The following is a 71,070-nucleotide window of genomic DNA, read 5'->3' on the forward strand; positions in this document are numbered from 1 at the left end:
CCTACACCCTTGTCTTTCTCCACAGCCAGATGTGCTCACTCAGATAAGAAAAAATTATGCCTCTGGACTTTCCATCCTAAACCTTCATTATTATTTAACTTGAGTCTCTCATGTTACTTTATGGATAATGCAAAAACATTGAATTTCCTCCAAAAAACTTCTCTTTCCTAACAAAATAAAACATCCCAATAAATCAATTAATATCCTAAATGTCCCAATACTGCAATTTCACATTGCAAGCTTTATCTAAACTATGTGAACATATTTTGATTCTGTCTCAAACAAGTCAGCACTATGCTTAGGATTTATTGGACACAAGATATGATGATGTTTAGTAGAGTTCAATAATTTCAGGGGGAAAATTGGTTATATGCTTAAATCTACGGGCTTCTGATCTTGGGGCCAAGATTTTTCATGGTTTTTTACAGTAGCTGTGGGAACTTTGCTGTTATAAAGCCTGGAAAGGGGTTTGATTGCTGATGTTCCTTTTCACATCTATTCTGAATTTGTGGTGTTTAGATTAGTGACTTGTGGTGATGAGCCTTGGTGGTTAATGGGGTGATTTTGTGAGATGTAGGCCAGCAGAGATCCCCCCTGGAACCATCATACTGTGAGCAGACTGGCCCCCAAGTGAGCAGTTTATGCACATCCTCGCACACAGCAGGATGTGGTGTTTGTAGTGAGGAGCTCAATGATGCCAAACCAGTGACTTCTGCCACTGTGCTCCTCTTCCCCAGTGCAGACCTCAGCCAAGACCAGCAGTGGGAGTGCATCTTCCAAGCAAACCCAAAAGATTTGGTCCTTTAGAAACCCACCACAACTTCATTCAATGTGTTCTTCCTCTTCTTAAAATAGTCCATATATTCCTATGCTCTAACCTTGCTCCATTCCCAACAGGTCTTTTGTAGGGGCCTCCTGGTCAATACAATGAGAGGATTCCCATCGAGCGCAGCCATGTTTCTTGGCTATGAACTTTCTCTCAAAGCAATGAAAAGATGTCAAACTGAGACCAATCCCTAACTTCCAGGTCAGCACATAAAGACCCCCTAGCTTTATTAAAATTACAGAATTAATCTTTGAATCAAATAGAGTTGCAATTGTATAGGTCCTCTGAAAGTTGTACAACTTACATGGGTACCTACACCTGAATAGCCAAAGACAATTTGGGTCTGTGGGATTCAGAGCAGGCTGCAAATGTGCCAATGGATTTTAGTTTCAGTCCACATCTCCTGGAGCTTCACTGTAATCTGTTCTGATTGTTGTGATTATTTTAATTAATATTAATCAGAAATAAAAATTTGAAAGGAGATTATTCTGTAATATTTTATAAGCTTTGAAATATCATTTTTACTATAGTCCCTGCACAGTATTCTTTCCTCACTTGTTCCCAAAGATATGAAATTAAGTTCTTTCAAAGTGCATTGACTATCAAGTCACTGTTTCACTCTTTCCCTCATTAACTTGGAGCTGCATAGAGAAGCAGCATTACAAAAGAAATAAACTTTTTTAGCATCTAGATACTCAAGATTTTTCTTGGACATCTTTGCTGTTTTCTGCAGTACTTCATAAATCTCTTTCTTTATTATTTCAGAAGTGTTGCCAAGAAGACCAGAAAGTCTCCTACCTCCTGAGCCAGATCAGCAGTGTGATGATGTTGGTGAGGGCTCAGCTGCTCTGACTGAAGACTCCCATCCTGCACCAGCAGCAACTGCTGTGGACACGTGGTCCATGGAGGACTCCGAAAATCACACCAGCTCAATCAAACCCAAAGACTATTTTATTAGCAAATCTTTCACTGTTGACTAAGAGCACCTTAGTAATTCTCGTGGTGGTGGTGGGCTTCTCCACCAATGACATTTTTTGTATTGAACCAGGAAGAGAACTTCCCTTTCCCAAGGGATGTACCCAAGCCCAGCCCACCTAAAATCACCAAGGGAGCGTCTTTTGTACGGCACGGCGTTATAACACTCAAGGAAAGGAGGAAATGCAGTGGGTACACAGGTGCTTTTTCTGGATTCTCACCAAATCCTAGCTTGCTTTCAGCTTCAAAGAAGTGGTTGACTCCTCTCATACAAACACTTGTGTTCTACAACACAGTTTGGCACAATTTAACACATTACCATGAAAAATGTAAAGGCTTCAACAACCTCAGTCAACTGAAGATAATTTCAATTATCTAAGGTATAAATTAAATTGGGAAACAGAAGGATGTTAAATTCAGAGACTAGGCTGTTTTTTTTTTATACAGAAAACAATAAAACAAGTTTGTATTTCATATAGAAGGCTGCCTATTAATTTACACAGCTTGCCTGGTGCAGCCCTCCAGGGACTGGCTTGAGGTATCTCACTAGACCTGAGCTCCCTGACATGACTTGCCAGCTGCCAAAACCTGCAGACATCACTTTGTAGCTGTGAGCAGACCATCACCAAAGGAAGTCTCTTTAGGACACAGTGTACTTCAGACCTCCAGCTCTTTGCTGGAATCCCACTGAGACCACTGGGGCAGGCCCAGTCTCTCTTTGGTCTACCTCAGCATCTCAATTATTCCAAGATCATTTACATCATGATTATTTCTCTTTATGCTTTTAAATATCCTTATGATTTATTTTCTGAGCATGGAGCTTTTGATGCCAAAGCCCAAGAAGAACCAGCTTTGCTGTGACAAGAGGACTCTGGTGGCACTGGCAGGAGAGGCCAAGGGGGCTCACATGCAGAGGGACACATGACATGAGAGAATAATCTAGGACAACACCTCATCTGGGAAATGTTCTAGAGGAACAGCTCTTCTTCTGGAGAAGAGCTCTGGGGGAAAAGTCCACTGATTGCAGTTTCAGCAGATGCCTTCAAAAAAAGGTTTCTGAAGAAAATGCGGAGCAGCTGTCCAGCTTTCCTCCATAAAATGAGGAGAAGGAAAGAGAAACTCCTATGTCTTCTTCCATGGATGAATGGGGGAATTGGTCACAACACTTGAAGATCACAGCAGAAAGTGCCTAAAACTTTGGGTTTTGAGCAGTACTTGGAAATGGGGTCACCTTCTCTGGGCTCCTCATCACTGGGGCCCAGATTAAAAACAGAAGTGTGGGTTCTCCCAGACCTGGTCTTAAAATGGGGAAGAAACAGCTGGTGTTGCTTCATCTCAAAAGGCTCGCAGTGCCCTTGGCCTTCTTTAGGCTACATGGAACAGTTTTTAATAAACAATATGAAAAAAATTGATGAGCCTTCACAGAAGTATTCGTTGCTGGCTGCATTTAAGGATTCATCCTTTTCATGTTGCCGATTTTACTGCATGTATGTAAAACATGTTTTTTGTATGGATAATATCATGTGTCTCCAGGGATAATACTTGGGCAGACTATTTTTTAATGCAAATAAATGGTGTGTTCATCTGCCTGTATAATGTAAAATGGATCATGAATGAATTAAACTGATGAGTTCACAACAAGCTGTGTATCTGCATGATCCTGCCCTAGTGGTGCCCAGGTTCGATGCACTCAGCGCTCTCTGAGTGTAAAGCCCTGAGACCCATGTTGGAGTTGCACGGTGATATTTCATGATATGATTCATCCAATTAAACCAATTTTGAGACTGGAGCCCAGGATTTGTCTGGACAAAACTCTCGTGTAGCACATACCTGCCGGAAGGAGCTGTCAGGGAGAGCCATGGGCAAAAGGGAGAAGAGGGCAGAAAGTTACTCTAAATAATATAAATATGTATGAAATAAATATATATAACATAAATATAAAATCCTGAAGATCAAGTGGGAAGTGAATATAAAGCTTTGGCCACTTGATGGCATCCTCATCCCTGGCAGGGCATGTGTTGCTCACTGGAGCTGCCAAGCAACCCCTCTGTGTCTTGTCCATTCTGCTGCCTAACCAGCACACATTCCCTTCCCCATGGGCAGCCCCACACTGCACAGCCTGGGGTGACACTGCCCTGCCAAAGGCTGCCCTGGTCTGGCAGCACTGGAGGCAAGCCCTGGACACACTGGTTAATCAGTGCATCACGCCATTAGCGCTCACAGACAAACCACAAAAGAGGCAAAGCAGCTCCGGGCTAGAGCACGAGGGTTTCAAGGGTGACAGCAGCACAGGCCACTGTGAAGGAGATTCGGCTGCCTCTGGGCCACTGCTGGTGACCAAGGACACTTTAGGGTTGGGACAAGCAGCTTTTGAGGCACAGCACTCTGTGATACCCCTCGCTGTGACCGATCATGGCCCTGGGAAGTGCTCAAGGCCAGCTTGGACAAGGCCCTGGTTTAGCGGAAGATGTCCCTGCCCATGGTGAATGGGTTGGAAGGAGATGAGCTTTAAGGTCCTTTCCAACCCAAACCCTTCTACGGGTCTATGATCCCTGCACATGGAGACTGATAGACTGTTTAGTCTTGCTTTTGCAGTAGTGAGTGTGTGGCTGTGTCATCAGTGAAAGAGGTCCAGTGGTGCTGGGGTTGTGTGACACCACAGGGGGCCAGCCCCATGTCCCGGAGATGAGGGATGGCAATTAAAATTTATACACACAGAGAATTAACAAGTCTGTGTCTTGTGAATAATCTCCTAGATGAAATATCAAATGCATTAATTTTTGGAAATAATATCATTATAATTATCCATGGATAGAAATTAGGATCTCCAAAGAATTTTTCAGGGACCTGGTGATGGGAGTTTTAAACAGCATTTCCTGGGAGGCAGGCAGACAGACACACAGACAGATAGCTGATTCAGTGGGGCACTCATTACATATGTTGGTGATTTTGTCTCTGAATTACAAGAAAGAAAACCCCTGTGTCAACAGAATTCAGAATATAGACCCAGCTCCTTTGTCAGTGCTGTGTCTGTACTGACCTGCCATCAGTGTTCCACACACATGCTGGAGTGGTAGAAGCCATTGCTTGGTAGGTTGGTCAAAGTGTTTACAGAGCCCCTAATTTCTAAAATAAATGCAGTAAATCCTGAGATTGTTAAAAAATGAGAAGGCAGACCAGAAGAACCAGGGATACATACTTCTATGTGTTTGTTGCCTGGATTGTGAAAGCATATTCAGACCTGTCATCCCTCAAATAAGTCTGTAATTGCCCAACTTTCATGTCTCTGGTGGCATTCCAGCTCTTACAACAGCCTGTATTACTTAATGAGATGCAGGCTGTTTTTCACACTTTATAAACTATTTACTGCTATGAAAGCAAAAAGTGGTAACAACAGCTTATTTCCTTCATTGAAAAAACCCAACAGGAACCAATTTCCCATTGAAAATATGTTTTTCCAGAAAACAGCCCTGACCTGGATGAAGGTCTTTGGGGCTGGGAGAAGCTTAATGATGTCTATGGCGGATAGAGTGGGAAGAGGCTTCCCAGCAGTTTTAACATCTACTGAAACCCTGCCTATAAAGGTCTTCTCCAGTCTAAATGATTTTATGATGGGTCTAGGCCAGGCTGAGGTTTTCTCATGCCTCGGAGTCCCTGCCTGGTGTTTCCCCACCACAGGGGAAAAGGCAAGATCACAGTCCACATCTCAATTTCTCTTTTTCTGAGACAGAGGAGTAGGTGACGTCTTTGCAGGCATTAAGATATATCTCTTTGGTTTATCTGAAGTTTTTTGTTTTGTCATAGAGATTGTTATAGTAGAGATTCTTCTCCTAGGCGTGGCATTCATGTCAGCCAAGAAGGCCAATGCCTGTCTTGTACTTGCAAAGAAAAATGTAAAGTGTAGAGCCAGAAAAATTATGAGATCCAAAGAGACAAGTGGGAAGAAGTTCAAGTGCTAAATTGAATGTAAACTGCACAAGAAAAGCTTCCTCTCTCTAAAGCCATCTTCTTCCTATTTATGCTCCTTCAGTATTGCACAGACTGATCACTGCCAGCTTAGATGAGCAGTATGTAGAGTATCCTTCCAGAGACAGGCTCCAAAAGGAATGAAGCCATGAAGTGAGGGGAAATTGAAGTAGTCACACTGATTTTCAAGGCAGTTTTCCTAAACCATTGATCCTGTGACAGCTCCAGAATCAGACACAAGTGGAACAACCAACCTGTTAGGAGCCACTCATGCAGCAGAAGTGTTTTTTTAAGGGGTTTTAGAAGTCCCATGTGCAGTTTCACTGTAAGATATAAAGTGCTGGATATATCAAGAAATCCTTATATAGTAAGGGTGAAATTCCAAGGCTACTGAGCTGTCTCTAAAGAGAATACAAAGGTCCTCTGAGTGATGGAGAAAGCAATGGATAACCTTGAGTCACAAGGAGAAATATTTGGAGAAACCAGAACCTTGCAAGTGGGAAAAAACATGTTAAGTCTGCCCTGCCACCAACACCTGCATCAAACTGGCACCTGCATGGCCTCACCTCTGTGAAAACACCAGGACTTAGCTCATCTTCATGGACTGCTCTATTCTCCCATGTTTCAAAACATTTTATCATTAATGTAGCCTACTTCACACACAGTATAGAAACACATGGTATAGAAATCCTGCCAATTCTCATGGATAAGGGCCAGCTTGTTCTAACTTATGCAACCAGGTGGGAACCAATATCCTGCCCTGCTTTGCTGTTAAATTACTATTGCTGTGTTTCCTTCAAGCAGCCTGCAGGTGGATTTTCAACGCTTCCAGCATGAAAAGTGAGCTGTGATGTGGGGCTGGCTGGTGAAAAGCTCTAACACAGCCATGGAATGAATGCCTTGTGCTGTCTGTCTGTCCTGCATGTTCAGCCTCCCTCTGCGCGCTGTGCTGAGTGGGAAATCCAGCACACAAGGTCATCGCACAGTGGGACAAGCAAGGAAGGGTGAGTGGACTTCTGATGTGAGAGCCCTCAAATTTCCCTTTCCTGGTATGAAAGGCCACAAAAGAAGACACTGGAAGAGGACACTAGGAAAAATCTTAAAATACAAGAGAACTGGTGACCTCTATGATCAATTCCTGCTGCCTTCTGCCTGCTTTTAGAGATGGTTGCTTGTGGGAAACCTTTTAAATATGCATGACACATATCGTGGCTGGCCTATTGCTGTCAGGGCTTTTTTCTTTTGGCTCTTGCTAAATATTATTGCAACATGGAAAGCTTGGCTGAACCCAGGCCAGCTCTGGTGACGGTACTATTGCATGGAACAAGGAGGACTTGCAGTCCTGAAGGTCTCTCTCATGTGCTCTCCCCTCTCCCAGATCCTGAGTGCCACTAGTGTTTGTTAATATGCTTAAATGGCTTCAAATTAATTAAAACGCTTCTGAAAGTAATGAGAACTCCATTACCTACAGAAACTAATGTGAGTCCTGAGGACATCCTGTGGTCCACCTGCTAGGGCAGAGCACAGCATGTGGCTCTCAGGGGGTGCACTACCCTCTTGGATTGGATTGAATCTGGAATGTTCCCTGATCTGAAATGTTCATCAGAATTTAATGCCTTTCTATTATAAGCAATCTTGCTATTACTATGCTATGGTTTACCCTTTCACAGAGGGATTAGAATGCCCCTATTTTCCTTGATTTCTACATTAGCATATGTCATCTTTATCTAAGAGAAAGGGAAAAAAATACACCTTATCTCTGGAAAATGAAACTATGAATAGCATCTCTTCATTTGAGGTCTTTCTATCTCTCCCATCTTGATCAGTGCATACAGCAAACGTAAAACAAACTGCTTTGTTACCTCCTCTGCAGGGAATTGGTTTTTTTTCTACATTAGAAAACCTAAAATGTGTAGAAATTCTTAGAAACTCTACACTGGGATGCAAATTCTCTCGTGAGAACTCATGAGAACTCACAAACTCTGGAGATTTATGCAAACCAGGTTAAGACACCAATCTGGAAATTGGATGTTTTGTGCAGCATTTTTGGCCATTCAACCTAGCACCAAAGTAAAGGCATTATAAGAAAATAAATATCCCAAAGTATTCACACATAAGCCAAAAAAATGTGCAGGACATTAGAGTCTCCAAAGGAACCAGAACAAACTGCCTCTAAGATACCACAGAAATACATTGGAGAGTTTTATATATTCACCTTTCCCAAATAATCTGTTCAGGGTTGGAATCTTAATATCCCATCACTTGAAAGCTGATGGGCTGCCCAGGTGCTGGCAGTACCCGTGGTGATGGAGCTCTCTACCCACTCCTTACTCTGCTCCTCCACTGCACCCTGCCCACTGCATCCCTCAGCATGCAGGGAAGTGGCAGGACACGGGGACACTCCACCTGCTGCTGTGTGGCTCTGCCCCAGACTGACCACAGAGAGTTTCTCTACTCAGGTGTCCTCATGGCAACATAGGGGATGTTTTTATGGGCTACTGCTCCCAGTACCTTTAAGGTTGGTGATCTTTATTTCATTTTTTTGAGCAGTGGATGAAAAACTTTTATTTCCTTTCTTCCACATTTTGGTCTGTGTTGCTGAAAGAGAGATTAAGGGAGAAGAGTGGATGATCAGCTACCTAGACATGAGGACAGAAAATTAACTGGCAAATGACAACCTGTTTGTGAAAATATGTTGCTGTAGCTTTTCATCATAATGAATATTTTTAAAATATCAAAGCTAAATGTTTGAAGATTCTATTAAAAAGTTGGTCTTTTTGCTGGGATGGCATCAGATATTAATTTCTACAGCCTTGGATGTACAGCCTCTAAATGCCAGAAAAGAATCTAAAGTCTCTAAAGAGAAGCTGCAACTGGTACCACTAGCTCCTGCACCTCATCTATCTGGGCTCTAACCAATACATGGAAAGATCTTTCAGTGCCAGTTTGACTTCTAGTGACTTCTCTTTCACTGTAAATTGAATGCAGCTTCTCTGACAACTCATTTGGCCTGGAGCAACAACAGTGTGAGACAGATCTCACTAAGCAATCAAATAGAAATGCTAAGATGTAGAGATAGTGCTGGCACTGCTGGCAGAGAGTGACTGTGGGCAAGGAGGAACCACGGGCATGGGAGCAGCTCAGAAGCAGCTCTGGAAGCTCTGATATTCTCATCTGCACTTAGGAACAAAAATACAGACCTTGCCTTTTGGGCTGTAGGCCTGGGAAGATGTTCTGCTCAATGCCCAACGTCCATAATTACATCTTGTGTACAGAAAGGTCTTAATTATGGGCTCTGTACACCTTCCACACTGAATCACCTAAAGCAGGAAGCATCCAGCCCAGCCCAGAGGAGGTGCTGGTGTGCAGGCAGGCAGGGGCAGGACCTCCTCTGCTCCCCTGGTAGCGGAGCCACACGTAGTCAGGTGAACCCATTGCTGGTTGGCAAATGCCACAGAAAAAACAGCTAATTGTAGCTCCGTGTTTTCTCTTTCCAGGACAGTTTCCAGAGGGATCACACTTATCCTTCAGCCAGGCTGACCTGAAGAAGTCTCAAGCTTTTGGAGGAGACCTTTAAGGCATAATGGGACTTACGGCAAAGAGAAGGGATCCTTAGAAGTCAACCCTGGGGATTTAAAAGAAATCTGAAGGGCTACCATTTGCTCTGCCAAGGTGTGCAACTTGCAAAAGGAAACTTCTGTGGCCAGGGAGGGCTCTCACCAACACTCAGCTGTATTTGGAGAGGCCACCAAATTTCCAAGGGAATTTCCAAGTTAACACCATTTGAGTTCCCTAGGACTACATTTGCATCCAGTCCTTCCAGCTCAAAAAGCAATGGTGGCATGCAAGCCTGTTTGCACTCTCAGGGCCCCACGCTCAGCCGCACACTGGTGCCCCTGCACTCAGCAGAGATGAGACCACGGCCAAGGACTATGGGATGGCTCTCTGGATGCAGCAGCTGTAATTCAATGTGACAACTTGTCCAGGCAGTGCTCCACGACTTCATCCATCTCTCTGTCTGCTCCATGGACCCCTGCAGTGTCACCAGCTTCCTCTGAGCAAGGTCCTGCTCTGAATTTGAGGGAAGCCACCCTGCAGCACATCAGTTTGCCTTCTCAGGAACTTTGGCAATGCTGAAACATTATAATCTCTTTGCTTTCATGTAACTATAATTTACATAGGTGCAGAAGGCAAACCTCATATGTGAAAAAAAAAAAAAAAAGCTTTCATAGATTTTTTTTAATCATTGTTTCCTGCTGGGGTGTGATATCATAATGTTCAAATTAATCACTTCTGAGGAGCATTTGTAAATTTCCACAGTACTAAAGTCACTGAAGTAGGTGACTCAATTCCATGTTTGATTTCTTTAAAATGCTGTCCAAGCTATGGGAAAAAATAGTGGGTACCTGGTATCAGTTTTATAATTGGGTTTTTCCATATTAGAATGGGAATTTTGTGAAGATTCAATTAAAAGGAGCGTTCTTCTGTCACCCATCAGACTGAGTTAACATGAATGCCAGCATGCTGTCATACATACTCTTCTCTTGTCTGCTGCTCTCTGTGCAAGCAGAGTACTGTGGTGTCCGGGAAATTATCCGCTATACACAGCGCCTACTTGTAAGTGGCTGTTTAGCACCTTAATTCTGAAAAAATGCATGCTTGTGCAGGACATGATAGCAAATACTGAATTCTCACTTGCTTTCTTCCAGGACGATAGTTCTGTGAGTTGCCCATGTAGGCAGACAGCTACCAGTGTGAGTACATGGCTTTTGAGAATATAATGAGACTAAAAAAATCTGTTCTTGTACATTGAATGCTGGATGTTAACACTCATTCTTTTTTGTTTTCAGTCATGTTCGTGTCTCCCCATTCCTGAAGTGAGTATATTTCTTTTCAAGCTCTTGTAGATGTTAAAGAAGTTTGGTATTAACTGAGTTTAAGTTTGTTCACTTTGCTCCTTATGTAACTTTTGCTTTCAGTTATAAGGAAGATTTTAATACACCAATAGCAACAAAACTGAGCTTGATGAATAGTTGTGGGGAGGGAAGCAGAAGCCTTCCCACTACAGAGCAATCAGAATCAAGCCCAGATTCAGGCAGAAGTCCTCTGTAGGCTTGACTTGCATATCAAGAGATACAGGCTCTTGCTTCGAAAATCTCTGCAAGGCTTTGTTTTATGGCTGGGTGCCTAAATACCAAGTGAACCTGGGCTAGAGATACTAGTCATCTAAATACTAAGTGAATCTGGGCTATGTCAGGCCTCTGACTTATCTCTAGGTGTATCCAGCACTATTTCATTGTTTTAAACCTCCTCAGATATGGTGAAGCCCCAGCATTAGCTGAAACTATGCCTCAAAAAGGTAACTTTTACAGTTTGAGGTTTTCTGAGAGATGGTACAGTTGTTTCTTATGGTATACATGAGAATTCAGTGTTTTACAGTCCCCTCAAAGGTCTTCTGTCAGTTTTCAATATATTGCAAAATACGTTGCATTTGACTGTGACCTGCTGCCACATTTAGGAATACAAATTTCTTCTTCTGTGGATAAACACAGAATGCATTCTGAGTTTTTCTAATGCCTTCTTTGTTGAACAGCGTGGCCACGAACTGGCATGCTTTGTGGATGGAACCAAACACCTGATGGAAAAAAACACACCTTCCAATCCAGTAATTACAAGGCTTTACTGGACCTTCCAGGCTCTACTGGATAGAGGCCTCTGTAAAGTAAGACTTTCTTACTTTTCTACAGATCTTTTTTTATCTTTTACAAAAGAAAGGATTTTTAAAATAATTTAAACATTTGCAGATTAAGTGTTTCATTAATTTCAGATGTGTTTTAAATGTTCATATTGTGCAGGAGCCAGATAAAGCTGCAACATGTGTGAGGCAGTGAAAAGCTTTTTAAGCTGGCAGAGGAAGAAGGGAGATGGGCTCAGCCCCATGGTGCCCTTTCTTTTCTCCAAACCCTTGGAACATAGATCTCTGGGAGAGGAGCTTTATTTAAATTGCTTTTCTATTCTCCTTTCTCAAACTGTATTTTAAGTAATAATGACCTAACACAACCAGGTGGGCAGAGCATCCTTGTCCTCTGCAGCTTTAATTCTACCTAAGCAGCATTGTCTTCACTGATTCCCAGCTCTGAAATACAGCTGTGACCTGCAGCACCTTGCAGCTCATGATGATGCTCAGGAAGGCTCTTGGGTCCTCCCTTGGGTGCCTTTTCTGAGGCAGTGAAACATCCTTTATTTCCATACTGAGCAAAGCTCCTGTGTGATTCAGTGAGGCACAGAAGACGCTGACACTGCAGTGTCTCCAGCTCCTTAAAGCTGCCTTCAAACTTGCAAGGAAGAGTAGTTAGGGTGGCCTTGAGACACTGACCCCTTGCACCAATCCTACCCAGCTCCTCATGGTATCCACTCTGTTCTCTGGGCTGAAACAGCCTAGTTTAGGTGACTTCAGCTGTAACTGGATATATGAACTGAATATATAGAATTACATGACAATTCACCCGCCACCTTCTTAGTCACCATGAAAAGCCACTCTTACACTCACCACTCAAGGAACAATTCTCTGGGAAATGATTTTGAAATCCTTGTAGCACCAAATAATGTATGTTTTCACTGGGTTGTCTAAATTCTTTATTTAATTTTAAAATCTTTGCTTACCCAATCTTTGTTCTTTCTTTCACAGAGACTGGCACATGACAATCAATGCCAGTATGAAGTCAAGGGAAATGTGAAGGAATTTCTGGAAAAAATCCTGACAACCTATCAAGAAATTGATAAATTCAATGCTTAATGTTATTTTTTTTAAAAGATTTTAAAAACCCAAAGTCTTTGAAAAGAACAGAGAACAGAAGAGTTATTTATTGTATTTATTGTCCATCTGGAATGTAGAAGGTAGAAATAATCATTAATAAACCAATAAAATTATAATTTACCTGAGCACAAAATGTATTTGAGTCTTCATTTTATGTTCTGTACTTGGTAAAAGGTTTGAACATCCTGTTATCATACCTGTAGGTATCAAAATGCTTCTGCAAAGCTCCAGTCCAACAATTTCACCAATATGAGATGCTCCAGCAAAATTCACACTCTGCCCATTGTATAGCACAAGAAATATTTCAGGACTTGAGATAGAAACAAAAAAATCTGTGTTTTCTTCCTGCATCATGTGTTTTTTGATAATACCTACACACCATGAACAAGTCACTTAACTTCTTCCTTGCAAGGCTGCAGGTTTTCCTGCCTATAGCCACTTTTTTTTCCTTCTAAATATTCAGTAGTAGACAACTCATGAACATCTTAACTTACAAAAACAAGACCAAACCCAGCATTAATTACAAGCTCTTAACAGGGTTGTGCATTTGGAATGTGTTGTGGTCAGCTGTTTCTTTCCCAGTATTTAATGCTGGCTTTTTTTCTATATGCCATGAGCTCAGAAATGCCTCTCTCTCACTTCTCTACTCAGCTCAACAGAAGAGTCAAAAATGGAGCGTTGTTGGAAAAAGAAACCAAGCAATGTGTAAGAGAAGATGCTTATCTCAGCCACCTGTTCTAGCCTTACCAACATCTTACTTAGATCTCTTCACAGTAGGGAAAATCCTAAATTTCATCTCTGTTGTGGCCCAGAGAGGAGTAAAAGCACTGTAATGGGGCCTTTGAGATGGAATATCTTAAATATCTCCAAGGACTCATAACTTCACCACCTCCAGTGGAGTGGGGTGGATTTTTCAGAACCTCCAGAAAGAAATAAAAAGCATGTAATTTCCTTTCTTTATTTCATTGATGGGATGGACATGTTTCTGGGATCAAAAGCATGATCATCTACACTGTTGTTCTTAAGCTTCTGATTTGTATGGGCTTAGGGAAAAGACAGAACTGGGTTATAGAAAACACACCTAATACAACTATATAAAAGGAGTTAAACTTAAGTCAGAAGCATTTTCTCATGTGTTTCTGCCACCTGTTTCAAATATGATAAAGAAATAAAAAATGCTAAAATAGAAAAACCATTCTCTGTTAACACCTACAAACATGAAACCAAGAAATAAACCAACTATTTCATCTTTCTCACATTTCTATATCTTCCTACATTCTCCATACCATTCAGCTCAGACAGCTCTCCCCTAAATAATCAATTAGTTTTTTGCATTCTAGTGCAAAGAAAAATCATCCAGGATTGAATCAGCACAAAGATTCAATCACAAAATATCCATCTGACAAATCAGCACAATGCTTATGTCTGCTCCTGGCTCTAAGCAGAAGAAAAAGGTTCATTAACATCCATATTGAATCTATGATGCTAGATCCCAAAATTCTAAGTACCATCTCCACCAAACTGATATTCAGGCTTGATAATATTTTCCAAGTGCAAATCCAAGCTATTCCAGTCTTCCTGTTTTGCTGATGTTTTGCTTTGTGTGTGCAGCTCACCTGCACTGTGTCTAGACATATTATGTAGCAAGAGGAAAATCTGATAAAAATCTGCTCATTTTTATAGATGAGTGAAAGACTTCCCAAGTCATAGGACTGCAAGAAAAAATAAAATTCTTTGTCTAATACTTTTTATTCCCAAATTTACTTAATTAAATTTATGCAATACAAGAATGGTGAAATTGTGACACCAAGCAAAAGATACATAATAAATTCAGCTTTGTCCAGCATAAGCTGGCAAGAGTGGAATATAGTCAGTCAACTTCCAGTCAAGAGACAATAATAGGAAACTCTTGCACAGATTTTGAAAAAACAAACAAACAAACAAACTTTTAAACTGCAGAAGATACATCTGCAAACTATTATGTGATGCCTCAGTTTGCACTTGTGTGAGAGAAGTGATCACTGTGTGCTTAAACCATCGAGTGCAGGATTGTGCAACCTGAAATAAGAGCTCCACTGCCGACTGCCACTGAAGCCCTGTGAGCTGCTGCAAAGTGTTTGCTTGCACTGGTGACCTCCCCAAGCTCCTGTGAGTCCAGGAATGGGGCAGTCCCTCAAATACTTTCACTGTCTGCGTCCCCACAGGCAAATTCAGATCTTCTCCCCGGGACTCTTATGCCCTGCATGACTTTGCAAGCCCCAGGGCAGGCTGTGGGCAGGGCTGGATGTCTCTTGGCAGGCCAGAGCACCCCTTCAGCTGACCCTGGGCCGGCTCCTGGGGGATTTGGGACCCAGCAGATGCCCACGGTCCGCCTCTAACTCTCGTGTTTGACTCTCAGTAGGACTGGAAACTGACAGATGAAAACAAAAGGCAACTAATCCATTAAGTTACTTAATTACTGTAACGAGCACCTTATTTTCTTATCTCAGTTATCTCTCTGTTGCAGCTCTCTAGCGGGATGTGTCATATCGTGCTCTGATAGAGAGGATGTGGCCTAGGGCAGGGGGGACAGGGGAGGTGAAGAAGGTCAGACATTCCTGAGGCAAGATAACTTGTCTGCACAAGTCAATTACATTGTGGAATACATTGACAATTCTTAATTGTCAATCAACAGTGACTTTGGGAAAGAGCCCTTCTTCCAGCACTTCAAACCTGCCCAGGAGCCTGTGGCACGGTGCATGCGTGTTTTCAAGTATGCACAGCTCCACACCTGCCTTGTTTGAACACCTCACATCAGATACAGGAAACTCGGAGACAAGGTGGACAATTTGCTTTATGATTTCAGAGACAGAAACACTTGGTAACTGAGGATGCAGGGTCGGAGTGGCTATTTTCTGCAAACTGGGAAGTAACACCATTATCTGTGTACAAATCACCTTTTTTTTCAGGAATGCCTGCTCAGGAGAGTTCAGTGTTGGGCAGGCACAGACCAGTTCCATACCATGTACCACCACAACTGTAATATTTTCCTCCTTAGCACCACTCTTAGCAAAATTATATGCTAAGAGTGACCCAAAGGCACTTGAGAAGCTGTTTTGCCCTTCAGCAAAGAGGAATTCTCCCAATCCTGCTACAGCAGCCAGCACACAAGTCTTCCTTTGAAGGGTTTTGTTGCTGTCAACAGTCAGCCAGAAACCCATTCACAAAATCTGCAGTTCCACAGTAGAATTTTCTTAGTTCAGGCACTCACATAGCAGCATGGATATTGCAAAACTTGTAGTGTTGTCTTCAGAAACCCAGCTAGGACAGCTTTATGTGCTGGAGTCTCTGCTAGGATACTTACCAGGGCAGAAGTACAGCAGCAGAGCCAAAGCTCTTGTGCTGCAGTCTGTTATCCTGCATGGATATTACCTAAGTCCATGACCTGCTGCAGGACAAGCCCAAGCCCTGAGCAGTGCCAATGGTCGAATAAGAATCTGTTTCCAATGACAAACACATGAAAACTGCTTTTGAAGATATTTCTGGAGGCACTAGAACTGCCCCAGTGCATCTGGCACGTTGTTGCTCTTCCCTTAATCTCCTGCATCCATGTAAGAACAAGTCTGGTATATGCCATGCTATGGGAAGGAGAGGCTGCTGTTCAAGTGCTCCCAGCCATAAATCACACTTGGTATATAAAAGCAGCTTTGCATACTTGTAAAAGAAAGCTGATCTTATCTGGGTTATCCTCACAACACACTCTTGAGGCATGAGGACAAGCCTCACTCTTCTAGTTTTACAGAAAAGTAAGGAAATTAGTTAAGATGGAGAACTCATTTCTCTGCATTTTTTAATTTTCTGAAGACTGGTAGTGTTTGATTGTAAAATTCAACACCCACCAGGGTTTAACATTTTCAAGACTCAATAATATCACATAAGTTATATCATATTAACAATATCAGGTGGTGGTACTAGGAAGACTAAAGCCAAAGGAATTACAGTTCCCAGTCCCAGAAAAACCTTTACCTGATCATAGGTGGTTGCAGCTCCCTTCCCATCTTCCCTATTGGCCTCCCACTTTTGATTCAATCAATTGAAAAATCTCCACAAGTGAGAACTAAAGATTCTTCAGGACCTCTAGGGGCATCTGCCATGGAAGCAACCACAGTGATCTACAAATCTATATCATGCAGCATCTTAATGGACACACTCCACAACACAAGCTGCACATGTTTAAAACATAAATCCTTTGTGAACTTCTGTAAATAATCCTGAATTTTCACACCATTGTTATGAGATACAAGATTAACGCTGTCTTCTTCCTATTGGGATACAGATATAGTTCAGGTAACAAAGGAGTGACAGAGCTGGAAAGAGAAGGTAAAAAGCTTTAGTAAAACAATGTCATGATTGCAATATATATTTTTTTTTTAATCACATACAAAAAATCAATGATCAATGTGTCTAAATTGCTTCTGCTGTCTTAAATCTAGTAGTGAAGTAACACATGATACAATCCTAAGCTTATATCAGGTTATAATCTAAAAAAAAATCAGTAAGTACAAAACTACCTTAAAGATAATTTTCCATGTATAATACCAGTGTTTTTTCTTTTTGTTCATGTTAGAAACAGCATCATCAAGATACTTCACAGGAAAACAGATGCCCTTGATTTTTTCATTATGTTCATATGGCTTATTTTTAATTTGATAAATTTCAGACTAAGTAAGTATTTCCCAATAAGTCAACAAAAAGCCCAGGAGTGAGGGGAGTTCCCCCTGACTCCCCACAAACTGGAATTGTAAAAGAGCAAAAGAAGAGGGAAATCATGACTTAAGAGATGAAGATAGTGATCTGCCTAGTTCTGACTTTGTAAGCAGCCTGTGGGAGAGAAGAGACATGTTCTGTCTAACATTGACTTCAGGCAGGATATACATCAGTCACTGACAGAAGATTGTTCCACAGTGGCACAAAGTTTCTCACTCTCATTTTGCCATACTTCCATACACCTGACATCATGCAAGTAAGTAAAACAGAACAGAAAGGAAAGCATGAAACTGAAGATCCCTACTGACCACAAGGGATTTTCAGCAATATAGTGCACTTAGAAATAGAGGCTGTGGCATTCAAAGAGAAGGAAAAGTGCAAACATGCATTTAATTGTTGTCACCTACTCAGAAGCAAGTACCCTACAGACCATTTGCTTTAGCACATCTCACAAGGGTTTAAGAGAACAGGCATTTAGGGCCCAATGAACCCTTCACTGATGGCTGACTGAGGCAGCAAAAATTATACAACAGTTTTAAGGAACAGGGAAGAGAAATTTAGGAGTTTTAAAGCACAGTCTCCCTGCTCCTCATATACCCCGTGATACTGAGGGCAAGATGTGCAAGTGAAGGATAATTTAATTCAGCTTTCACCATTCCAATAATCCTCTTACTGATCTTTGTGGAATTAAGAAGAGAGCTGAGCACAGCATATATTCGGCATATTTCAATATAATGCCCTCATTAACACAGAGCATAAAGATGAGGGGAAAAAAGGAGTGACAAGAATGAGGGAATCATACAACTGTTTGGGTTGGTAGGGACCTAGAGCTCATCTTGTTCCAACCCCCTGCCATGGGCAGGGACACCTTCCATGAGTCCAATTTGCTCAGGTCCCTGTTCAACCTGGCCCTGAACATCTCCAGGGATGAATCAAACAGACTTCTTGGGTTACATGGGAGCTGCCATTCCATGCTGCTGTTGGAATATTGCCACTCTGCCCCTGCTGAGCTGTGCCAAACCCTGGGACAGACTGGAAGGCCAGAACATCCCAATGACTGCTGAAAATTTTGTTCCTTGCTAATTACCTCCTATAGAGGCCCAGTAGGTAGAAAAAGCTTGGGCACTGGAACAAACTGATTATAGGGATCCAGAGATTCCCAAGCTCTGAAAATTCCCCTTGCATGAAGGGAAACCACAAGGGCAGTGGAGCAGTGTGGCTGAAGCAGAAGCAGGAGGTGCAGGAATGCTCTGCTGCCAACCCCACGACTGCTGACACCAAGGCCATACCAGCTACAGAAATGAACGAGAATGTTTAATTCTCTCATTTTATACTTATTTAACATAAGGAAGAAGGACTATTACCAAGTTCATGAGCAAAACCTCTGTCTGGGTGTATGGATGAGAGATGCATCAGGCACTAGCCAGTGGAGACATACAGAAGCCTAGTCTGCTACTGGTTTGATACTAGAGATATTTATCAAATGACATGTCCTAGGAATGGTCATGCTCTTAAATACCAATATGTTATAGAGTAATTTAGAATATACTTAGTCAAAGTACAGACAGAATTCCTGCTATAAACAAAGTATCTGAAGTTATTGGCAAGTAGGCTGACTATAATATCAAAACAGAAGCTCCAAAAATTCTCCAGAGAAGCAGTGATTAGAAGATACTGACCAGCAAGTGACACCTTTGCTACTACTGACCCCAGAAAGTGATGGGGTCACAACAAAATGCCTGGACTTTGGAACAAGGTGGCTGTACCTAAACAGTTTTGTATGCAGGAAACATAGCTATGTGGGATGGAAAACTGTTCCACCCAAAAATAATTATTCATTTTCCATCCAACTCTTCACACAGGCCTCCTGTGAAGAGAGGGCAAAGAAGAATGAGACTGCATCCTCACTGGGGGTCCTCAGTTAAGTAAGTGTATTTTGAAATTAGATTGGGCATATCATCAAATTATACTTGGACAAGTTGTCAGTTTTTCTGTTCACAAAGGCCAAGTCCAAGTACATTCACTAAAGGTATCTTTTCAATCAACACCCGGGTAAGTACTTCTGGCAGCAAGTTTTATCCATTCAGATTTATCAGTAATGAAAGGAAATCTGGCAGAATTATCACTCCTTACAAGTCTTATCTGACACAGTAAACATAATGGATGGATCTATGATGAATCCTTTCATCCTAAATGATGTCTCAAAACAAAACTATTTTCAAGCAACACCCATCTGTTCTTACTGGAAAACTATATTCTTACTGAAAACTTTCAGAAATGTTCGTTTTCAGCAACTGAAAACTAAGGAAAAACTCCTATTTTTCAATGAGATGTTCTGAGAAAACCTTAGGAGAATTAATAATGAAGAGCACAAGCGTTTTGTTGCCATTCAATTTTTCCTCAAAGTTTCTTGGAATCAAGCAAACCTGTCATGTGGTTCTAGAGCTGGCACTCCCCTGGCTCCATTTTGAAATGAAGCTCACTTATTGCTGTGCTTTGGTTATACTTCACACTACAAATTTGCAGTCATCCCTACCGAAATTCCTGATCAAGCTGGAAAACCAGTTATGGCAGATTAATCCACAAGGATGATTAACTAGAGCCCAGACTCAAAAACACCACACACTCTTTTCCGAAGAGGACCATCCAGGCTTGTAATTTGGCTGTATATATTACAAAAAGACACACCAGTAAAGGGCAGCTAAAAGTATATCAAGACACAAACCAACTCCAGAATCAGCAGCACACAAAAATATAGCAGTTAAAAGATACAGCCTTGAGAGAGTCTTTCTTCCCTTTTCTAGCAGTGTTTGTGCCCACATCCAGGTTGTGGTACCACACATGGAATCACAGAATCCCAGAATCATTTAATTTAGAAAAGACCTCTGAAATCACTGAGTCCAACCTGTGACTGAACACCACCATGTCACCAGACCATGGCACTGAGTGCCATGTTCAGTCTTTCCTTTAACACCTCCAGGGATGGTGACTCCAACGCCTTCCCTGGGCAGCCCATTCCAATGTCTAATCATATTTTCTGGGAAGAAATTCTTTCTAATGTCCAACCTAAGCCTCCCCTGAAGCAGCTTAAGACAATGTCCTCTCATCAGCTGGTTGCCTGAGAAAAGAGGCTGACCCCCACCTGGCTACACCCTCCTTTCAGCAGTTGTAGAGAGTGATAAGGTCTCCCTAGAGCCTCCTCCTCTCAAAGGATGTGGTAAGTTCTAACAGCATGAGACATGTTCTTGGCTGCTACACCTGGCTTGAGGTCTAACATTATTTGTAGTTTTCCTGGACTAATCCCAGTCTTTCATGATTTTGAAAATTAGATTGTGCAAACTTTGTTATCCCATGAAGTCAAACTAACAGGATAATGATACACAGGTGTGGTGCAATTATATAAATAATTAGACTCTATAATAAATAAAATTTAGAGATTATAGATAATGATTACTTATGCATCATCTTCTCTTAGAAGTTTCAGGACCGGGAGCTGTATTATCTCTCAAAACTGACAAATATCAACAGTGATTCATAGATCAGTAAGCAAGTTTAGGTTAGGAAAGCTGACTTCTATCCTTAGCGGTTTTCATTGAATAAACAAGAACCAGTTTAACAGAATCAACTCTAGGCTCCTTGAATCCAAACATCACTTCCCAGATTCCAAAATATGCAGCAGTTCTTCTAGTTGTCACCCTTTGGTGCAGGACACCCCTTTTCCCAAAGGGCCCCAAACCCATTTCAACACATCAGTGATGTGCAGCCCAACGTCCCCTGCATCTGCAGCAGCATCTCCAGCCACGGTGGGGACCTTCTCCACAAGGCTGTAGTTGAAGGGTAGCACTTGCACAGAAATAACACTTGAAGGGAGCTAAGGAACTCAAGCAGTCACAAGACAAAATGGAAAACATGCAAAAAGGACATGATGCACCTGACAGACAAACCAAGCAGTTTGCTTGAGTGCTGCAAGTGTCACCTGATGGTCCATCCCCTGCTCCTGTGGAACTGCAGCGCTTCACTGCCATGTAATAAGCCAAAGGGCCACTACAATCTGACAGCAAGTGCTTAAAAAATATGTGTGAGGGACCAGACACAGCCCAGGGGTGAGACAAGGTGGTCCATGTTCACAGAAGAAGCTGAACTCTATTCCTAGGAAACCTGTGGATATTCTCAGGTCAGTCAGAGAGAAAGAGAAAGGTTTTCTAACCAGGCGAGAGCCTGGGAAACAGTTGGGAAAGAATGTAAATAATTCTCTAATCTATCTTGTTATTCACATTGTTTATAAATATGTTCTGCTACTGTGTGTCATTCACTGCACACCAATGCTGTGACATGTTTTTACTCTAAGACCAATGAAATTAGTCTTCTCTATGTTCTCTATATATAGAGCGGTACATTTGAAATAAAGGAGAAAGTTCATTTTCTTAGCCTTCTGATCTGGAGTTCTTTGTTCCCATCCTACTCAACAGCATCAGAAACCAACCACCCTGAGCATCTACAGCTCAGATAGCAGCAAACCCAGATCCTCAACTGCAAGCTGTGCACAGGCTGTTTTCTCCAGGAGCTGGACTGAAGCAGCGGCAAGGTTCAAAGAAAAGTTCCCATAATGTGCTCACTTTATTAGGGAGATTTAACATGTGCTTTTTTTTTGAGGAACCTGCAAATACAGTAGCAGAATTACTGGGCAATTGCTTGGTTGGGAACATCAGTGTAGGAAGATGTGGACACCAAGTTCTGAGGACATTATTTGTCAGGTTAGAAAGCTCTGGATTTATAAATTAATTTATTTTAGAAATATGAACCTTGGGCAGATTGAATAACAATCCATGATGTTGCCACTGGCACCTAGTAGAAATTGGAAATTAATTAGTATTTAAGTCTTCTCCTTTAGCAAATGCATTTAACAATCAAATAATATTCATGTACATTAAATACCATAAATTCTGGAAAAGATCCCAAGTATTGTCAAGTTTTGGCTAGCAAATGACTCTCTGAAGAGGTGAAGAGCAGATAGTTCAAATAAAGGGCTGCTCAAACTTTTTGGTGAGAATAATCCCTGCTAGTCAGGCTCTGATGGAGGAAGAATGTTCTGCTCCATCCTCATACCATTAGTACTGTTTTTGAGATTTACAGAACAGCACAGTGGGAACAGAGATAAGCCACAACCCATGAGCATTTATCTATGAGTGTAAATATATACCCATGAGCATAAAAAAAGCTATTTCTGGGCCATTCTAAGGCTGTTTTCTACTGCCATGCCTGCCAGGGTTATTGTTCCTTATTTCTATGAGTGGTTTCCCTTCTTTGGTAACTAAAAGGCACGAATATATAAATAAACGTAGATGTGTATATACACACATTTACACCCCTGGCACACATGCATATCCTAGTATCTCTTTATCAGTCTGCAGAGTCCTCCAAGTTCTAATATAAAAATAAATCCCACAGACTGATATGCGAGTTCCCTCTTGTGACCAAGTGATGTTATAGCAACACCTGAAAGTACACACAGAATGTGTTTAAGAGAACACATTAAGAGAGAAAAGAAACAATACAAACTGCAGAGAATCTGCCAGTTTTGCATTTTTTTTTTTGTTCATTAGCCGTTGTTCTAACATTAAAAAGAAATTAAAAAAAAAAACACCATCTGTGCATAGTACAGAAAAGAATGAACAGGAATATGCCTGCAAAGAAGGCTGTCAGTAAAATGAATTAAAACACAAGATGAGGTTGCTAAAGCTAAAATTATTATTTTATCTATGCATGAATCCCAGGCCTCACAGATAAAATCCAAATAAGGTGGAGGAAAATGGTTGATATCCCTTCTATAGCCTTTATTGTTGTTAGAATTTCCCTTCCTGGCACAGGAATGGCAACACACCCACTTCCTCCTCCTGCCAACTGGGTGAACAGATTCTCTCAAATCTGTGAAAGAAGCCCAGAACTTGGCAAAGGCAGAAAAAGAAGATAAGGACATAAAGAGAGCATAAATGATTGCAATATAGGATTGGAGAGTAACTTGCACAGTTGTTGAATCCCTTCCTCTGATCTGAAGCATGGTCTTGTATGTCTACACCATCCTCACCCAAAATTTTCTTACCTGCTCTGAGATTTCCCAAGAGGGCTCTGGAGGCTTCATAAGCAGCTTTGTCAAGCTATAACTCAGCTATAAAACTACGAAGTTTTTTTCTGGTAATAAAGCTCAAAATGTTTGCCTCTACATCAGGTGCTGACTTATCAAGTATTTCTTTTATCAGCTATTTTTCTGATCAAATCAAATCTTCAGCTGCCTGCTATGGACACCCTTACCTCTCTAAGGCCTGTGTTTTCTCAGTGTCAAGGGCATATATTTCTTAAAGAGGGTAATCAGAACCAAAAGTATTAAAGATGGCATCTTAAAGACAATTTGTCGGGTGCTCAACTCAAACATATTTATCAGAACCTCAGTGGATAGGGCCGTTCCAGAGGATTTCATTACTCAGGTCAGACACTGTGATCTCTATACCAGCACCAATAAACAGAAGCTGAATTATCTGGCAGGTTATTTTTAACTCTGCTTAGATAGTATTGAGTCAGAGGATCAAATAACCTATGCTCTACAGATTAGTGGGCAGTTACCCATTGAAAGTGTCACAGCATTAAGACATTAATAACCTAATAGGCACTAACAGCCCTGAGCAGCACAGGCCTCACCCCCAGCCTTGCCCCAGGGCCCCAAGTGCCCATTTAAGCTCAGCCCTGGCCTGTCAATCCCTCCCTGAGCAAAGCAGGAGCTCGTGCTGGAGCCACTGCCACCCCTGAGGCTGGCCAGGAATCCTGACCTGCCTTGACTGTGGACGTGCCACACCCCCAGGGACCTGCTCCATGATGTGGCTGACCCTGGCTGTCACCTGTGCACCTGCCTTGCTCAGCTGGGTGGTGACCCCTGCCCAGCTGGCTGCCAGACCCCTGGCTCCCAGCCAGCCCTTGTCATACTGGAACCTTCTTCAAAAAGTTAATGATTGAAAAACTGTGGGTTTTTTTTTTTTGTGTTTTTTTTTTTTTTTTTTGCTAGATAAGAGATTATATATCTATATATTTAAATTAAAGAATAAAACACATTGGCCCAATGAGGTTTGAACAGCAGGCCTACAGTACACCACAGGAATACAGCAGTTTCTCCACACAGTTTATTTTCAGACAAATTATAAATTATTAATACACCTTTGTGATGGCTCTTTCCACAGAAAAGACAAATAACACCTCTATCAAGAATTTTCTGATCTTGTTTTGCAGTTTGATGGGAACTGTTAACTGTACCTATTAACAATTTTGTCTAAAATGTATGTCTAACGTAAATAAATATCTAGGAACTGTAATGTAACATCTTATAAAATGACAGAATTAAACAATGGGATTGGATTGCAACACACCTAGAGTTACTCCCTTCAGTGATTCATGCTTATTTCTGGAGAGACAATGTTAGACTGCCGTTGCATTTCTAAAAGCGCATCTCATAAAGATTTGCTCATATAAACCCATGTTTTACCTCATAATTATAAAGGAAGCCTTTTGCAAAGAGGCATATAGATAAGCCATTGTCCTCCTAATTGTATTTCAGGTTCAGTGTGTACACTAGAGACTTTTACAAAATAACTTGGGTGATTGCTATTCCCAAGACAGGCTGTTTCTTGCTGCCTGCCTGTGCAGCAGCTGGTGTCTAGCGGAGCAGCTCACGAGCCTCCAGCAAACACGACATACTAACCCACTTTCTGGGTCTCATTCACTGCTCCAGTCTGCAGTGTTAGGTTTAAACTGTTAAAGCTGCAGAGTTTGATCACAAAGTTTAAGTATTTGGCTTTTAAATTAAGAATTATAATTAAACTTTTAAAAGGAATGGCTACAACATAGGAATTATTTGGCTTAGCGCACTGATACAAATGCAACTGCTTTCAGAGCCAAGCTAAGACTGACCCTGAATACCCTTCAGCATGGAAATGATGGGGCCTGTGTGAAACTCCAGCTGTAGCCCAGCACCAGCCTTCTCTGTGATCTTCCAAGAGCTGAAGACAGCACTCAACCAAGACTTGTGTCCTTTGGTTATATGGATTTGTCAGAATCATGATCACAATGAAAATGAAGTGGAGCTTGCATTAAAATGTTTGAGTTCTGCAATGAAGTTCAGCTATACCAAAGTATGGGTGTCAAAAAAGCTGGTGGGGAGTTCTTTTTGAGATTTTTCTGTATGAACTGGCTTTGTACAGCACAATGTACTTCCTGTATGGCTTCCTGCCTGATTTTACAATAAACATCCTAATTTCCTTAATATTTTTTCTGAACTATCTCCTCTCACTTTTGCAGCCTGTCTGTTAAAAACTAGTTAAGAAATGGCCAGTAATTTCTAGACTTTTCACACAGTCCTTGTAAAGCTTTCAAGTTCATGGCATACTGATTCTGAATTGACACATGTTCATTCTTTGGTCTCAGGGAAATTTTGATTTCCTGAATGCTTTTTATACTAATTAACTCATGGCTTTATTCAAACTATTTTTCTTGATTACTACTTCAAAGCCCAGTGATAAAAAATTTGAGTATCATTCTTGATCAAAGTGCAGAAAGAGTATGCACTATGAAACCTGTGTGAATTACTATGCAAAACATTCCCGTAATCACCATAAACACGAGAAGCGTATCTTTCTGTAAATCTGGTTTGAGGAGAGACAACCACAGGAGGAGGGCTAAGCTTGACTGTGAGTGGCTTTGACGTGGGCAGTAAGGGCTTAGGAAAGCAGGGCCTGTATCCAGTGCACCTGCCTGCGTCAGGGCCAGGCTGGACGGGGCTCTGAGCAACCGGCGCTAGGGGCAGGTGTCCCTGCCCATGGCACGGGGTTGGAGCAGCCTGACTTTTAAGGTCTTGTCCAACCCAAACCATTCTGTGGTTCTATGATCCCAGTGATGCAGCTTCCCTTCATCTTTGCATCCTGTGTATGACATGAAGGATTTGGAGACGCCAAGCTCTGGTGTCAGGCCCCTGGGGTATGAGTAGAAAACAGAATCTCCTGGGTGGGCCCATGTTTGTGCCTATTTCCTTCCAGTACCATCAAATCCATAGCTGATTTTTTTTTTTTAATTCATATATACCTGTAAGCATTGGAGCTATAAAATGCATAGAATTCTTCTATACTATTTTATACTTGTCCATTTTAATTTAGGTATAAAATGTGTTTCTGCTAGACCAGATCAAAACAGGAAACTCTTACAGAAAGCCCCAGAGATTAACCTATATGAATCTTTCTAAAGTACATTTGAACCTGTTTCTGCACAGCAGCCCAAAGGTTATTGGCAATGCACCAGAGAAACCCATGACTGGTGGATTTAGATAGTAGCTGCAAATCTGCACTAATCTCTGTTTACAATCTATCCTCTACTACTGTCTACAGAGAGTAACTACTAAGCTGAAGATGGTTTTCATAGCAGTATATACTGAAAAAATCAGTTTTAAATCATCTACTAGGGACAAAATACTTGAAAAATTTACCTAGAACCTTATCTTCTACTTCCTGTAAACTCTGAATAAAGCAGTCAAGAACCATATAGGTAAGAGTAATTTTGGTAGATTTTCTAAACTATAATGATTTTAAGAGTGTGGTGCATTTTGTCTCTGTTTGAGGAAAATGAAGATGATTTGAGGAATTGAGGAATTTGAAGATGTCGCAGTGACAAATATTCCTTTCAGTTTGTTTCATTAGCCTTTCAACATGCTTATTTTCTAGGTTTTTAGATGTGTGGGAATAAACTGTATTTTGAGGTCACACAAACTTTTAACTTTAACGTTAAACGTTACTTTTAACGTTAACTTTTACCAGCTTTGGTTTTATGTAGGGCAGATATAATCTACCATGGAAACACTGCACATATTTAGCATTACGTCTTAATAAAAGAATTATATAAAGGCTTATTATTGGTAAATAATTGTTGCATGCAAGAGCCAGGAAATCTGTGGCTGCAAGTGTTTTGCAGTTGGTAATAAAAGCTCCATTATTCAGATACAGCAAGATATAACTACAATAATAAAGCAGCACTGATTAGTGATGAACTCTTATGCAGTGTGTCTGCAGAGATCAAATCTGCAAGGTTTTTAAAAAATTATGCTTTAGATAACACATTAAAAGGCACACTTTGGGCATCTGCAGTTTGAACATGATGCAGTGCTCAACCCTCTCGCAGTGAGGTGCTTTGGAGAGGCCCCAGAGAGGACACACACAGCAAGCAGGGAAAGCTTTGCTGTTCAGAATAGGGCCCTTTCTGGCCAAAAGATTGCTAGAAAACCAGTAATAGCTGCTTGTACGCCATCCTTCTTTGAGTCTATGATTCTATGCCTAGCTCCCATGGGAAGGGCAGGGGATGGCTCTGCCTGGAGGGAACAGCCCCTGGGGATAAAGGAACTCAAGGGGGACCTTCTTGTTCTCTACAAGTCCCTGACAGGAGGGTGCAGCCAGGTGGGAGTCAGTGACCAGGTAACCAGCAATAGGACAAGAGGACATGGTCTGAAGCTGGACCAGGGGCATTAGGAAGAATTTCTTCCCAAAAACATGTCATCAGATATTGGAATGGGCTGCCCAGGGAGGTGGTGGAATCGCCATTCCTGGAGGTGTTAAAGGAAAAGCTAGACGTGACACTCAGTGCTGAACCGAAAATCACAATAGGAAAAGCCAGTGTCCAGGAAGGAGACAGAAGAGCCCTGCAACTTTATTCCAATAAAGAGAGAGAGTCCACTGGGGCACATGCCCGTGGGGTCTTGTTTCTAGAGCATTCGGAGGGCACAGTCTCCTTTTATCCTAAACTCCTGGCCACACGTTGTCCTCTTCCTTTCCCCATCAGCTGAGGCAGTAGGAAGGCACAGCCTTCCCCAGCCGCCTACCCCATATTGCATTTTCCCCCTTGAAGCTGTAATTTAACCCCGAAGTTCAGGAACTCAGGCTTGTACATTTGTCTGTTTCAGGAGTCAAACTGTCTGGGTTCTGTAACAAACCTACGGCTTGAAGCGGGTAGAAACATTAAGACCTATTTCGAAGACGCTGACACCCATACCCTGAGCCATGGAACGGCTCGGGAAGACATGAGCACACATCCCTCCTATCAGTGCCGCGGTCCGTTTGACAAGTTGCTGTTCGGTCACAGGTCGGACTCCATGATCACACAAGTCTTTTCCAACGCAAATGATTGTGTGAGTCTGAGATGGAGGCCTAGTGAGGGGGAACCAACCGCCTCCTGCCCCGCGGGCGAGGGCCAGGAGCGGAGCGCGTCCCCGCGGGGCTGTCGGTGCCTGTCGGCCGCTGCCGGCCCCAGGCGCGCCCCTCGGCCCCCCCATTTTACCCGCGGGCCGAGGGCGGCCGGCGCGAAATGGCGCCGCCGTCACGTGCCCGCCGCCCGCCGCCTCGCCCGGCGCCTGCGCTGGGGCGGCGGGGCCGCGGCTCCGCCCTCGGCGTGTCCCGGGCGCTGCGGGCTGAGCGCGGTGCTGGCCCTGCTCTGCCCCTGCTCGGCGCCTCGGCCCGGCCTCACGCTGCGAGGGAGCCGCGCACCGGCGGCGGTGAGCGGCGGGGCGGCCGCGGGGACCGGCCCTTGCGCGGCGGCCGGGGGACGGGGGGAGGACGGGGCAGGCCGCGGGGGCGGCCCGGGTTGCGGAGACAGACGGACGGACTGACAGACCGACAGGCGCACTCCGCGCCTGGAGACTTAAATTCTCCCCGAGCGCCGAACCTCGTGAGGGGCTCGGTGTGCGGTACCCTGGGTTTGTGCCATCCCGGGAGCTCTCACCGAGCTGCGGGAGCGCGCTGCCGGCGAGCTGATTTTCCCATGTAAAGAGCTTCAGTGGATTGTTCAAGCCCGGTAGGAAGGTTTCAAGAAAGCCTATGGAAGTAACAATTGTTTTTCGTTCCTGCCGTGGGCGTGTAGGTGAACCCTCAAGAGAGCTTTTCTGAAGAGCTGTGCAGCTTCAGACGTGTCATTGAGTAAAACGAGGGGTCTTGGGCGTTGGGCAAGGGTGGGTTGCTTCCTTCTAAAAATAACGCATCAGTCGAAATCCAGTATCTAAATTTCACCACCGAAACGGTACTAAAAGGGGCAATGTATTTGTATTTCTTCAGTTAAAATTAATGCAAACATTAAGATGTTAAGCTGAATGTGGTTATTTTTAGAATTTTGAGGGTTTGTCATAAACACAAAAATGCGGTAAATCCCTTGAGTTAGAGGCTCAGTTTTGACAAAAATAAGGACTGATTAAAAAAACTAAATAATCCTCTTCAGAAGCAAAAACGCCACCTATTAAAAGTCTGATATGCCCTAGATGAAGAAGAAGCTTAATCTCTGAGCTCATCATCCTGAAGGACTAGATCTTCTGAGAATTAGGCTTAAAATGTGTTTTTTCCCTATGTTTTGCACCATACTCGGTGGTTGAATTTGTGGTGGCAGCATTTTTCCAGGGCTGCCTGCCCTGTGCTGGTCCTGTTCCCCAGAAGGGCTCTGAATTCCGAGTTCCTTGGTGAGGGGGTGGCCTCGGGTGCTGTCACTGAACTGCGATTTCTTTAAAGACACTGTGATTAATGGGCCCAGTATTTCAGCCGTGTAAGGCAGGTCCGTAAACATTAATTTCCAGGTGTTAGAAAGTCAAAGCTTATTTATAAAGATGCCTGCTTTATGCCAGAATATTTCCAAGCTTGGTTATTTGGAGGGTTTTTATTTTTAAGGAACTCAGTTTTTGCTGCATTTATGTTTGGTTGCTAGGTTTCTACTAGAAACCTGATTTTATGGTGTTTTATTAATTCCTGTTGAGTCCCGGTATTAAGAACTGGAAGGGAAATCTAGAAATCAGAGGAAGTAGTTTCTTTGCGGCTTGGATCTGTGATATGTTTGGTTACAGTAATAAAACATTTTTTTGAACTGATGTTGTAGCCTGGGAAAGTAGTGAACAAGCTACTGAAGGCTTGTTTAACAGAGCCACTGCTAACCACTTTTCAAATCCCCCACCAAGCTCCCATGCCATGGGAGAGGTTTTAATGTCTTAATTTTAGCTTAATTTAACCAGCTCTGTTGGCAAGATAAGTTGCAGAAACAGTTAATTAACTTGTTTTTTTCTGAATCCTGTTGGCTTTAGTGCATTTGAGGTACTTTGAGTAGGATAAGGTGCAGCTGTCAAAGTACTGGATCACAGGTACAGCTGTATGGGGGCCGTGCACCGATTTTTGATACTTTGCTTATACAAATGAGGATATGAATAGATTTGGTGAACCTCAGCAGTTATCAAAGGGTTTCATTTCAATGACTCTGTTGCTGCTGTTTATCTTTGATAATCATTTGGATAACTACCTTAGATAACAATTTACTGTTGTTTGCATAACAACAGTATTTGATTGCATCTCTGATAACTGTAATATTTTATTATATACATTTCTGCTTACATAAGCAAACATTTACATTGCTTTGGATGGTTCTTTTGGCCTTAGACAGTCAGATGTACATTAGATGTACACCTGATCACGTTTCTATTGTTAACAGCCACTTCCAGTAACTTTTTTTTTTTAATGTATTATCTAAAATCTATTATCTGCTAGTTCTTACCTGCAGTGTAAAAGTATGAACTTCCTTCTCTTCTGAGGGGGTCTTGGGACAGGTCTGTTCAAGAGAAGCTCTCTTCCTCAGGGGTGCTCTTGGTTATTTGGCTGTTACAGGTAACCAGTCCCATCTCTGTGAAATTCAGAAGCCTGCTGAGCATTGTAGGTAGTCTTTATTGACTACCTATATTTGATACAATTATTACTATAAAAGGATATTACTGTCCTTTCCTTGATTTTCAGATGTCAGTTTACTCTTAGTAATTACTTTTGCCTGTGGCCACATGAGGAATGTTGGGAAGAACACTGAAATCCTGAGTTCAGAGCAGGTGGAAGGGTACTCATCCCCCACCCCCAAGATGGGATATGTAAAAGCAATGTGAACCTTATCACAACAAAGATTTCAGGGTTTTGTTGTGTTTTTATAAAATACTTTTCTTTGTGATGTTCCTGGGGGTAAAGCTTTGAATGATTACATGTGATGGAAAACTCTGAAACACAAACTTACCTGTAATGTCATATTAAAAGAAAATAATGGGGAGGGAGGCAAGAGACTTTTAATCTGAACCCCTTGGTGCAGTGATCCATGGTCCCAGGTGGCCCGGGGCTGTCACCTGGATCCTGGGAGCTCATAAACAGGGAGGTGGCTGTGGCTGGGTGCTTTGTTGTTGTCGGGAGCAGCTCCTGCCGTGTGACTGCAGCCAGGCCTGGGCAGGTGCTGGCGAGGGCTGTGCACGTTTGTGCTGGGAGCTGAGCCCTGTGGCCTCTGTGTGTTCATCACACCCTTCCCCAGGCCATTGGACAGCCTTGCCACAGAAGGGAAGAAGGCAGGAAAAAACATTTGGGTGGGTTTTCTCCTCTGTTTTTCATGACTCTTAGATTACTTTAGTAGCTACAGTGTTGTTTACCAAGATTCACTAGTAGTGATAATGATAATGCAAATACTGAATAACTTGCTGTTTACATTGTACTGTTGACCAAGAAATGTAAATGCAGTTGCAACATTTGTTTCCCATCGCTTTTATACTTAATCTGACCTCATGTTTCTTTCCATGATAATATTTGTGTTGTGGGATAAGCTACCTTGTGTTAAGATGATCCCCTCAAGCTCCTTTACAAAAGTAAGAAAATTCAGAAATTGATGTCAATGTATTTCCCCATCATTTTTGCATTGGATGTAATATGAAATCATTTTTTTTCCAAAACTAATGCAGGTTTTTGTGGCATTTTATCTGGACAGGAGGGGAAAGCAGACAGATGCATGTGAGTGCCCCATGGCTGCAGCTGCCTCAGTTCACTCATTTATTGCCTATTGTAACTTGGAAGCATTCTTTAGGTAAGAAAGTTGCTTCAAAATATGTGGCTTATAAACTTAATACACTTCTCTGTTGAATCTTTAAATTGCATCTTAGTGTTTTGTGCTCTCAGTTGTAATGTTATTTAAGCATGCTGTTCATATGTGGCATTATAAACCTTTTATTTGTTAGACACTGACAGTACTTATGAAAATGAATTCTATGTGCTGTACAGACTCTGCTCACTTCACAGGAGAGAGAACGTGATATTTGTAGACTCTGCAATACAAGGCCACCATAAATGACAGATTTCTTCAGGTGCCACCCACAGAGTTACTGATTAATATCAGCTTTCTCTTTATAGACAAGCATGACTACTCAGCTCTAAATTTTCTGATGTGTGAGCTGAGCAGCAGCATTATTTGCACGGATTGCAGTACTTGAGTTTGATTTTGTGTGGAAGATGGGGGCTACTTCTCATGTATTCATAAATAATGTATACTACACCTTTGTTAAGCTTGGAATCTGGAAAGCTGATATTAACTGGGTAGTTTTTCTAAAGATGGTGATATGACCTGGGAGAATCTAAAGTCTTGTCCCATTTTTAAAGAAGAATAGAGAAGTTCAGTATTGGAAGGTTCCTAAAGATGATATTACTGGTTGGACACAATACCTGGTAAATACCTTCTGTTTCTAAAATCTGTCATGATTTAGTGAGGTGGATGTTGCTGTTCTTGTAGCTTTCCATTAAAGCATCTTCAGATAATGTGAAATTGGTAACTGGATACATGGGGGGTTTGGGTCTATTTTCTCATAGTGCACCAAAATACTCTGTCATACTAAGACACAGGATAGCTTTTCCATTAGTATGTGGGAGAATATTTGTACATTACTGATATACTTTCTTCCAGATACAGTTTATTAGCCACAATTGTTTGTTTACTGTCAAGATTATCATGGTGCAGTAAGCATAATTTTGGAGCAAAAGTGAGTAAAGTTGAAAGTCAAGCGTCTTTAAATGTCAAAGTATCAGAGGTCCTGTCTTTAAGTATAACTTTTGACTCACATGGTTTTGGTATAAAGTAGGCTGAAAAAAAACAAAACATTTGTTACCAAGGTTTTTAGTTTTCTTTGGGTAATACTCGAGAATTCAGAGGTGTATCTGTGTTGCAAGAGTGCTTATGTGACTAAAACTGTAGATAATGCAAAAGCTATTTTTTACCAACACCTTCCCCTTAGTTCAATGGTATTTTTCAGATAATGTTTGGTAAAAACAAATGTGCTTGTTACATTCTGTTGCTCTGCTTCCACATCTGCCCTCAGAGCAGTGGGTTCTGTTTGTCTCAGTCGTGGTTCCAGAATTGATGTTAGTCCTTTCTATGGGTTTCCCAGACACTGCAGAACAGTTTTTCTCTGGTTGGTGGCTTCACAGGTCGGTTCATCTTCTGGGACCCATCCCTGCCTTCTGGTTAAGGAATCCATGCACACATACAGGATGACTCAACAGTGGGATGGATGTTCAGATACCAGAAAGGTGCTGGTAACTTGACAGGAACCTCCACATTCTTTGGAGGTAGGGTTGTGTGTGTGTGTGTGTAACCTCTCATTTGGATGCTGCCTGGGTTATATCACCTGGGACTGTCACTTTGCCAACTTCAGTTGTGCTTTAAAATATATACTGCTCATAAGGATTCAGAATGAAATAAGGATTCTTATTTTTGCAGTAAATACTGGGGCTTCATGTTTGTTAAAAATGTTACAATGCGTTACCAATGGAACCTTTTTCTGGCTCTGCATCCCACACTGAATAATAGGAATTCATTTTGTTAGATAGAAAGGACTGTAGTGTGGAATACTAAACATAGAAATTCTGGAGACAGCAGTTTCTAAAGGCTGTAGCAACAAGAACAAGTTCTGGCCAAATTCCAGCAGGCAGAGCATAGCTGCTGTGTATATCAGCAGTACCTTGCTGCATCTCTTCCTACATGTGGAGTGCTGCTTCTGGTCTGTAGCTTGACCTGTGGTTTAGGGAAATGCCCTTTCTGGTTATTCTCAGATGTCAGAGCTTCCTTGTGAGAGCCAAATAAGCACCCATGAAGTCCAAGTAAGTTTCAAGTAAGATAGGAGAAATTTCCATTTTTATCAGAAACCTATCTTTAACCAAGATGTTGCAGATCTGCATGAGGGTAGCAATAGCAAGGAGAAGCTTCTCAAACAATAGCATGTGTTCAATTTCATTTTTTGTTCTGGACTTTTGTTTTAGTAAACAGCCAAGTCTGTAATTCTTTTCAAGCAGGGAGGAAGAAAAACAAGCAACAGGTATATTTTACTCAAAAGGCATTTAGCCTTTGCTAAATTTAGCAAGGCTGTGATCAACTCTAAGAGAGAGTTTTGTAATGGTTGTTTACTACATCCACACTTAATGGTTTGGAACACCCATTTGTTGTGGGACTTAAGGTAATCTAAAGTCATAAAACATGGTTGTGTAGATGATAACTTGATGGTCTAAGAGCAAAATGTTTATTCATGCTGAGCTTGCATCTTCATTACAGTAGTAACACTGTTAGTGTAAGTCATGTGTCTACTCAGGGAAGAAAAACTATTATTTAATATAATTTAAAGAGAGTTGCTGGCTTATCTGTCTGCATATATTACTGATTCCAATCACTAATGGAAATTTAAATAGACTGGATGAGTATGTATAACTCCTAAAATAAATTCCTTGGTGATTGAGATAATTTGTCAGGAAATCAAGCAGTAGTGAAGCTGGTGATATGAAAAGCCCTTAATAAACTGGCTACATTTTTCTTTCCAGCTTCTCAAAGAGCACACATGCTTTCTTTTCTTAAAAATGGAGTTCATCAGACACTCATGAACCAAACAGATCAGGTTTTATAGGCTGGGGAAAATGCCAGGTAAATTTTTGTTAGCATAGTATGTATTTTGGCAGCTGTTTTTGTAATACATGGATTTGTGGTGTTTTTGTTTTCTTTTCCTTTCCCCCTCCACTCCATAATGAAGATACTATGGAAATTTTTCAGTCCAGAAAAAGCAAGCTGTGGGGGTTGCCATGGAAGTTTGTTCAGTAAAAATAGATATATGCTCTGTTCTTTCTTGAGAAATGCATAGTTGGTTTGAAAATACTCACTTCACACGGGCTGGGAAGAGAGAAGGTCTGGTTAGTGAGACAGTTGAGAAGGGGCTTCAACTTCTACTAGAATGAAGTGGCAAAGCCAGTTGTTGAAAATTGACTGAACAATAGAATTCAGTCTAGAATGGACTTGGTTAGGTTGCACTGCTTCAGCCTGTAAAAGCAGAGCTTTTTTCTTACACTGCTCTTCTGAGCTCTGGCTCGTGAGGCAGACATCCCTTGCTGAAGTAGATCCATGTAGTTTGCTGATTTCCAAGGTCACAGTCCTTTTCCTGCTGAAAAACAGCATGTGAACTCAGTTACTTTGCCCTGCTTTGATAAGTGGCCTCTGAAGTTTTTTACTGTTAGTTGTACAGACACTTTCGTCTCTTTGGCATTATTTAGAAAAAAAACAAACTGAGGAAGGTGGGCAAAACTTTTCAATCTGACTCTTGTGAACATGTCTGTTCCAGTTTTATCTGTGTTTCAAAAAGGAGTTTATAAATTAGGTTTTTTAGTTGATAAACCTTTTTTAGAGATCATGAGTAAATTCCATAGTTTGTCTACTGAATTTAAATTTAAACAATCCATTTTTCATTTCTAAGTTAAATTGCTGTTAAATACTTCTTAATCCCTACAAAATGCTTTATGTACTATGAAATACTACTACATGAAACTGTAGTAGTAATAATTTACATTTGGTAAATTAACAAGTCCAAGTTCTCCAGATTCAATCCAGGTTGTACAAAATAAAAGATACTGAGGGAGAAGGTCCTTGACAACATCTGTGCACTGGATATTGACATATGGATGTGCTTCTTTTCAAAATAGCATGCTGTGTTTAATTTTTTTTTAACTTATTGCTTACTGTGTTTCCACTGGCCTTTCTCCCTTCCTCCCTGATCTTCTGTGTTTTTCTAGACACCTGTTGTATGTGAGACCTTTCAGGAACCTGTGCAGTTTGAATACATTGGATTGTTACATCCTGAAACTTTCACCATGAAGAGAGCTGGGCAGAAGGTGGTGGCTGGAACTGAAGCTCCTGGAACATCACAGCCAAGCAAAAAACAAAAAACTAGTTTATATGGCTCAGGGTTTGGGGAATCTGACCCGTGCACCTCGATGGACTGGGGCAGCCTTCCACACCACGTGATTCTGCGTGTTTTTCAGTTCCTGACTTTAGTGGATCGAGCCAGGGCATCTTCTGTTTGTCGAAGGTGGAATGAAGTTTTTCATATCCCAGATCTCTGGAGGAGATTTGAATTTGAACTTAGCCAGCCAGCCACTTCTTACTTAAAGTCTACACATCCGGATCTCATTCAGCAGATTATCAAGAGGCACGCTGACCATCTGCAGTACGTCAGCTTCAAGGTGAGCTGTGGATGAGCTGTGGGTCAGTGTCACGTCACTGAGCACGAGGGATGCAGCTGTTCTGTGTCAGCTGCCTTAAGGGTTGTACCTGGCAAGTCTTATGTTTAAAAATGCAACTACTGCAGCATTTTATTTCCCCATGTGCAGACAGTTTCATCCAATTTTCTACACTCTAACCTTTGCAGAGTAAAGAAAATAGTGAATGTTGTGCAAAACAGAGGTGGAAGGTGAGGCAAAATAAGAGATTTGTTCAAAGTTACTCTTCAGGCTTACGAATTTTGAATCAGTTCATTATTTAAGATGCGAATGTGTTGTCCATGTAGATAAAATGGATTAGTTTACCGGAGCAAGGACTTCGTCAAGTCTTTTTTGGGCTCTAAAAATAGGCATTTAAAAAAAATACATACATAGCACTGTGTATTGTAGCACCAGTACTGTTACAGTATTGCAGTAACATGAGGTTATTTGAAGACAAGACTTAGATTTAAGGTTTGTGTTAATTACCCAGCAGTCACACTCAGGAAAATTTTGTAATAGTAGCTTCCCTGAACTCTTTCTGGTCTTGAAATTTTCAGTCAATGTTGCACTTTGTTCCTGTGATGATTGCAATCAGGAGCTGAGTAGATGTGGAACCTGCAGTCTTGGGTATCCATGGTGCTGTTTTCTAAATAATACTGCAGAATGACTTTACTATTTTTAAATTGCTTTTATAGGTTGATAGTAGTACTGAGTCAGCAGAAGCAGCCTGTGACATCCTTTCTCAGTTGGTGAACTGTTCTATCAAGACACTGGGTTTGATCTCTACAGCAAAACCAAGCTTTATGAATGTCTCTAAGGTAAAGTTCTACAAACTGTAACTACCATGTTTTAATTCACTCTTAAACCACTTTAGCTTTCTTAATGTTCTGTTCTTAAGTTGATGGCAATTTTTCTGAAACAGTCTCTGGTTACTTTGAAGTAACAGAAGAATTACTTTCTGGAAAATAAAGGCCATTTTTTTTTCTGCAGAGAAACTTCAGATACTTCAGGCTCGTCACTGTGTCCAGTTATCCCCATAGTTATCAATGTATTGCAGTGAAATGATAAATCAGAGTATATAAATAATGAGTGTAAGGTTAATTTTGTCACATGCAGCAGCATGTTTTTAAACAGAGACCCCCCCTCTGTTTATGTTGAAATAATCCTTTGTTACATGAAAAAGGGGATCCATGGGAAGTGTTTATTTTTGTACTTTTTGCCCGTGCAGAATGTGAGGTCAAAGCACTGAAGTTTTGCTCATCTTTTCATAAGAACTTTTCCCCTCTTTCAATTTCTCTAAATAGGCTCATTTTGCATCAGCACTGACAGTAGTTTTTGTGAACTCCAAGTCATTATCATCAATCAAGATAGATGACACACCCCTAGATGATCCTTCCTTGAAGGTTCTTGTTGCTAACAACAGTGATACTCTAAAACTACTGAAAATGAGCAGCTGTCCTCATGTTTCACCTGCTGGTGAGTACTGGATGTATGTGAAAAAGGGAGTTGTAAAGTCTCAGTATCATCATTGACTTAGTCTTGAGTTTGAACAGTTGGAAGGTGAAGAAGGTGGTGGTTGTTACTTAATGTGTTGGGTTGATGAAGGTGGGGGTGCTACTCACTTGACTGCATCTTCTGGAATCCTGGGGATATTTTTTCATTTTCTCCAGCTGCTTTGCTACCTCTGATGATAGGTCTTGAGGCCTTCAAAATTAGTGCAAGCCTTTCACACATGCTCAAAGGACATGATGTTCATTGCTTTACTATGTGAGGGTAACCAAGTGGGTGCTCCTTAATGTGTGCAGATTTGTAAACTTAACTAACTAGTGTTCTGTGGGAACACCACAGAACCCCTGATCCATGAATCAGCTACTGCTTGGTGGGATAAAGGAGATTATAACAGTTGTCAGTAGTTGTTTTCCAAGGTGCTGCGAGTGTGTACAAATTTCAGAAACCTGTGGTGTTAGACTCTGTTTCCAGCTTCCAGAGTGCCCTCGTGTGTCCAGATCTGGGACTGGTGACTTCCTCATTGGTTGGTGAAGGACTCACTCCTATCAAAATACGCCCTTGCTGAAAGTTCAGAGGGCTTCAGGGTCCCTTCTCACCTTCCTTTCTCCTGAAACCTTACTGCTAGGGAAAGGGAGTCTAGGTCTGGTCTATTCCTGTACTCTTGAGTCCACAAAAAATGACTTAATCTATGTACTTTGTATTCCAGCAGATTAGGAAGAGTAAACATTATTTAGGTCTTAATTCACAGAAGGTTGTAGCTGTTAAACTGTTGAAATAGTTGGAAGTTGAAGGAATGAGTATTAGGGAAGGGACTGGTGGCAACTTCAGCTGAAACTAACGTAATTTCAGTTGGTTCTTCAAAGCTGAGGAAATTCTGCATAGGGAGGAGCAATGAGGAGATATGCAGATCCAAGATGAATGTGACTTGTGTCTTTTACTGTGAAGTGTTAATGGCCAAAACTCTTTGGGGATACCTAGAACTTGGGTATTTCATGGGATTTGGATATAAGCATGAAAACTCAAGCCAACTTTACAAGAGATCAGCTATGCTTATATTTGCTTGTCATGAGTAAATTTTTTTGTTCCTCAGGCATTCTTTGTGTGGCTGATCAGTGTCATGGACTTAAGGAGCTGGCTTTGAACTACTACATACTAAGTGATGAACTGCTGCTGGCTCTTTCAAGTGAAAAACACGTTGATCTCGAACACCTTCGCATTGACGTCGTGAGTGAAAATCCCGGACAAGTTCAATTTCACACCATTAAAAAGCAAAGCTGGGATGCTCTTGTTAAACACTCCCCCAAAGTCAACATTGTGATGTATTTCTTCTTGTATGAAGATGAATTTGATGCGTTCTTCAGAGAGGAAACACCTGTTACACACCTGTACTTTGGTCGTGCAGTGAGCAAGGCAATGCTGGGTCGCATTGGCATGAACTGCCCCAGGCTGATCGAGCTGGTCGTGTGCGCCAATGGACTTCAACCTTTGGATGATGAACTGATCCAGATTGCTGAGCGCTGTAAGAACCTAACAGCCATGGGGCTGGGGGAGTGTGAAGTCACCTGCAGAGGTTTTATTGAATTTGTAAAGATGTGTGGGGGCAGGCTTACTCAGCTTTCCATAATGGAGGAGGTGCTGATTCCAGATAATGATTACAGCTTAGATCGGCTTCATCTGGAAGTCTCCAAACACCTTGGAAGAATGTGGTTTCCTGATATGATGCCAACGTGGTAAATTCTCTGAGTGGATAAAATGGTGGAATCGGGGTGTCGCTTTCTATGCAAATAAAAAATTTAAAAATCAAGTGTGAAAAATTTCTTCCAGATTTGAGTTTTTCTTCCTTGAGAAAACCTCTATTAGACTAACAGCAAAACACTCTAAAATATTAATTATATATTGAAATAGAAAATAGATTTAAGTGTACTTAACAGTTCTGAAAGTATGTCTGTGGTTTACAGGTGCTTCAAACTTCAGTGAATCTGGGCTTCTCTGAGCTTCAGTTTAAGCATTCCATTTACTTTAAAGTGGGTTTGGGTTTTGGGGTTTTTTTTTTGTGTCTTTGTTTACTCTTTCTGATCTAGTCAGAAGAGAAACTATTTTCCTTTAGGAAATCTATCTGTGGAAAGCTGGATAGAATTTTGAGTACAGTATTACTTGTCATGATGTTTTATATAGCTATTTTTTAAAATAATTCATGTTTTAATTGTAAAAGCTTGTATATTAAAATAAACGATCCTGGGTTAATCAGATATAATCTAGCTTAAATTCATGGCAGTATAATAAAATGTTAATAAGCCTATGCTTACAAAAAAATTTCCAGCTTTAAATTGCACTTTAAGTAATTTTGTCAGATTACAAAACTAAGGAATGCATTGTACAGTATGTTGGTTTTGTCTTATGTGTTAAAAGGATGAGAGAGATTTTGTTAAAATTACTAATTATAAGTTTGGTTCTAGATTGCTGGAGTGAGTAATAAAGCACTTTGGAAACTGTCAGGACAGTAAGGAATAGCTTTGGATTTGGACTCAAGTCTTTGTAATCAAAGACTAATGTCTGAATGCTGTTCATGCTTTCCTTGCTAAGAAATAAGAAGGATTTTATAAATGTAGGTAGGAAGAAGGGAAGATCAAATGCAATACAATTGACTTTGATCCATTTCTATTTGGAATCAAGAATTTATAGCACTTAAAATTGTGGACTAAATGGACTGTAGTAATCTCACCTGTTTCTTCCAGAGCTTTGTGTAAGCCCTGATTTCTAGAGAAAGACTTGCTGAAGGTAATCCTGAAATATTTAATTCAGGACTGTTTAATACTTGTTGCTCTTAATTGTTTTTTGAGACAGATTGTATTATATTTATTTTCTTAAAAGGGGAAAGGCATGGTGAGTTGATGTAAATTAGAGTATGTATTTTTGTGTTAACATTTTGCACACTGTAAACTTAAATACATTGTATATAAATTTTTGCTGTAATGATTTTGGTACCACTCTTGTTGCATCTTCCTATTGATAATGCAAAGTCTACAAAAAATTGCTGGTGGTGGTTGTCACTGTCGTGGCTTAACCCTGGCTGTCAGCTGAGCCCCTCACAGCCAGAGGGATAGGGGAGAGAATCAGAAGGTGAAAGAGAGAAAACTCATGGCTGGATAGAAAGAGTTTAATAGTCACACAGGCAGGCATCCCCCAAAAAGGGAATCCATTCACCACTTCCATCAGCCATGTCCAGGAAAGCAGGGCTCTGTCACCCATAAACACCCGATTCCTCCACCTTCCCCCAGCTTTATATGCTGAGCCTGATGTCATACAGTATGGAATGTCCCTTGGGTCAGCTGGCCTCGGCTGTCCTGTCTGTGTCACCTCCCGGCTGTGCACCCTCAGCCTCCTGCCTGCTGGGGCAGTACAAAGCAGAGCAGGGCTGTGCTCTGTGTAGGAGCTGCTCAGCTACAGCAAAAATATCCCCGTGTTACCAGTGATGTTTCCAGTACAAATCCACAGCTCCATTCTCGCTCCTGTGAAGCAGATTAACTACCCCAGCCAGAGCCAGTGCATTTGCAGCAGAGAATGAGTTTTTCCCCCACTTCCACAAAACAACAGCTAAAGGGTTAAACTACTCTTTTCTTGGACACACTGTCCCCAGCTGGATTCAAGGTTACACACACCTGAGTGAGTAATGCTTTATTGCCTGTTGCACAGTTAAGAAGCATCTGACTGGTTGCTAGAGGCTGTGAGCTGAGCACTTCCATAATCCAGGGGATTATAATTTAAACACAAAACTGAAATATTTCCAAACAGTATTTGGTTCAAGATGTGTGGCTTGCTTCAAATGGAAATGTAATAAAGTGGTTTAATCCATGCACTAGACTCATCCATCTGTTGCACTTTGTGCTCTTGGGGTTCTCTCCTGCTAGAAACAATGTATGTGACAAGCCTTGGGAGAAACTGGAGAATGGCAAAGTAGTCATTGTCATTTCACTTTTGTGCCTGAAACCTGACATGCAGACTGTAAAATGGAGTGTGGACAAAGCTTGTCAGTTGTTGGGAAGTCCTGGAGTCCTCCTTCTAGCCAACAGAACAGTGTTAGTGTATTTATAAACACTGGTGACAGAGATATAGTTCAGGGGGAAACTTAAAAGGCTGTTGAGTATTGTCCCTCTCTCAATCCCTGTCACAAAGCCACAAATCACAGAATTGCTGAGGTTGGAAAAGACCTTTAAGGTAATCAAATGTGGCTGTCGAATGTCAGCAAACTTCAGTTAAATAGGCCTGCATTGATGAATGTTGGGATTTTCGATGAGCTGATTTTTTAGAGTATTTCTTTTTCTCCCTGATCTGAACAAATGAGGCCAGCTGGTGCTTGGGGGAGAAGCTGACAGGAATGCACCTTCTCTGCCACAGGAGGGAGTGAGCACTTTGCATTTTAGCTGATTTTTCAGACTTTGAGAAAGCTTATAGCCAGTCATTGCTAATTTTCTGATTCTCTGGTAAATGCAAATTAAAAAAAAATCTTTTTCTCTTTTGTGAGTCCCTGTTGCCATCCAACAGATGCTGTTTGTGTAAGGCTCAAAGTATTGAATAGGTGATAGTATGAAGTGTTGTGCATGGGAAGAAAAACAACTTCTGGATGCTGAGATGGATTTATTTTAAATTTACTGTGTTTCCATTTCAATCTCTTTGCCCTTTCCCCCTTTCAAGATTGCTTGTAGGATCCGAGTGGTCGCAGTTCTCAATGTGAATATGAGATGTGATCCCAGGAAATACTCTTTGCATTGGCAACATTTTCCCAAGGACTTGTCCCTTGGAAATGGCACCACTATATCTTATGGGGTGGATACAGAGTAGTTTCACACAGAACTCTGGTGAAAAAACAAGAGGGAAAACCTCACATGACTGATGAAGCAATTGTTCTTCTGTACTATATTTCAGAAATATTAACAATGTCTGTCTTGTCCTTTCCACTGAGATAGCAATAGTGGAAATACCAAAATAGCAGAAATACTGTGGTCATAAAAATTAGGTAGTGGTTGGAGTCATTGACTTAGTAGAAGAGGGAAGGCAAGGAGAAGGTGGGAATTTGTGTGTAGGAAAGGGAAAAGCTTGAAGACATTTTGCAGAACTCAGTTATTTGCATTGTAGCAGGAGCAAAAAGTTCTGTATGTAAGTGGAAGAAAACATGGCTAAACTACTTAGCTAACTGCAAGGTAATGCATCCTATATGAGCTCAAGACAAATGTTAAATGACAGATAGCTATTTACCTGGTCCCCTGATCTGGACTCCATCATCAATGGCATTTCCATTGTGGAAGAATTTAATAGGCCCAGAAAGCTGGCCAGAGAAGGGAGCATACACGGTGGCCCCGTCAGCACAGATGACATCCACTGCTCGGTGCTTCCCTTTGCCACTGCGTCTGAAAACAAACACATCTTTACAGAAACCTCTGGTCAGGCCCAGTGCTGCAGAGAGAGGCTAGGCAGCACATGCTGAGATCTGGAAATGGGTTGTTAGGACAGAAACAGTCTTGGCAAACTGGCTGAAGGATCTGCAAAGGTGTAGGTGAGGCAATGTCATGTAGGGTGGATGACCTGTTGGAGTTGGAGAAAAATGCCTTTCTTCCAGGTCTTTAAATAAAGACCATAGAGTCTAATAAAACCATAGAGTCACAGAAAGGTTGGTTGTGTGAAGGACATCAAGTCCAACCCTCCACTTGAGTCAGGAGTGTTCCCAACACTAGGTCAGGTCAGGCATGGCTTAGTCTGATAAAAAGCTCCAAGCAGAGAGGTCTTATGAACAACATGGGGAGCCTAAAAGTTCTCAAGTCCAATCTAAGCCTTCAAAGCTGTAATTTTTATGTGACTTAAACAAAGTTTAACTCTTAATTCAGTGGAAATACAACAAAAGCCCACATGTTCCAATTATTATATTACCTTGGAGCTCCATAGTATCCACAGCCATACTTATCACAGCCTCTTATCTCGTTGGTAGGGTTCCCAGCACAGACTGCAGCCCAGCGCCCGTCCTGTTGTGGCAATGGTGGAACATCTTTGAAACACAGGAACACAGCACATCAAAGTTAACGTCTAGATTGTTTATCACTTGCATGTTTGCAACTACTATCTTTGATTTACAGTTAGGTAAGGACATACTGACATTACATCCCATGCTTCTAGTTGGATTTTTCTCCATAAAATTTGTAATCCTTTAGGAAATGTAAATGGAATGTAGACCTAAGCTAATATTTCTAAATTAGGGTTATTTCACAGAAGAAACATGATTTAAATACAAAAATTCAAAAAGAGTATCACAGGTCCTAGAGGGCAAATCTACTCTTGTTCTGAGTTGTGTTTTTTGTTGTTAAGGGTTTTTTTACCAGGTGTAAGCAGATGAGTAGGATCAGAGTGGTCGCAGTTCTCAACGTGGATATGAGAAATAATGCCAGGATATACTTTTTGCATTGGCAGCATTTTCCCCAGTCGTTGCCCTCTGTTGATTCGGCCGTGGTACCGGATGGGGTGAATGCAGACGAGCTTCACACAGTAATCTGGGAGAGACGGGAGAGGAAGCGGGGTCAGGAAACATGAGCTGCATCTTCTCCTGGGGTGAACAAGAGGCATTCTCTGCCAGCCTCTTACTGGAGACTGTTAGGATGAAGCAGAAATGTAGTCAAGGTACCAACAATGGTGAAATCAAAATTACTATATTTGTCAGGGCAAAAAGGAAAAAAGGGTGTTGGAAAATAGAGACAGGAAAACATCCTCTTAGCACAACTGAGGCTATATTTCCGGTGCTTTATTTTTACTGTTTCCTATTTTTTGATTTGGGGTTGTTATTTTCCTGCTACCTGTTTTTCAACTCCTTTCTTCCCTCCTCTCCAAGAAAAGCATAGGAAAGGAGTACATCCTGCTGGTGCTGTCTTCCAGTATTTCAACGTACTAGAGAGGATGTAAGATTAATCAACACTGTGCTTGAATTGAAGAACCACAGAAACCTTGCTCAAGTAAATGAAGTGATTACTTGTGCACGCCTCACAGCACACCTGCTGTTAATTACTTGCCTTCTCCCCTGATTTGGACTCCATCATCAATGGCATTTCCATTATGGAAGAACCGGATGGGTCCCGAGAGCTGCCCGCTGAAGGGAGCATACACCGTGGCTCCATCAGAGCAGATGACGTCCACGCCTGCATGCTTTTCTTTGCCACTGTGCCTGGAGGCAGAAATACATAATTAGGGGCATCTCTCAAGGTTAATGTTATGTTTCAATTGGTCACGTAATGCAGGATGATAGCTGGAGCTTGTCTAACAATAATTTTTTACCTGCAATGAAATTGGACAGAAGTAGCAGGTTTGAAGAATCTTTTTTTTGTTGTTGTTGTAAATTGTTCACATTATTCTGGCCTTCTTCAGAGTAGGATGAAATTTCAAATTTAAGCTTATTTTTTATTTTCCCAAGTTCATGGGGTATTTCAAACAGTTAAAGTACCATTTTATCCCAGAAAAATCTGTACCATGTAAAACAGGTATTGGCTGGCATTTTCTCACTTAGAAATTTGGAAGCTGCATGATGAAGATGGACATTTTTAGAGCCTGGGGAGAGGAGATGACAAGAAAATGCATTCTACATATAAAAGCATTTTTTCAGAGAAATACAACCTGTTGTTGTATGAGGTCCCTACTTAAAGACAGTGATGCTGACAGATTTTTAGTTTGTGTAATTGAATCTACTCAGCTTCCTGTAAGCTGTTGCTGAGTGTTGGTTAAATTTCTGGAGTATAAGCAACAAGGGTAAATAGCACAAATCCTTAAAATACTTCCATTTCCTTTACTCTGTCTGTGACACTCATGTAACACTCCTGCTCCTTCACCCCTGCAAATGTTGTCAGCAGTGGCATCACTGTGCTTCTGTAAGATTGCTGAGGAATAGCCCAAAAATCAGTAAGAGGTCCTGCAGACAACAGTATTCTCTCATTCTGAGTGTCAGCTCTGTGTAACTGTACTTTCTCCTGCCTGAACATTTAATTCAGGAAAGCAAGGTGACCCCCCTGGCCAGGCAGCTGTGTTACCTGTCAGCGCCGAAATTCCCGCAGCCGTATCTGTCGCAGCCGCGGATGCGGTTGGTGGGGTTCCCGCTGCAGATCTGAGCCCAGTGACGGTGCTGCTGTTGGGGCGGGTGTGCCTCCAGCTGCTTGGTGAAAACTTCACATGGAAAAGAGGAAAAACGGGGAAAATTCAACCATGTTCTTAGTCCAGTGCAACAGCAAGTGTTCAGGTACAAAATAGGGTGTTTAAAGTGAAAGACGTGAGCTCCAAGGAGTTTGTCATTTCAGAAACTGTAGGTAAAAGGACATTATACAACCTGCTGTATAGACTTGATCCATTTTTCCCTGATGTCTTACTTTAAGGTATATAAACCAAAAAGAAAGCAAAGCTATAGATAAAGATGTTTAAAAATAGTTTATGAAATAAATTATTTTTGCTTTCTAATGGTGCTGGGTTGATGGTTGGACTTGATGATCTTAGAGGTCTTCTCAAACCTTAATGATTTTATGATTCTTTCTGAAACCTCCAACTACTTCAATATATGTCTCTTAATGAACACCTAATTCCATATTTTATAATAGTCATAACTGTCCACATTACCATCATTCCTCATAAAACTAGAGGGAAAAAACCTCAGCATTATTTATGTTCAAGTGAATTTCAATAATTCATTATTGTCTGCCTAAACCCAGTCAAGCCCAGCTGCAATACAGCAATCACAACTCACCAGTGGACACCAAGCTGACCAGAGTGACCAGACTGAGAGCTGGCATTTTGGGGCCGTGTCACCCGTGTTCTTCGATCTGGTCAAAGATGTTGAACAGCTGCCACCTGAGGTATTTATGTGCTTTTGAAAGCCCAAGTCCGTTGTCTTGGCCAATCAGCCTCAAGCAAAGTATTACAGCTCCAGGCAGGTGGTGTTGCCATATTGGGCACTGTGGTGGTCTGCAGGCTCTGACAGTTGTTAAAGCTGATTGGGAAAGATGGATAAAATAATCAGGCTCTTAACAGTAAGAGATGGAAATGACCCCACATTTCAGGAAACTCTGGTTGAGCTGTTTCTTAACACCTTTTCTTCCCGTTCCTGGAGTAAAGTCACATTTAGGCCAAAAATGGTAGGAACCAAAAATGTGGTTCAGAGGATTGAGCTGGAGGGAAAAGGTGGTCAAAACTCCAGAGTGGGTGTCACCAATTTATCCTTTGCTGCTCATTTCTGCCAGGGTGTTTGTGCCCACCAGAGCTTTGTGACCAAGAACACAGAAAGTGATTGTTGTTAATGAGTATTCACTTATGTAAGGAAAACCAGATGCTTTTGCATCAAAACATTTATTTTTTCTGATTGAGCTGATATTGTCATTTATTTCACTTAAATCTATTAAGTCTGTTCACTGAAACCCTGGGTTTTTAACAGTGTAATACTTATTAAAACATCTTCAAGTTCTGAAACAACAGTTGCAAACCCACATTGCATGAGTAGAACTGACCTGGAGTTCAGTAATTCTAGGTTTTAAAGTGATGCTTTCAGTACCTTCTTGATTTCAGCTATTGTACTATAAATAATATATTAATTGTACTTTGTGTCTCTGGTAATCTTTCAGTTTGATTTTTCTCCACTACTTAGAGAAAGGCATTAGATTTTCTTTACAGATATGTCTTGGATAATATGAAATTTAAATGAGTCATGGTGCTTTCACATAAATTATTTGATATTTCAAGTTACAGAAACCTCTGGAAGTCTCACAGATTTTATTCAGAGAAGAAACAGATGTATCTCCGCCCCACTTCTAGTTTGCAAAAGCATCTGTACATTGTGTTTTCTAAAAACCTCCATGGAACAAGCAGTTGGAGACAAATTTTTAACTTGCGTTTCCAAACTTTTCTTTACAGCCAATATTTAATCCCCAAATAATCTTTTAGCCCTCCCTGGGGTTACGACAAGTGGTTTGGCTGGTTTTATCCCTGCTGCTTTCTCCTCCATCCTGCCAGGAAGAGCTGCTGGTTTCCACACTCATAACCACCAAAGAGATATTTATGTAAAACTTATGTCCCTTCAGTCCAGTTTGGACGGGGCTGTTGTTGTAATTTGCTTCATATAATGGAGTCTTGGCTGATAAATGTGCTGGTAAGGGCTCTCAGTAGGCATTCAGGGTTTGGGAATGCTGCTTATCCCTGAATTGAAAGATGGGATGTGTGGCTTTGTATGATCCTTGCCAGAAACAACATTCATTCCTATTCTCCTTCATTTGACACAAGTTCTCTGCAAAACCTCTCAGCTCTCCTTAACAGCAGGAGTCAGCAGGGGAGGTGGTATGGGTGGCATTTTAAATGAGGATTTCATAGCAGAGAGGTTGTAAAGTGTTTCTGGGCTTGCCTAGCTCTGTACTGGCTGCTGGAAGGTTTTTCCCTACTGCAATCAAAACCATTTAAATTTTTTTTTTTTTTTTCAGGGGATGCCTGGCCATTCTCATTTGAGGGGTGTCCAGTGGGATTTCTCCAATAATGATCTCTCTCAACTAGATTTTATTTGTGATTTATTTCAGTTTGCAGTGGGAGAGTTTTAAATACCTCATTAGATAACTTTAGCCTGGGGCAGACCTGCCTTGAAAAACTACTAATTTTTATAGACTCCTGTGAACTCACCTGCTCCAAATTTTACCAAGGCAAGAACTGCAGCACTTCAATCTGCTCTACAAAGTCCGGTGAAGGAAAGGCTTAGTGTAAAGCCAGCCAAACTGCTAGGCACAGAAATGGGAGGTGCACAGACACTGAAGAAGGTTTTCCTTGAGTCCTGTTTTGCAGTCTGGTGCTTTGTAAAATGGCTCTAAGCTGCCTGCTCTTTGCAATTCTTTTTCCCCATCTCTCCTGAGTGCAGGGCTGACTCCAAATTGCTCATAACTGTGTGCATTTATTTTTATTTCTTCTCTGTGAGAGATCCTAACAGCATTGTATCTTGCTCTGGTCTTTCAAAAACACATCAAAATGCCATTGCTACTGCAATATATCTAATGCACTTGTGGTAAAGTACTCTTTATAAAACAGATTTCAAGTGTAGGATGATGCATTTGGGATGTCTCAGTGCCTTTCCCATCTTTCCTGGGTGAGCTGGCAGGTGCAGACCTCTCATCTGGGGCATGAGGAAGTTCAGAACCCAAGTTGGAGGGATTCTTGTGTTGGGCTCAAGAAGTTGATTTAACAGTTGGTAAGTGCAGTTGTGAAAGACATGAATTGGCCACTTAGCACCCAGTAACAGAAGGATATGGAACAACCCCTGGCATTGCACAGCCCTGGGAGCTGCAGTTGCACCATTTCCTTCCCTGTAGTGGCAAGGGGGCATGAAGATGGAGGGGAGCCAGGTGGGTTAAATTGGGAAATGCTGATTCCTTTCTTTTGCACAGGGTGTTAGGTCCCCATTTCCCCCTTTCATGTCAGTAGTAACTTAAGTGGCTGTGTAAGAAAACCCTTCAAGTTCTTCTGATGGACTGAGCAATTGCTCAGCAGGAAAATGGGAGTGTTTGGGCTGATATCACTGAATCACAGAATAACAGACTGGTTTGGGTTGGAAGGGAGCTCAAAAATCATCTTGTTCAACCCCCCCTGCCATGTACAGGGACACCTTCCACCAGACCAGCTTGCTTCAAGCCCTGTCCAACCTGGCCTTGAACACTTCCAGGGATGGGGCAGCCCCACATTCTCTGGGCAGCCTGTGCCTGACCACCTTCACAGGGAAGAATTGCTTCCCAATATCCCATCTCACCCTCCCCTCTGGCAGTGAAAGCCATTCTGCTTTGTCCTGCCACTCCAGCCCCTTGTCCACAGTCCCTCTCCAGCTCTCCTGGAGTCCCTTTAGGAAGGGGCTCTCAGGTCTCTCTGGAGCCTTCTGTTCTCCAGGCAAGCACCCCCAGCTCTCCCAGCTCGGCTGCAGAGCAGAGGGGCTCCAGCCCTCAGAGCATCTCCATGGCCTCCTCTGGACTTGCTCCAGCAGGTGCATGTCCTTCTGGTGTTGAGAAGCCCAAGAGGCAGAGAAGGAGTTAAGCCTGATGCTGTCCTGAAGAAATCCCTCCTTTGCTGTTTAGCCTTTCCAAGATACCCTGATTCTGCTGTGTAGATGACGTCATATTTCAGCAGTGTAAAGTAACAGTCACCAGGGCTTTGGGCTGGTACCTGCCATGCATGTGTACATAAACCTTGCAAACCTTAGACTAGTCCCCCTTAACTTATTAATTATCTTAACGTTATCTCTTAATAAATAAAGTTGCACAGTAGAAGAATGGAATAAGATTTTTGGAGGAAAAAAAACCCAGAAAACTGAGATATGCCTGGGCAATGGTAGTGGTGCCTTTGGGCAGAAACATCAACAAAAGGTCACACTGTGAGCCCGAGCAAATCTACCCCCACAGCAAACCCTGTGGTTTCCTTCCAGCCATGCTGCCTCCCACTTCTGCTTGCCCACCAGTGAGGGCTGGTTTCTCCATTGTTTCCTTTACACAGTTGGATTCAACCAACGTCCAAAAATTGATAGAAGTCCTTCCTCTTTGCTACCTCTGAAGGGCTGTTCCCCAGTGAACTGGGTAAATGAGTGCTGAGCATTTTATTTCTTGGTCCTTTTGCAATCCCACAACTGTAGGCTTGCCAGGTTTGTTGGCAGGTGACTGAAAAGGTAAATCCTCTTCCTATATCTTACCTTTGGCTTGGTCCTTCTTGGCTAGCACAGTGTTTTATGTGGTAACAAGTCAGTGCTGAGCACTTACCTCCCAGCTGAGCTGTGGACAGCAGGTTATTAAAAATACCTAAAAGCTGTTTCTCTGAAAAATGAATCATATTCTATGTACTAATCTTTATAAAATGAAATATATTTCAAGAATGACTGTAGAAGAGCTTACTCATGCCACTTGCAGTGCAGGCTTTTGTGGTGAAAATCCATGGGCAGAACACAAAACAAATTGCACTGGCTAATAATTCCAGCTTCTGATCTTTGAAATGGGAGGAATTTTGCCCCAGCGATTACCAAGGCTGTGCACACGGCTGAGGCTGTAGTTCTGGTGGGCTATCAGCAGGTTGTGCTCGTTGACCAGCAAAGGCAGGGCTGGGCCTGCCGTGTTGAGCAGCTCTCAGGCTGTGGCAGATGCCAGTGTCCTGCCCTTTTTACTAAGTACGAGCTGAAGACGAAGCTGAAGTTGTGCTACTGCACAATTCTGATTGAAGGCTCCATCTCAAATTTATTTGTCCTTAATAGCAAACATACCTCAGCGTGAGGCAGGCTGGTTTCTGTAGGGTGGACTAAAGAACACAAAATAACTTTTTGCTACCTCTGTTCTGTTTCCTGAGGAGGACAAAGCTTTGGCTGAACCCTCCAGAAGTCCTTTAGGGCTTGAGGAAATGGAAGGGCATTGCTTAGATTTGGGTTGCAACTTTAGGCTGTTAGTCTGGGACCTTGTGATACAAATTTATAAAACAAAAGGGACAGAAGGAAATGAATCTGTGCAGAACCTGTGCAGAAACAAAGCAAATCTGCACAGCTGAGTTTGCTAGCTCTCTACTCAAAAGCCTAATTGTCCCTGTTCCTTCCCCTCACCTTAAACATTTCTAGAGCTGTGCATTTTACCAGCTCTTTATTTCCCTCCCAGAGTCAGCTGCACATTGCATTTCCCTTCCTCTAGACCCAGTTAATTTTTAATAGGCTGAGAAGATAAAACTAGATTTCCTTATACTGTTTGCCCCACCTGGTCTGTAACCTGAAATAGAAGGAGATATTTATTTGTTCTCCCCTGCTGCTGGGTGGCAGCCCCTGCTAAAACTGTAAGGGCTCAGAGCCCTGCTCAGTCACAAAAGTCATCTCAGTTCTCATTAGGGTTTGCATGGAGAGGTGGGGGTTTGAGTGGGTTCTTCTTTTAAATATAAGCTGATAACTGTGTTAGAACACGGAATTTTAAACAAGTGAATCGTAGGTGGGACTCTTTCTTTCATGAGGGCAACCAAATTCCTGATATAAATTTTAAAATATTTGTCAACCTGGATAACACTGCAGACTTCTGCTGAAATATAAGCAAAAGAAGGAGAAGAAGGAAAAGTGTTGGGTTTTTTTTCACAGCAGATTTTCACAAGTCAATTGTACTGACTTTCCTTCAATGTCTGCTCACTATCTGCCTCTGCAGGTGGGGCTGAATATTTATGTGGACATGCTGATTTTTTCATTCATAGCAAAATGAAAGTGGTTCCTGGGGAGGATGAATAAGACACAGCAGGTTAAGCACCTCTCACAGGTGCAGCAAACACCTTTCTGTAGCTGGAAGAAATAAACATGCTGCCAGGACATACACAGCCCCCACAGAAGCAGCTTCCCTGCTTCTCCAGGGCAGGAGCTGTGCTAGGAAATATGTGAGCCTGCAGCACTTGCAGAGCACTTTAGCCCTTGACACTCCCAGTAGCACGTTGGCAGCCTTGGCCTGAGAAGCCCTTTCCTGTTAACAAGAGCTTGTTGTCCCAGGAAAGTCTTCAGCTGATTTACTAATGGAAAGAAATGCCTCACTTGGACAAAAAGAAACATGAGTGTGCCAAGGCAATCCTGAGGCAGGAGTCTGGGGAAAAGGAACGAGTTACTTCATCAGTGTTGTTTTATGGCTTTGGTGATGGGCCCCAGGGAAGATTTGGGTTTCAGCTATATACAGGTTTTTTTCTCCCCAGCTGCCTTAAAAAAGCAGAACCTAGCCCAAACTCTATGACAGCACCAAAGAAATTCAAAGCAATTTGTAGTGAGGCAGCCCTTTAATAATGTGATTTTCCATGTTTAAGCACAAGTGAAATTTCTGGCTTATTAAAGAAATCTTCATTTTTGGCTGAAAGAAAGCAGTGAAATCCAAGAGGAGTGAGCTGCAGCAGGGCTCAGGCTGCTGAGCATTGAGGATCCATCTCCTCCCACCATCCTCTGTCCCTGCTGCCTCAGCCCCCACCCAAAAGAACAGTGATGGACTGGACACGGTAACAGCTTTAAGGCAGGTGTTGTACCTTACTCTGCTCTTGCTCAGATAACCACCAGGATTTTGTTCATGGATACCTCTGAGGTGGAACAACTGCTTGAGGCTCAGTGGTTTCCCCTTTGCTGGAGTGACTACCTGTGCCCAAGCAGTGCCCCACAAGTGGGGGGCCGGAGGTTTGACCCTGATGTGCAGCCTCCTGCTCACAGGCTGGGACAGGATCTCTTGAGGCACAGTTCTGGATATGGAATATCCATACATCCATGGAATATAACTCCTCAGTCACCCTTTGCATGGGCACCAGGACACTGATTTTCACTCCCTTCTTATGGGGCCACTGCACTCGATGGGTTTGATGTAAAACATCTTCATGCAGAATCCTGTTAACACAGCAGAGAGAGAGGGAGAAACTTCCTCCTATGAAATGGTTTCAAAGCCTGCCAAAATTGTAACATTCAGTAGCAAAATACAAATGACAATAAAATGATAAGACATTTAGCAGCAATGCTTTAAGAAGAAACAAAGAGTTGACATTTGTGTGTGGGAAGAGCTCAGCAGGCACCATCCCCTTTGGGCTCTGGGAAGAGGAAGAGAAAATTATATGCTGGCACTGGAGGTCTGACCTAAAAGAGTGCAGGAAATATCTAATGCCTTCCCTAAGTAAAAGAGCACAGGCCCTAGGCAGTATTCATTTATTTTGTGAATTGTGTATTCTTTGTGAAGTCAAAGATGCTGGCATTAAAGACAGAAACATCTCTGCACACGCTCTGTACTGATTGTCAAGTAAAAGGCTTTTAAGAAACCAGGCGTGCAGGCAGTAATCAATATGCCTCAGCTGATTCTTGCTTATTCAATCAACATTATTTCTTCAAGAAAATTTTTCCACAACCCTTGACCAGCTGATGCTGGCCTGGGGTTGGCTTCAGAGCCTGGTGGAGACCAGATGAGGTGTTTCAGCTCCAGACAACCCCCTGAGATCAGCAAGATCAGAGGGGGCATCGTGCTGGTCCTGTTACATGAGGGGTTTTAAGCCCCCACTGTCTTCCCACACCCTGCTCTCCCATTTGGATCCCTGAGTGATTTTTTCCTCAAGAAGAAACTCTCTTGGTGTACTTTTCCTGCTTGTCAGATGTCATACATAGAGAGGGGAAAATCTATTTGACAGTAAAATTTTGAAACAAGATGTTTAGGCAGACTATATAGGTAAAAAAATATATAGCAGCTACTTCTGTGCACTGCTTCCCGTGCTCAGGGCTCAGCTAAACCAAGGCAGATAACACTGCACCATCCTAAATTAATTTTGTTAATTACCAATTTTGTTTGAGAGCTCAAACAGGAGAAAAGAATGAGTGAAGTAATTTTACATTTCCTCAGAAAATGAGTGGTTTTTTTCTTAATTCTTCTAATAAACATCATGAGGGCTAAATACTCTCAGTTTCTTGTTGCACACTCAGTTTAAAGCAGTGGAGGTGAATGCACGGTGGTGAGAGGCCACAGGGAAACCCAACAGCTTCAAGGGCATCCTTCAAACACAACAGCAAGGTCACCAGCCCAGGACATGCCTGATACTCCTCTGACCCACAGGAGAGCAGCCACCACAGCTGCCTTGTGCTCCTGTCCCCACAGAGGGGGGGTCACCAACACACTGGGCTGCAGAAAAATGTGCTCCAGCTCTTGTGCCACATGGGGAAATTTAGGTTAAGAGCTCTATGGAAATCTCGATTTCCAGGCTGCAGATTGGTTTTTCTGGGGTCTTTTAATAAGCTTCTGCCTGGCTGCCACTAGTGTGGGAGAGGAGAAGATGGTGAGGGTCTGCAAGGCATGGCTCCTGGCACCCCCAGGACAATTGTTGGCTTCACTTTGATTTTGCTGAGATGAGAGGTTTTTACATTGAGTGAATTAAACATGGAAAAGACCAGATTACTTGCTGACATTTTGCATTATACCCTGAGATAAAGATCAGGGAGGTAAAGGGTGATCCATGAAGGTTTTGGGTGAGCTGTGCAAGAGCAGTGGATGCTTTGCCCGCCTTTTCTCCCCCACCATCCTGCGTCTCATGGGGGTTTGGCCTTATTGTGTATATAAACAACATCCCAAGGCTTGGAGCAATGCAGATAACCAACCAATTTCTTCACATTTTGCTTATTCCTAAGTGGATCAAAAGCGTTTTCTTTAAATTTGCGGAAAAAATGTTGGCAGACAGATGGCAGTGATTGGCAATTACTAAATTTTGCATTGATGGCAGGGATGTGGAAGAGATAAAGCAGGACAAGGGGAGCAAAGCAAGGGCAGGGGTTGTGTGGTGGGGAAAGTGAAGGAGCTCTCACTGGGAAGGAGACGGGGGAATCGTGTGGGAGGTGAGTGAGGCAGGATGGGTTTTTCCTCACCTCAAATTGTGCTGGAAGACACTGAGCAAAGGGGAAGGTGTGTGTGAAGCACAGGCAATTCTCCTCACCTGTGGCTGCAGAGCCTACAGAGTGTGTATGTCTGAAGGGGGAAAAAAGTGACAAAAACCCCAAACACTGCAGCTCTGTAGGCTTTGCAGGTCACCCTGTGGGGCAGGAATTCCCACTGCTCTGTATTTGGGGGTTGCACCAGGGAGGGTGGGTGCCTTGCCTGCAAAAGAATAAATAAGTAGAAAAATGGTGAACTGCTTATGTGCAAGTAAGCACCACAGAGCAATCAAATTAAATGTAATTCAAGGAAGATTAAATTTAAAAGACAATGGCATTAAATTCTAGCTCTCAAACTCATAAACTCTCTAAAAGCAATTTCCAAAATCGTAACCATGCTGAGATCTAATAAAGTTTTCACTGAAGAGGAAGTGCTTGACTCATTCTGTCACTTAGCAATAGGAGAGTTATTTTCCCCTGTTGTGGAAGGGACACAAGTACTTATAATAGTTTCCTTTCTGTTTTACCAAGTACCAAGGCATGACTAAAGTGGTTGGCAATGCTCTAAGGGATGTGAATCCCCAGCTCATGCTAAAAATGCTCTTTTGGTAGACAGGTGTCTAAAAACTCACAGCCTGTTCTGGCCTTTGACCCATCAGACTAAATCCTTCTTGCTTTATCCATTCACCAGTCAGTACAACCTGACAGACCTCAATGTGCTTCAACAGAGACCCAAACAGAGTGAAATCCATGGGTATGGGTAGATGGCAGAGAGGGATAGAGGGTGATTTGCTTTCCTGAATGTCAGATTTTGGAAATATCCAGGTTTGGCAAGATTCTAGTTTAATTTCTTACAGGAGATAAGCCCTGGGGCACAGCACTGCAGATGCCTATTAGCAATGTCTTATTTTTCCTCTTTTTTTTTTTTTATTGCTGGTGATAAATGCCACATGAACCATATGAAATGACAAGCTGCAATCCCATGTGCCAGCACACTTTTCCTCTGAGTAGTGTCACTTCTATTTCCTAGATGCTGCAGACTGCATAAAAGAGGGCCTGAATTAGTGTAAAAAAAGAAAAAAAGCTGTTTATGGAGATAATAACTCATTGTTTATTGTTTCTGTTGGTTATGCTTATAAAAATAATAATTTGGATGAACTAGAGGGGCATTCTAGAGGGCACTTTGATGTCCAAAGGCAGCTTTTATCTTCCCTTCTCTGATAACATTTTGGACCTTCAAAAAAATAGGACATCATTTAGCATCAAAAAGACTTTTAAAATTATTTTTTCAAAGGAAATATTGTTGTTAGCATTTAATGGATTCCTGAAATGCAGCATCCAGCTTGTGTAATGGGCTCTGAGGGAAAGGATGGTAATGAAACCCAATTTCACTAATGAGTGTAATTTAGAAAGAGACTTTACTGCAGACTTTCAGAGGAAATAGTTTAGAAACATTCTGCCTGTGGAGAAGAAGGAGTTTGTGGTTCTTCAAAAAGCCTTGCTTCAATCTGCAGAAACACATCGTGGTTTTTTATTAGTTAATGTGAGCAACGGCATTGCTGTGTGCAATCCTGGCATTGCAATTGTCCCCCCAGTGCTGCCCTGGCTGAGGGACAGCTGCCTCTGCCTGTCCCACGAGAAGGGACAAGGGCAAGGCCATCTCTATTAGTGACTCTCTGCACCACATTGATTATTTATCCACTATCAATTTAAAATCCTGCAGTTTTCTGTGCACAGCTGGCTGTTGGTTCTTGCAGAAAGGAATTTCTTTGGGGTCCTGGGTGCCCATCAGCGTGGCAGGGATGAGCTGCACAGCCCCGTGTCCGGCTGTGGTGCCAAGATGTCCCTCATGTCACGCCAGGTTAATGGTCACTCTCTGTGGTCCCCATCAGTGGTCTTGTCTCTGCTCTTCTCCTGTTGCTGGGCTGGGGAGTATTTTTGGATGCTTTTTTCTCCCAAAGTACTTTTTGAGCAAGAGCTCACCTTGGCACATCAAGGCTCATCCAGGACAAGCCTGTGGAAACCTGGTCCCAGCCAGGTCTTGGCTTTGGGCACTGCAGAGCCAGGGATGGGCAGCACTCGTGCTCCAGAGCAGGAAGATGTTGGTGAGATGCACTGGGCTGTGCAGGGGACAGTGGAAGTGGCAGGGCTGCCACTGCCCTCTGATGGAAGGCAGGTGAAGGCAGTTCCACTGAGCAGCCTGTCCTGACTTCCCTGGAACCTCCCTGGATTCTCATGTGTGTGTATAGGTAGAGATAAAATGTCTCTGTGGTGTGTGCATGTGTATATATATATATATATATAATTTTTATTAATTTATTTATTTATTTGACACCTGTCCTGTTCATTCCCTTGTTAAGGGGAGCTCAGCTCCACTGTTGGAGTTTATGGGGATGTTTTGTGTGTGCTGAGGAAGGGCTGTGTAGTGCAGAAGTCCCTTTACCTCCTCTGCTTTTTATCTGATGTGAAATGATGACCTGGTGCCTGCTAATAGGAGATGTTTGTGGACAAAATGGAAAAATTGCTTTTTTCCCCCTTCATTTCAACATCTGTTTATCCCTGCCCCTCCTGGCATCCAAGGTCATGCTCTAGCACCTTTGCTTTCATCTGGAAGAAGGAAGAGATATTTATCTCACCTTGAGTAGTTTAAGTCAAAATCCTCAAACAGGTCTTGTGTTGCCCAGGATCCCAAATCTCCTCAGCTTCTGGGCTCAGTCCACAAACAACTTCTCAGAGCTTTGGCATTAACAGGGTGGAGAACTGCAATACACTGGATATCTAATTATGAAAACACATAAAGAAGACTATAAAAATAAGTTGTACAGCTATTGTGGTGACTGCTACTCTTTTGTGTTCAGCAGATTTCTTGTACCCTTTAAGAGGAGCTGTTGATGGATTTAGAAAAGCTGCAGACAGAAATGTGGTGCTGCAGTGGGGCTGGTTTTGCTGATAGGCAAAGGCAGACACCACCTCTCCCCTCACCTTCAGGCTGGCAGAGCCCTGTCCTCACTAAAATACAAACTGCGTGGGAATGGCCTCTTGGCAGGTCCCTGAGCAGAAACCATATCATTATAAACCACTGTCTAGCCTGAAGTACTGCTAATGTTTGAGCTATCACATTTCCACGGCTCATTTAGGGGTATTTTTAGTGCTGGTAGAGAAAATTGCTGACTCCAGGTCAAGTAATCCCTCCCAAGGTCTATGGTCCTGATTCAGGGAAGATTTGGTGAAATGTTTGTTCCAGTGAAGCCTCTCTCCCTGCCTCTGCCCAAGCCTTCCCATGGGAGGGGACTGGATTGCAGGCATGAAGAAAAAAGACCAGCTTGCACTGGCATTCAAAGTAGAAAAAGTCTGATACTGCTAAAGTGTAGGTATCTGTCTAAATGTCATTTCTCTTACCTGTTTCCATTGCCCGTGCTGGATTTTCCCGGCATGGAGGCAAGCAGCAGGGAGCTGCCTCCACACAACGTGCCTGGGGCTGTTTGGGGCTCATGAATCCAGCTGTGCAGCACAGCTGGCTCAAGAGCTTGGATTTGCTTGCTTTACCCAGAAGTCTCTTGGTAAGACAATGAAGGGCAGGCATTGTTAAGCTGTCACTCGCACAGCAAAGACAAGAGCCAGAAGCTGGAGCCTTGCATGGCACTCGTGGTGCTGTTGGTGTGCCCAGTGACTCACTGCTCCATGGCTGATGTCCCCACCGTGCCCCAGGGATGTGTGAGAGCCACACCGAGTGAGGGGTTCACGGGGCTGAACCCACGGGAGGGAGACAGCAGAGGGATACCACGGTGGCTAGCACCAGGGGAAAGGGCTCAGCTGGCTTTTCCAGGCAGGAGGAAACTTCCAGGGGACAGCTGAGGAGGGTTTCTGGGTGGTGGAGAAGAGCTCTCCTGCATGAGGAGCACAGCTGGATGATGGAGAGGAGGCAGCCAAGCCTGGCTGGAGTTTGCCTTTGGCAGTGGAGGTGAGTGGGGCTGGCAGATTGCAGGTGGGTGTTGATGGTTTGACAGCACGTGGGAGAAGACCAGTGCTGGGATGAGCTGAGGAGCTTTGAGATGAAGATGAGTCGACATGTTTGACGTAACAGGGGGAGCCATGGAGAGAGAGGAGTGATGTGGTTATGCTGACAAGCCAGAAAATGAGCCTGGGCTCCTCTGAGTGAGGAGATAATCTACAGTAGAGCCACAAAGGCTGGGGACAGAGTGCATTAGTTTAATTAAAAATAAATTCTAGAAAATACATCCCATTTAATTTTGACCTGCCAATGAGTATACAGCAGCAAGTCTTTCTTGTGGGCAACAATCCCTCAGAGTGGGGGACTTGAGCAAGATCTTCCTTGATACATTTGTGGGGTCACAGCTGCTTCGTGATACCTTAAATGCCACTTCCAGTGGTATCAGCCCCCAGCTGCTGAACACGTGCTCCAGGTTTGATAACTACATTTCACCATGAAGAGAGGGTTTGTAAATAACTCCTTCTTGTGCCATTAAATTCACTGATCATTCCCTGTGGTTTTATTACCTTTGTGCTGATAGCTTTCCTCTATGAGTTCTTTCTGAAAACAGTATTTCCTGCTAAGAGTTTCCTTTCACTGGTGGGTGAGGATTAATTACAACATCCCTAGGATTTGGTGCTTTGCTGCAATGAGGGATAGGGCAGGGGTTTTTCTCCCTTTTAAGAAATAATCAATTGTCTCCAGGTAGTCTGCATGCTCCTGCATCTCTCGTAAGAAATTTCTATTTTTTTGCAAGATCCTTCTTGGACACACAGCTTTGGATTAGTTGATCATATTGTGAAATGGGGAAGACCTGTGGCTCTAGAAAACCTCATGGATTAATGGTATCTTATGGAAACTAGGAGTTCTCTGTCTCAGGCCATGGTTGCCCAGCTCTGGAGCTCGATGATGCCTCTGTTTTGTTCTGTTTCCCCTCAGAACTTGGCCATGCCCCTCCAAGAGCAGTGGGATGTGATCAGGGGCTCCCATGGGGCTGAGGATCCCCAAAACCTGCTCGGGTTTGGAGTATGCCCTGGGCTGTTTCAGCTGATTTGTGGGTGCTCTTCACCCCAGCACCCCAGGGGTGCCTGGCCCTCTCCAGCATTCCTGACTCAGATATTCCCAAACCCGTAGTGTTGGATCTCCCCCATTTGCTCCTGGATGCTGCTGCAAGTTTGTCCCTGAGCACTTTGGATACTTGGGCTAAAAAGATATTTAATTTTAATTATTGCTGGAAGCAAACTTGTTCGCTGCCACATTACCTTGTAGGTGTGGCTGACACTGAATTTATAATTCCTGCTATCTAGAGCACAAATTGCAGCACTGTTCATCCCTAACTGGGATGAGAGCTTTCATGTTGTGCTTTCATCTGTGCCGTACAACTGGAAAGACATAGTCAGGAAAAATTGATTTCTCTTGTATGGGACAACACATAATGTGTGCAGCTTGCCTGAAGTCAGTCTCCAGGAGTCCCTCTCCAGGCTCCAGCAGGGGGTGCAGTGGCTTTTTCTGTCTCCAGAGCCAGCTTTTAGGAAAGGTTGTCTTCCCTCACTTCTCTTTATCCTTTTTTGTTTGACTGCAAGGTCCTTTTGCTTCCTGAAAACTGAAGTTGTTTAATGCCCGTAACAAAAACAATCTCTACTTAATCTTAGAGAAAAATGTTGCAGTATTAGAGTCCATTCAGCAAACACTCTGATATCCAGCTGCCAGAAACCTTTGTCAATAGGCAACAGATGGGAGGTTTATAAGAGTCCTTTTATATTTAATCTTACATTTTTTAATGAAGCCTTTATCTATCAAATTGTGCTGCAGCTGTTACAATTTTGTAATACTTTTTGGGGTGTGCTGATCCCAGTGTCTGCAGCGGGAGCAGGATATTTCCTTCCTCATGTTACCAGTTCTCAGTATCACAGGTGCCACAGGAGAGCATTATCCACTGGATCATCTCAACTTTAGACTCTTGCTTCCAAAATCCAAATACTGTGCAAAATTAGCTTTCCTTTGCAGCAAGTACAAAAGCTCTCCCAGTGCCCAAAGGCTGCTCCTTCCAGTGTTGCTATAGACTGACATGAGCTTTTTCCTTGGAATAGCAAGTTTTAAAAAGCGTCCATGCTCTATGCACAGTGATACCACAGTGATGCAGCCCGCCCTTGTGGTACTGGGTTCAGAAGTCACTTTGATGCTTTAAGATTTTAGCCTTTATATTTTTCAAATCCTGCACTGCATTAGTGCATAACTCTAAACTCCATATAGAGCGTTAGCTACTGTCTTCACATTTTGGTCAGACAAAACAATCCCTCTAAGCCTGAAGGTCAAGGACACCCTACAGCCTCAGGCCCTGAAAAGTATAAACAAAAGTGAATTAGAGGGGAGTGAACTGGGGGAATATGACTTCATTACCTGAAGCTGTAATTGGAGGATTAACCTCTGATATGCAAAAAAAACCAACTTATGACTGTATGAAAAACTTGTGACTATTGTCCATCTTGGGTGTAGCCCCTCTCAGAGGCTCCTGACTGCTCAAGGTGTACCTATTGAAGGCCATTAATAAATTCCCACTTTATTCTCTTAACCTTGTCTAGCCTCTGTTCTGGGTAGCCACTCCAAGGCATCAGCTTGGTTATAACTCTTATATCAACCAGTTGTGAATAATTCCTCTGCCAACAAGGGTCAACCAAGCTGTGCTAGAGAACTGCTGGGGGTCAAGTTTTGGTCAGCAAAGTCTGGTTTCATGCTTTTTTAAATTGGAAAAAAAAAAGAAAGAAGAATAATAAAAGAACAAAAATCCCCAAGCACTGATCCTGCAAAGAACCTGAAGGCCCTTTGGCCCTGGTCAGGCAGGAGCAGCCGTGGTGAGAGCTGGGCAGCCTCACCACACGCTTGCCCAGGCGGGCTGTGGCCTCTGTGTGCCAGTGCCTGGTGAGAGGGGGCAGAGGATAATTCCCCTAGATTACAGACCAGGGTTTGATGCTGCAGGCTGTGTTGATCAAGGCCTTGATATTCTCATAGCAAGGAGCTTCTGTGCCAAGTTCCCCCACTGGCGAGCAGTGTGACATGAGTGCCAAGTCTCCAGAAGGTTCCCAACCTCTTTGCAGCAGTCTGGGGGCTTATTTATTTCACAGTGCCAGTTATGATTGACAGGAATTGGCATGGGGATAATGAGGACTGCTGCAGAAATGATCAGTGGGTTTGCAGAATCTGCTCTTTGAACAGCCAGCATGTAAACTGTACATCTCCAGTGGGGTGGGGCTTTGTGGTCTCTTTAGGACCTGGAACATGGCAACTCAATGCAGCCTAATTGGATTCAGCCTCCTAATATAAGTTTATATTCTCTTCATAATAAGCTACAGATCTTACAAAGATTATTGATGGGCTATCAGTGTGTGTGTTGTGAGCAATGCACCAAATTTATTCTTCCTGCAAGGGCAGAGAGAGCCAAGACCTCGACAATGCTGTGTGTGCTGGTGCACCCAGGCAGAGCCCCCCTTGCTGCCTGGCTGCTGCAGCAGCCGTGTGCATTGATCTAATGAGGGCCAAAGAGTGATCTAATTCCTGCAGGAGCCACACTGAGCACTTCAGCTTCCATATTCAGACTTGCTGCTCCCATGGACAGCTCGGCTCAGGTCTGGGTACAGCTCCCCTGGGACCACGTGCTCTCCTGCTTACGGCTCTTTGATTGATCTCTTTATTCTGAGCTGTCTCTAGGCATCACTAAAGGGCTTGCTAATTTGTTTGAAAAGCCCATTATTTCTCTAAATTCCCTCATTTAAATGTGACATTTCTTTGTGTTTGTATGTGCCAAAATGATCCTCATTTTTACACCAGGTTTGGAAAGTTTCCACTGAACCTGCTCAGATGTGGTGGGGTCAGGCAATGAAGCTGCAAGTAAGAGGCACAAATTCAGCAGCTCCTTGTCACCGTTCTCCTGGTAGAAACAGAAAATGAGTAATTCCCCATCCCAGTGAATAGTCTGAGAAATTGGGTAAACTTCCCACATCTGTCAAAGAGGAAACCAGCCACATGCTGATCAGTCAGTATTCCAGTTTCCCCATTACTTATGCTGTGGGTCAAAGCTGACCTGTGTGAAGGTCAGCATTTTCTTTTCTGGAGGTAATTTCTCTGTGGAAGGGCTGAGGCCCCCCCATTTGCTGTTGAGGGTGGCCTGGAATGCAGTAGCAGAGCAGAAGAGATCTCTGCAGGAGGGTGGTGTCAGTGCAGGTTGGGATTAATTGATATGGAGGGCAAGATGAGATCCTTCCACATATTTCTGAAATAAAATCATGGAATGGTTTGGGTTAGAAGAGACCTTAAAGCTCATCTTGTTCCAACATCCCTGCCAAAGGCAGGGACACCTTCCACCAGACCAGGTTGCTCCAACCCATCCAACCTGACCTTGAACACTTCCAGGGATGGGGCAGCCACAGCTTCTCTGGGCAACCTGTGCCAGGGCCTGACCACCCTCACAGGGGAGAATTTCTTCCTAATATCTGATCTAACCCTCCTCTCTGGCAGTTTAAAGCTATTCCTCCCCGCCTTCCTTCTTGCTTGTCTCCAGTGGCCTCTTGGTTCAGGGCGGAGACATGGTGAGTGGGGGACTCAGCAACTCTGTTTCAGCAAATTTCCAATGGGAAAAAAGGAACAAAAAAAGGAGTATGAAGTCCCCTGAGACACCTTTCTGTGGCATTTTTTAAACTCTTGAGTAAAGTTAAAGTCTGACTTGGACTTGGGGGGAAGAGGAGTTGCTCAGGCTCTTCTGCAATGAGCAGAACTTGTGAGCTTACCCTGAGCAAACAGCTGCCCACTGCCCTGCTCTGGTGATAAACAGCCCTGGAAAACTTTCAGCCAGCTCTTGCTGGCAATTAAGAGGTGACTAATTAATAGGATTCCATAGTGGGTGTTTCCAACAGGGTATTGAGTTCACTGCTCCATTGGGGTATTTCCCTAATGACCAAAGCAAGCTGAAGCCATGGTGTGCAAGCTGAGCTGCATCCTGTGCTCTGCATCCCTTCAGGGAAGGAAACCTTGTTCCCCCAGCTTGACATGCTTCCTTGCAAAAAGTTCAAATCCTAACCTAGCTGTATATATGTTCTTCAGACCTGATGAAGCAGTATTTTCCTATTGAAAAGTTATTCCACCTCCCCTCCCCCTTCAAGTGAACCTTCAAAGTTTTCACTCTCCATAAAAAAAAGTACATCTTGTTTCAGCTTTCTCCTGGTCTCAATTTTTTTTTTGCATTTGCAGTTAATTTCATACTTCAAAGAAAAACAGAAAAGTCTTTGATTTACTAGATTGTCTAAATTCAATATCTTTTCCAGAAACAGTGGCTCAGTGTTTCCTAAAAATAAGTTCAAACATTTGAATGATACAATTTCCTCACTTCTGACACTCATCAAAATCAGCATATTGCATCCAGTATGGGCTCCTTCATCTCCCTGTGGTAAGCTTAGCATAAATTTTATCCACTTTAAACAATAGCTGTGTTTGCCACACGGTGTCCTAAAGCTGCAAGGTCTGATTCGTGATACAAATAACATGCACAGTTGGATACCTACATTAAGTATGTATGATGAGATCACTTCCAGTAAAATCTTGAAATGCAGTAATGTGAAAAACATCTGGTTGTTGTGTGTTTGATTTAAAGTTGGAAGTCTTGGACAAAGAGACTATACATTTATTAATGAGTTCTCTGTTTTATGGAGGTTTCCATGCAATTTACTCATTAGACTTCAAAACCAGGAAATTATACGACCTCTTGATTGAAATTAGCTTATTAGACATCAAAAGTAGGAAAATATATGATCTTGGTGGAAAATGATTATTGCATTGGTTTGGTTTTTTTTTTAAAAATGTTTGAATTGAGCATAGCAATTCCCTCTTATGAACTCTCCACTGATGCAATACGTCTGTGTTTGTTTATGTACGTGTATGCCAAAAAAAAAAAAAGGATGGGGAAAAATATTTGGATGCTGGCAGTTGGCCACCCCGAGCCGTGCTGGTGCCTTAGCTGGAGGTGCTGGTGCCTGTACAAGGGGTAATCCCAGAGCAGGGACCTGAGGGTCAACCCTGTGGCCTTGCCAAATGTTTAAAGCCACAGCAAGTGGCCACATCTCTACCCCAGAGCAAGGAGAAGCAAGGACAGAGCACCTTGTCCCCATCACCTCTGGCCTGGGTTAGTGCCTGACACCCCCTCTGTGCCCTCAGCAGGACTCACTGGGGGTCTCAGCTGCACCCACTGCTCTGGGTGTCTGCACCCCCCAGCAAAAATGCACTGTGTGTTTGAGTCCTATCAACAGCAAGCTGTGGTAGCCATGGAAATCCCACCTCAACAGAGCCATCCAAGGGGATGAATTAGAGATGCCCCTTGGCAAGCACAGCAGAGAAACTGGTGGGTTTGGGTTTTAAAAAAAAACAAAAACGTGTGCATGTGACATTTCTAATATTTCATTCACTGCTGGCTTTCTCCTCTGAGAAGGGGAAAATACTTGCAGGGGCATTGCAAATTCTGACACATTTCTCTTGTGGTCCTGCCTCACCTTGCTGGATTGGCCTCTCCCTGTGCTGTGAGTGCCACTGGGCTGAGGTGTCCCTCTGCCCCTCCACCCCACAGGAATGTGCTCTTGACATCCCCAGAGTCACCTGTCCTGAGGGAAGGTCCCCAGATATGTGGGAAACATTGCTGGAAATGTTGCCAAGAGCCAAACTGGCAATCAGCTGGTCCTCTGTGACCCATTTGCCCAACTCTTTCTATACATAAATCCTTGTATTGGATCTCTGCTGGTCTCCTGTTGTGCCCAGATCCTCACAAATACCCAGTTATGGTGTTTTTTAGATAGTTTTTTCAAGCGTGGAAGCTGTGATGGCAGATTAGACTGGAAAAATCTAAGAAATGCATATTATAAGGTATCTATACTTCTGGAATTGCTTTGTGCTACAGTCTTTCTGATGCTGCTTGAAGGTGAATTTGTTTCTGTATTTTGTTTGCTGCTGTTGAGGATTTTGCTGCATTAATCCTCAGTTTCTAATAAATTGCTATGTATCTATAGAGAGAATTATTATTTTAGCCTCTGGTGTAGGGAAACACGGATGGCAAAGCAGTGTATCTCTGCTGCAGTCACTGTGTTGCCCTTAGAAATATGGGCAGTGAGCCAAGAAGAATTTAAACAGTTTATTCAGAAAAACAGTTATTTAGATCTTGCCTCAGGCAGCATATTTGGGATGTTGATACACAAATCCTTTGGCTTGGGCACAGTGGGGATAAATACGACCAGTTTGCACCCCATGTGCAGTTCCCCATGAGAAAGAAAGATGGAAACCTCAAGACTTTGCAATCTGTAAACAGTTTTTCTGACCAGTCATTTTTAACTCGTTCTGTTCTGGCTACTCATCTTTTGGGTCCAGCAGTGTTTCAAACACGACCATGCTTTGCTGCATCCCCCTGCATGGGCCAGGAAGTGTCTGAGGAAACCTGTCCCCTGGATGTACAGACCATTACAAATGAGCAATTACTGGAAAATACTCTTCTAATGAAACCATCTGCGTACAGTCTGACTCATCGAGGAGCTGACGAAGCAGACAAGCCACCTCTCGTGTTTAAAAAGCAGGTTAGCCCCATGTATAAATGTTCTTTTCCAGTAGCACCATTACTTTATCCACCAGGCATGTTCTGCTGAGCCTGCTGTGGGTCGGCTCCCAGGAAAGCACAACCAAGGCACGACAGCCCCACAAGCACAGCACATCTGCTCTGTGTTTTCACCTGATTTATGGCAACATGTTGAAAATATATGTGCAGATGCATGTGTATATATATGAACAAATAATACCTTACCACTGATAAAAATCCTGCTTACTACTCTAATGCCAACAAACGTATTTTTTAGGCTTCTTGGATCGCTTGCTGCCAAAATTCCCACATGGCATGCTTGCATAATAAAATAAAATGAAAACAGCAACTCTATTGATCTTCAAAACCAACTGCACTTCATTTTTCCACATGAAAAGATGATGGAGAGATTTATATATGATATTCCTATATTCCTACAGTTAAGACTAAGGTACTTAGCAGGAGTACGGTTCAGCTTTGGACTGTATGGAATCATTTATCTTCATGTAATACCAGTGAAAGTCTCTAATTATTTAACTGCTTACAGGGTTTATAACATTAGCTCAAATTTCTCACATTAGGCTCTTTATTTGCTTTTTATTCTGAAAAAATGTGATAGTCTTTGGAAGGAAGAGAAGCAGGGTTTTTTTCTAGATAAACAGAAATTGGAGCTATGACTTGGCAGGAAATTTTCTTGATGACTTTTTTACAGACTAGGTTTCACTATTTCAATGCTTTTGAGTTTTCTTCATCCCACTCTGCCTTTCTTTTCTTTTTTTCCTTTAAATGGGAAGGACAATTTCTTCCCTTTTTTCTGCTTTTTACAGACTGAGCAGAACATGAGGCAATAGAATTGGGACTAACATTAGTGCCAGACATTTCCCAGTGGCCAGACAAAACAGGAAAGTCAAATTCTAACTTGAAAAATGTGAAAAACCCTCGGTGAAGATGCCCAAGGGCTCAATGCAGTGCAAGGGCCTGGTACTCAGCTGTCATTGGTGTGTGTGGATCTGTGAGCAGCAGTGAGGCATCCCTGGCTCCTCAGAGCTGGGATTACACCGGGATTTACAGTCTGGGGAGCAGGGAGAGCTCAGGGCCTGCAGGTGACAATTTGATGGGATAGGTTAATCCCAGACGTGGCACAGCAATAAGCAGCTGTGCTGTTTTCCCCTGGCTCCTCTCACTGCTCCTGCTGATGAGTTCATCCTCCCACAGGTAACGCCCAGAGCTGCAGCCCCAGGTCCCCTCTGCTGGCAGCTGGGAATGCAAAGGAGCCCCGATGGCAGCGAGGAGCCTTCCACAGGTATCAGGACAGGGTGAATCATGGCCTGGGATTATGTCAGACTCTGCAACTTGTTTCTCATTTGCTGAACTAAGGCTTGTGTGGGACAATAGTGCAGTGTGTGCTCTGCAAAAGCCAAGGGAGCCAAGGACAGCAGGGAAACCAGAGCAATGAGAGCTGAATAGCCCATGGCAAGTATGGAGCCTGCTTCCTTCTCTGATTTTTGGTTTAAATGCAGTACTTAGATAGCATTGGACCTCTCCTCCTACTAAAATCAGTGTTGCCCCATATCCTCCTTTCTTCCTTTATGTTACTTAGAGCCTTCCAAACTTTAGGGAGAAAAAATACTAAATTAATCATTGTTAAAAATAATAATTTAATGCAGTGGTTCATTAATCCACTAATCAGGATATATAGGAATATCAGGCTCTTCTTACCACAACCAAGCAATCCAAAACCTTTGCCTGGTGGAGGTTACCAGCCCTGTTCTCAGTGTTGAGGTGTGGGGCTGTGGTCAGGCTTCCCCAGGGCTGCCACTCCTGGTGGCAGTGTCCCCATTTGCAGGCTGTCCCCAGGCCATGGAGCAATCACAGCCACTGCAGGACACTCCACACATGAGTGCTCTGCCATAAGTACTTCACATAAATCCTCCAGGGCTCATAATGCCATTTTTTCGCAATGGCTATTTTGGCTGAGAGCAGTATAGACTTACTGGAAAATGAATAACCACTGTTACAAGTGTCAAAACGAACTATTTGCTTTGCTCCCCACTTTCACCCATCTCCTTTTTCCCTCCAGGTCTCTGTTTCCATCCCACTTTGCTTCCCAGGCTGGAGTAAGTGCCTGGGAGTTCCAGGAGGGTGTTCTGAACCAACCCTATCACCCACTGGAAAATAATTGCATGGTTTTGTCCTTCATGGGGGAGGAATAAGGTGGCACTTGTGCTTTCCACCATACTTGTCTGCTCCTCAGAAGAGTTGCAGTCAGGCTCCAAAGTCTCCATCACTGAGATAAACCGTGGGAGGAGGTGGAGGCAGCCTGAGGAGGGCAGGAGGGAGGTGCTGGGAGGCATTGGGAGGCAGGTCTGCTGGGTGCAGGCTTGGGGATGCACAGGGCTCAGGGGAAAGGAGGCATGATGTTATATTAGCACAGAGGACCCCCATTTTGCAGGTTTCTGGGGTTTTGATGAGATTTCCTTTATTTCCACTTACTTTAAGGAACAATTTCTATGAGGCAACTCCCCAGGGCACTGGGGAAGGGAACAGGGAGCATGGGAAAGGGTGGGGGGATGGAAAGCAAACCCACCTTCCAGGCAGGGAGAGGAGGGACAGGGCTCTGGCAGACAGGTGTCCCCACATTTCCTCAGGGAAAACCTGAAGCACCCAACTTCTGTGATCTTGTTTTGGAGAGAGCCAGTGGTCTTCTCCTAGGGCCAAGGAAAAAGGAAATAAATCATCACTGGGAACTGTGTGAGAGGCAATGAGCTGAGTCAGCACTTGTGGGCTCAGTGTCACACAGACACATCTTCTAGTGGTTTTTATGGCAGGAAATTTGGAGGACTGGTTCCAAGCAGTGTTGGCCATGCTGGGCTCCCCTGGCTGATGTGAATATGGGAAGGGTTCAGCCTCCAGCTGCTTTTCAAATGGATGTGATGTGAGCTGTCCTCTGCAAAATTAGTGTATTTGAGTTAAAATGAGGCACTAATTCTCTGAGGAGGCATCTGTGTTCTTTTACAGTACATGGTTGTCCTGTTTTGTAACCAAACCTCGTTGTTTGAGATTTTTGCTGAGTTGCTCTATTTTCTGCTTCCCTCATTTATGATACATTGCTGTGGAAGTGGTGCTGATGGTGAAGCTGGTTTTACACCAGGCAGAACATCTCAACCCATGACAACTCTGCAGCACAAAGAAGTGAGCAAGGGCTGACCTCTTGGTTTAGCTAGCAAATGTCTGGTGCTTGTTCTGAGGCTGCACTCAGTTTCACACACTCAGAAGTGTTTGCCCACCTTCCCTGGTGCTTTGTGTGTCCCCATTGGGCACCTTGTACCCCATCACTGAGGGTCCTGTTAGCTCCAACACAGGCTGTGGGCTGGGTCCTGCACAGGTCAGCATTGAAGCCCTTAGACAAGGAATAAATCTCCAGGAGATGAACATTTCATCCTGTCAACCTGGGAGAGATTTGCTCAGATGACTTACATTAATTTTAATGGAAACTGTGTGCAGAAACCACAAGCTTAAATCAAGAAGATTATGTCAAAAGAGCAGACTTCATATTCATAAATCCAAATGACAGACTCCAAGTGGGTTTTTCTGTTCACTGCAAAGAACCCATCACTATTTTCAGCTTCTTAGAGCTGACACAATGCCCAGCCTTCACGGGGATCAAGTTTTGGAATGGTTTTTGTAATTCAAAGGATAAAGGAAGAAATCTCCCCAAGTAGGGTCATGTTAATAAGCAGCTGCACTAAAGGAACAGTTCTCAGAGACTTCATCACAAGTTCTGGCTTGGCATCTCACTGCAGTCTCTGTGCCAAGGTGGGATGGGCTGCTGAATAACA

General features: G+C 42.7%; 3 protein-coding genes across 9 annotated transcripts in view; 2 read left to right on the forward strand and 1 right to left on the reverse strand.

Annotated features, from left to right (window-relative positions):
* SLC25A48 (solute carrier family 25 member 48) overlaps positions 1-2,275 on the forward strand; it is a 13,246-nt gene extending 10,971 nt beyond the window's left edge. For both annotated transcript variants that reach the window (XM_053991440.1, XM_053991439.1), the window contains 2 exons: positions 898-1,027; positions 1,592-2,275. In XM_053991440.1, the coding sequence (XP_053847415.1) occupies positions 898-1,020 (123 nt within the window). In that variant the 3' untranslated portion in view covers positions 1,021-1,027; positions 1,592-2,275. The remainder of the gene's footprint in view (positions 1-897; positions 1,028-1,591) is intronic.
* Positions 2,276-28,769: 26,494 nt separating this feature from the next.
* On the forward strand, positions 28,770-42,095 carry LOC128814961 (F-box/LRR-repeat protein 21-like). 6 transcript variants are annotated; one of them, XM_053991310.1, is made up of 9 exons: positions 28,770-28,899; positions 32,160-32,255; positions 33,647-33,787; positions 34,271-34,329; positions 35,030-35,129; positions 36,266-36,715; positions 37,429-37,551; positions 38,038-38,209; positions 39,333-42,095. In XM_053991310.1, exons 6-9 carry the CDS (start codon positions 36,344-36,346, stop codon positions 39,974-39,976), a joined length of 1,311 nt encoding a protein of 436 aa, XP_053847285.1. In that variant the 5' UTR covers positions 28,770-28,899; positions 32,160-32,255; positions 33,647-33,787; positions 34,271-34,329; positions 35,030-35,129; positions 36,266-36,343; the 3' UTR covers positions 39,977-42,095. The 6 variants fall into 6 exon arrangements, with proteins under 6 accessions (XP_053847285.1, XP_053847286.1, XP_053847284.1 ...); XM_053991311.1 differs by lacking the exon at positions 35,030-35,129; XM_053991309.1 differs by lacking the exon at positions 34,271-34,329.
* An 803-nt stretch (positions 42,096-42,898) lies between these two features.
* Positions 42,899-47,068, reverse strand: LECT2 (leukocyte cell derived chemotaxin 2). The gene is made up of 7 exons (XM_053991305.1): positions 47,004-47,068; positions 46,300-46,432; positions 45,292-45,443; positions 44,608-44,778; positions 44,165-44,279; positions 43,496-43,647; positions 42,899-43,095 (listed from the first exon to the last, which is right to left on the reverse strand). Exons 1-7 carry the CDS (start codon positions 47,047-47,049, stop codon positions 42,905-42,907), a joined length of 960 nt encoding a protein of 319 aa, XP_053847280.1. The 5' UTR covers positions 47,050-47,068; the 3' UTR covers positions 42,899-42,904.
* Positions 47,069-71,070: the final 24,002 nt, after the last annotated feature.

This window comes from Vidua macroura, chromosome 15 (assembly GCF_024509145.1).
Source record: "Vidua macroura isolate BioBank_ID:100142 chromosome 15, ASM2450914v1, whole genome shotgun sequence".
Lineage (NCBI taxonomy): Eukaryota > Metazoa > Chordata > Aves > Passeriformes > Viduidae > Vidua > Vidua macroura.

Bases quoted from the DNA above. Each gene is read 5' to 3' on its own strand.
- LECT2 (XM_053991305.1), bottom strand. From the start codon at position 47,049: ATGCCAGCTCTCAGTCTGGTCACTCTGGTCAGCTTGGTGTCCACTG. The intron at 44,280-44,607 runs GTAAAAAAACCC...TGTGTTTCAAAG, and splicing joins TACTCATCTGCTTACACCTG to ATGTTCCACCATTGCCACAA. The intron at 43,096-43,495 runs GTAAATAGCTAT...TTTTTTCACCAG, and splicing joins AGTCCAGATCAGGGGACCAG to AGTTCTGTGTGAAACTACTC.
- LOC128814961 (XM_053991308.1), top strand. From the start codon at position 36,344: ATGAAGAGAGCTGGGCAGAAGGTGGTGGCTGGAACTGAAGCTCCTGGA. The intron at 36,716-37,428 runs GTGAGCTGTGGA...TTGCTTTTATAG, and splicing joins TGCAGTACGTCAGCTTCAAG to GTTGATAGTAGTACTGAGTC. The intron at 38,210-39,332 runs GTGAGTACTGGA...TTTGTTCCTCAG, and splicing joins TCCTCATGTTTCACCTGCTG to GCATTCTTTGTGTGGCTGAT.